At 43.5% G+C, this 72,089-nt stretch overlaps 1 protein-coding gene across 1 annotated transcript; it reads right to left on the bottom strand.

Annotated features, from left to right (window-relative positions):
• Positions 1–36,940: 36,940 nt before the first annotated feature.
• On the bottom strand, positions 36,941–46,311 carry NPY (neuropeptide Y). The gene is made up of 4 exons (XM_055805679.1): positions 46,136–46,311; positions 45,785–45,972; positions 40,354–40,434; positions 36,941–37,232 (listed from the first exon to the last, which is right to left on the bottom strand). Exons 2-4 carry the CDS (start codon positions 45,970–45,972, stop codon positions 37,208–37,210), a joined length of 294 nt encoding a protein of 97 aa, XP_055661654.1. The 5' UTR covers positions 46,136–46,311; the 3' UTR covers positions 36,941–37,207.
• Between the last annotated feature and the right edge of the window lie 25,778 nt (positions 46,312–72,089).

The raw sequence follows: 72,089 nt of genomic DNA, 5'->3' as shown, positions 1-72,089 counted from the left end.
AGTCATCCTTTTGCTACTGATGTACTTGAAGAAGCCTGTCTTGTCCTTGACATCCCTTGCCAGATTTAATTCTCAATTGACCTTTGCCTTCCTCATCGCATCCCTGCATGTTCTGACAACGTTCCTTTGTTCCTCCCAAGTGGCCTGTCCCTTTTTCCATGATCTGTCTGTTTGAGTTTTGCCAGAAGCTCCTTGCTCTTCCACGCAGGCCTCCTGCCCCTTTTGCTTGATTCCTTACCCATAGGGAAGCACCGACCTTGAGCCTGGAGGAACTGATGCCTGAATATCAGCCAGCTCTCTTGGGCCCCCCTGCCTTCCAGAGCCCTAACCCATGGGATTCCTCCATCAGGGCTGCAATCTTACTGCCCTGCTTCCTGCATGCAGGATCCTGAACGCCGCCATCTCATGATCACTGCAGCCGAGGCTGCCCCCAGCCTTCACATCCCCAGCCAGTCCTTTGTTTGTTAGTACAAGGTCCAGCAGCACACCTCACCTTGTTGGCTCTTCCACCATCTGTGTCAAAAATTTAGCATCAATACTCTGTAGGAACCTCCTGGACTGTGTGTGTCTAGCTGCGTTGTCTTTCCAGCTGTCTGTAGAAGGCCTCATCCACTCCCTCTTCCTGACCAGGTAGCCTGTAGTAAACACCCACAATAGTGTCACCCATGTTGGCCTGCCTCTTAATCTTTACCCATAAGCTCTTGACTTGTTCTTCATCCACCCCTAGGCAGAGCTCAATACATTCCAGTTGCTCCCTCACATACAGAGCAGCTCCACCATCTCGCCTTGCTGGCATGTCTTCCCTAAAAAGTACGTAGCCATCCATAACAGCATTTCAGTCACGCGAGCTATCCCTCCATGTCTCTGTAATTGCAAGGAGGTGATGGCCCCGTGACCACACACAGATCTCCAGTTCTTCCTATTTATTCCCCATGCTGAGTGTGTTGGTGTACAGGCAATTCAGAGAGGTAATCGAGCATGCAAGTCTCCCAGGGGAGTGCAAGAGGATCCACCGTAGCCACACACACCCTTGAGGTGGTTTGCCTTCTGGTTCTCATCTTGGGAGGCAGCTAAGGAATATATGTCACTGCTGGCTTATTCCCCAGTTGGATGTGATGGCGTGAGCATTGCCAGTTTGGACCCTGGCCCCCGAGTCTTTCAGTTTAAAGCCCCCCTCACCAAGATGGCCAGCCTGCTGCCAAAGATTTCCAAAAACTCTGGAGGAAGGAGTGTTTTCTGTTGCTCACAGAAGAGCACTGCTGATTTCCAGCAGCGACATATTGACCAGGACATCGGATGTCCTCTATGGGTTTCTTCTCTGATGCCATTTTTAAATCATGGGTAGAAGTAACATCCTCTGTTTTCCACTAATTGGAAAAAATGGATGTCCCTGGCATCTGGCCACCTGCAGAGACTCTGGCCTTCCTGCCAAGCAAGGTCGCAGAAATGCATGGTAGGGTGAGCAGTGGCAGGTGGAAATGGAAGGCAGAGGACGGATCCCAGCTCCAGGGACGGTTCAGTCCCTGTGTCTGGCACTGGTCAGTGTTTTCATGCTGAGGTGCCTAAAGGCAAGTGTGCAAATACAGAGGCTATGAGTTTGGATGTCAGCAGCTGCTGACCACTCACAAACAAAGCTCCTTTCCTCTAGCCACCTGACCGCTTATTATATGTGTCTAATTTTATCCAGCCGGTTTGAAAGAACTATCATTACTCCTTGCCTAATCCTCTCCCCAAACATCCTGCAGGACTGGCAGGCGGTGGCGGCGGGCAGTGCAGGGGAGGCAGCAGGCATGCACGGTGCAAGAGCAAAGCTGCCCAGGGGCAGGGATGGGTGCTGCATCCTCAGCCACGAACTGTGGCCCCAGGTAGGTCTGGAGGAGGTCCGGGAGGTGCATCAGCACTTACCTGGGATACACATCTATCCAGATCCCAGCAACTTCAAAGTCTGGGAAGTCAAAAGAAAACAGCAGACCTCAATGTTGTTGATTTGCTAAAAATATACTAAGCTGTGCCCTGAAAATTGTGCCATGGCGTGGCTGGCCAGCCTTCTTACCAAAAATACACCCAGTGCTATGCTGCACATCCCCCTCCACACACTGTGGGGAGTGTCACCAGCCATTTAGTGGAAAGGGAAAAACAACCATTTGTCCTTTTCCTTTTCATGGTGAGAGACCATCCAAAGCTAGGCTGCTAGGAAATCTTTTGAAGGCCTGGAAAACGTTGCTACAATTTTCCCTGTTTGGATAAGCATCTGTAGGGCCAGATCATCCTGCCTCCTCTTCACCTCTTTGCCGCAGCCGTGTAACGCGTAGGGCCAGGCAGCAAGCAGGAACCACCACCAGCTGGGGGTCCACTGCCCTCTATGCTGACCTTCTGGTTCTCCAGGCCTAGCTTGCATGTCTCAGCTGCTTTCTGCTTTTGCCCATAACCATCTCCTTCCCCTGAAAACAAGATTAATTATTGAGAGCCCTTGGGTGCTGTACTCCTGATGGGAAGTCAGTGCTCTCTGCTGGGCACTCACCCACAATGCTGCATGAGCACCCTGGAGTACCCACTCCTGCCTGCCTTCAGCCAAGTGGTTAGCCTCAGTCAGGACCTCACAGCTGCTTCCTTTAAAAAGAGAAATAAAGTGAATGAGCTTCTCTGAGGCCATTGTGCTTCTTTACACATCACCTACAAACTGCCCTTTCCCTGAACAGGGGAGCGAGAAGGGGTTTCTTTATACAACCCCAACTCCCTTTCACCCAGCACTTGGCCCAAAAGCTTTCTCTCTCTCTCTCTCAGCGCTTTTTTGTTTCCTTCAGGGATATGCTCCCACTGGTTACTCAAGCAGCACCCAGTGCCACCACAGTGTGTGCCTTTTCAAGTCTTCCTGCTGCTGTTTGTCACAGACACGTGGTCACACGTGCTTTCAGCAAATGCTTTTCTACCCCCACTGCCTGATGTCACCAGCCGCGAGGCAAAACTAGTCAGAGAGTGTAAAGTATTACATCAAATTTTTGCAGGTATGATACTTGCTTGAGGTCCCACAAGCAGCAGTGCAAGCTCATGTCTTAGACTTTTTAATGAATACCCTTAACTTGGAAATAACTTGACAGGATCAAGTTCTTGCAGAATGAGGGTCCCAGCGGTGAGACCAGAGAGTAATCTGCCTCACTGTGCCAGCAGTACTGCGTCTAACAGTATCATGCTTTATCTCCAGTGATACACCATCATTCAGGAATGCATTTATGAACAAACAATACCCAGAAGTGACTGTGAATATTTTTTTCCAATATTTCAAGATGATGGCATTGTAAAGACCCTGAGCAACTATGGCGAATGCTTGGAGGTGCACAGCTGTAGGCTGAGAGGCAGCAGAGAGGAGTTGCAACAGGAGAAACTCTGTTTAGATATAAAGAATTTTTTTTTTTCCCACCATGTTGATAGTCAGATACCGGAATATTTTCAGAGTGGTTGTGCAATGTTTGTTGTGGATATATTCCAAACTCAGCTGGAAATGGCCACAAGCCACCTGATCTATCTGAACCTTCTTTGAGCAGGAGGTTGGAGGACATGATCCCCAAAGGTCTCTAACCGAAATGATGCTATTTTTCTGTGATTACATGCAATAAAATCACACAGCCACCTTTCAGGTATCACAGTGAACGCTGCGTGTTGCAGGGACAGCAAAAGCATTGACTAAACCAAAGATGCAGTGCGTTTGCCTTTCCACACCAATGTCCAGCCTTTCACTTGGCTATTCTCTAATATGCAAAGTAATTATCATGTCTATGCAAAAAGCAAGTCTTCTGTTATTGCCCCACTAGAGGGTGCTTTAGCAATATAAATCTTAAATATTTGATTTAATGCTTCACAGCAGCCATCATGCTAGAGAACTAGTTTGCATATTGGAGACTGCCAATTATTTAAGACAGCCTGAAAAACTTTGCAATAATGGATCCAGGATGCTGCACTTGTGCGTGAGTGAGAAGTGTGCGAACAACACAAATCAATACAAAAAAATTTCAGGAGATATTTCCTGAAAGCCAAGAAACTGGAAAAGTCTTTGCACTATTTCTTGCAATAGCAGCTGTCCTGGAAACTGAGAAAAAAAAAAGGTAATACTTTTCTTTTTCCTCGGTGTTCAGGTATCTGGTATCTTGGGTCCACTCCCCACAACTAGAGCCAGTCTATATTCAGGTGGTTTGAGTTGGTGTTGACGGGATGTTGCAGGGCTGTTAACTTTTTTCCTGTGATTTCCCTGTGAGTGTTCTGATACTAAGAGGTTTTGCTTTTGCTACTGTTTTTAAAGAAGAGTCCTTACAGCATGCTGTTTGCTTAGAAGTGCTAATATTCCTTGGCACAAAAATAATGAAAATACAGTCCCTTTGAAACAGTCAGCAAAATCCTTGTGAATATCTGTGAAGCCATCACTGGCAGACAGGCTTAAATGGTGACCCTGAAGCCTTCAGACTTAGAAAGCAAATAAAAAAGGCCCCATCCTGATAACTCTCCTGAAGATCCTGGTTACACAAGAATGGAAGGAAAATGTTCTTCTTTAGCTCTTGTCACAGGAGTGGTTGCAGATGTCATGTACAATCTTACGTTATGAAAAAATATGATGGGTCACACACAGTCAGATTGTTGGTGATGCTATTTCACCCAAGCTCTTTTACTTGCCATTATCTGCTCTGTTGCTGAAACTCAACAGAGACCTGACATTTATCATCAGGTAAATATGGCAAGTAGTTGCTGGGGCATTGCTCAGGTTCACTCCACTGTAGCTTTTGAAATGCATGACAGCACAGCAATAAAACTGCAGGCAGTTTTATTGTAAGCTACAAATCTGTCATTTAGCCCCGTGAGCAAAGCATTCTGCTATTGGCGTGCGGTAGTCCTGGCCTCAACAGTAAGAAGTGCTTGTTTTTGGAGACAGTTGTGAAAGCTTGTTCAGCATTGTATAAATGTTTATAAAATCATGTGACAAATGGTGGAAGGAGTGAAAGGAGTAGCCGCCTTACTTTCACTTTTTATTCATCAGCAATGTCTGAGTTTCAATGCATCCAGATGAGACCTGGGAGAATTCCACTTGACGTTCTCTGGTGTATCCGCCTTTGTCTGGCTCTTCTGGAAGTTAATCTGTTTACCTAGTGGTGGGCTAAAATAATCTCTGACTCTGTTTCAGTGAGACAAAAACCTCCGTCCTTGGCTATGTCTCAGCTAGTCCCTTTTTTTCCTTGAAAACACCTCCTTGTGTGTTAGCACCTTGTCCAGCCCCGCCAGCAGCACACAGTTAAGTGTTCAGGCAGTGGTTGGAGGCAGGAGGAGGTGGATGAAAATGGGAAGGCAAAGAACAGTGTGCGGTGTGAGGGAGTTCACAGCTCCTGCGAAAAGAAAGAGAGAAACTGATACTGGAAAGACCTGTAAAGGGTGTCACAGGGGTGAAAATCTATTGCAGGTAAGTAAAATCCTACTGGGAATCTCAGAGGGAAATCAGCTCGCAGGACTTGGCATCTCCTTGAAGAAGCTACCTGAAGAACAGACGTGCAAACTGCCTCCTGGCAGAGGAGCCTGTGAGGCACCGTCACAGACCAGCACCACCAGCCACAAGCTCTTCTGCAGTCTCAAGGGAAGGAAGCAAGCTCCCAGAAACCTCATGTTGTTATTATTATATGGGCAGATATAAAGGACAGTTGTTCAGGAACAGAACTATAAAAACTCAGGAGCAAAATAAGATACAGCTCCCCATGGACACAAATAAACAGAATGCATTAAAATACTTTCATAATATTGAAACAACAAAGGCGAGAGTCGTTCCGACTTGTAATGGGGCAGGAAAATTATCTACTGATTACATTGTGAAAATTATCATCCATTGTCACTAAAAAGGCCACTTGGGACCAGGTAGTTAATGTAGTTAACACCAGCAGCTGAAAATAAGAAATCAGCCTACAGCAGGGAATGGGTAGATTGCCAGTGTTTGTGCAAGTTAGAGGCTTTCAGACCCAGTGGTTCAGAAATACACAGCTGGGTATCGGCTCCAGTCACACATTTCGTTTGGGGGGTCATCGCTGGAGCCAGGTTGGGTGTTCATGGTCCCCTGCCGGCTCCCCTCCAGCCCGGAGCCAGGCATGCCTGCTGGCCTGTCCCCATGAAAGAAAAGGCTGGGGTTCAGCCCAGGCACCGTCCCCGGTGCAGCTCCCTGCTCATCCGTGCCCAGCGGAGAGGGAGCAACGGGGCAGGGACGGGTGGCTGTGGCCACAGCCTCTGCTGGGAAGCCACTCGGCAAAGCAACCCCTTGGGACCCAGCCAGAGCAGCCTCAGGGACGTTAGAGAGCTTCAGAGAGCTTAGCTAATGAAATTATATAAATATAATAAATAATAATAATAAAATAATTTCACAGCAGAGGAGGGTTAATGCTGTTCCTATCTCTGAAAAGGGGAGAAAAAGAGGGACGAATAAATTATTGACTGGTCAGCTTATCTTGATTTCCTCTCCCAAATCTAGAGGAAATAATGAAGCAACTTGTAACCATCTACAGGAGATAAATGACAGCCAGCATGGACCTGTCCAGAATAAATCATGGAAAGTTTATTTCCTCCTATGACAAGGTAACAATCCATGTGAATTGGAGAGAGGCGCTCACTGTCATCGCTTTAGTACCTTCACTGTCACTGTCCTCTCTTCCCTGGCCTATACAACAGACTCATAAAGAGGCGAGTGAAATGTATACTAGCTGAAGATGTTGCCAGCAGTATATAGCTCCTGGGGAACCCATACTTCAGCAGTAGCTACCTGTAGTTCACAATCAACACAGATGTATCAAGCCAGATTCCCCAAGGATCTGTCCCCCATCCAGTATTATTCAATACTTTCATTAATGACTTAGATGATTAGTTAACAGGTATACTTTATTAAATTTTAAGCAACACCAGTGCTGGAAAGGCTACAAGCACGTAGGAGGGCAGAACTAGAATTTAAAACAATACTCGATAAATTAGGAAAATGCCCTGAAAGCAATAGGCAAAAATTCAATAAGGACATGAAAAGTTCTACATTTATTTCTCCAAATGCAAGTTGAAAAATGCCTGGCTGCACAGCAGCGCTGCAGGAAAGCACCAAGCTTCACAGCGAATTGCAAACTGATCACAAGCCAGAAGTATCACACAGTTGCAAAATATGCAACCAGCATCCTGGCGTACGTGAGCTAGACTTCTGTCTGTGCCAGATGAAGAAACTTCCGTCTGTACTTGGCAGTAAAAAGGGTCCAATTTTGGACAGAGCTAGCCACAGCACTAGTGAAAAATAATTCCTAACCGGAGAGGGACCAGAGAAGAATGATGAGGATGAAAAGATGTCTAGAAAGCATGAGCTATGCTATAAGAGGAGATTGAAGAAAATGAGGCTGTTTAGTCCAGAGAAGAGAAGGCTGAAGGGAAATGATACCAGTTCTCAAATATACAAAAGACAGCCAAAAATAGAGTGTAAACACATGTGCATCCTGAGAAAGACAAACAAAAATGAGTTGAAATAAAAAGAATTTGGAATGGATACCAGGAAAAACGGTAAGGGAAACAAAGCCTTCAACAGATTGCTTAATGAGGATGTAGGCTCTCTCTGTCTTCAGAGGTTTTGAAGGACAGTTTAGAGACTCACCTATCATGAATGAAACAAGTCTAGGTCACATTGCCTAGGGCAAGGGAATGCTCTCTTGCTCAGAAGGAAATCTCATAAGCTCAGCTCTCTAAGACTTTTGACTGGTGGTATGAAAGTTTTCAATGAAAAATGTTTGATAGAGCTAGAACTGGTTTGAAACACTTCTACGAAAAACATTCATCACAAGCGCAAGGGAAGACAATGTTGTTCTACTCACATCACCACAAGAAGAACATTGAAAAAGGGAAGCGTCAGTGTCCCGAAAATCTGGATCTGGAAGTTGAGAGCAGCTAAAGTTTCTAGTCCTCCAGCCTGGGCGATGGTGGGATCCTTACATGCCCCCCCATTACCCTGCTTCTCCATGCACTGTGAGCAAGCAGACATTGGCAATGCCACTTGCTGATGTGCCAGATATTTCTATCAAAGTATTTATCTTGTGTTTATAGCAGTAATACTGGCATATCCTGGCCTAACACTTCTGACTGATTCTGAGGTTCCTTTTCTCTTGTACACTCAACTGAAGGCAACAGCATCTGGAGAATTTCCTATGCTGTTTCAAGCATCTCTTGCCAGGGAATATACTTTGATGATCACAGTGCCCATACGCCATCCCTGGCAACTGTGTAACTAACTCCACTGCTTGTGTAGACACGCAACTAGATATTTGTAAACCATTCAGTTCAGACAGATTAGTCAAGGTTAGAAATGCCAGCCTGGAATTTCTGAGTTGTGCAAGGCTCCAGAAAGCTTATAGGAAGAAACAAGAGGTAAGTTCCTCCTGGTCACTAAAATCAGATACCCTGGAACATGTTCCCACAAAGCAATCTCTTTCTGCAGGGTTCATCAATGGCTCTTTTGCAAGTCCCTGCTGACCATTGCACAGGGGAAAGCTGCAGGCAGGTGTAGAAGGGCTGTGCACGGGCAATACATTACAGCTTGGAGTCAGAACATTTTTTAAAATATTCTGATTACTTGCTGAGCTCTCCCAGTCAAGGAGAAGTAAGGAAGTAACTGGAAAGGCAGGAACTCCTTAACCCAGTAGAGAAGCTTAACCTCCCTCTTGTCTTGAGAAGCTGCTCATTCCTCACTGTCACACTGACACCTCACAGTGTCACTTCCCAGGATAGGTCCATGGAAAAGACATGTAAAAAAAAATCCTTTCACTAAAAGCATATGTCTCTCTTGCCCCTAAACTGCTCATTCTGTTTGAGCAAAGGATTCTGTTTGCAACCAAGTCATAATTTCTCATGCATAATTATTTATCGTGACACCATAGGACCTGTCTTGCCTCTGGAAACAGAAATAGGTTCTACCTGATGTTATTTCAGATTGCTAACGTAATCTCATCTCATCAGAACAAAGATTAAGTCCCTGCCATAACTGGTCTTATTTCCTATCAGTAGTTCCTTTGTTAAATTAATTTACTTGAAAACATTCACCTAAGACACCTGCCACACAGTAACCAAGAAACTGCACTGGGCAAGTTCTGCCAACATTGCAAAGTCCAGTAAACTTCAAAACCAAGGACATGCCTGTGTTACTTCATTTTAGCATGTTTTTGTGCATGATCAACGTGATACAACATTTAATTACAAGGTCACATACTATTTCTTCCATAGTACTCCTGGACAACTTACTGCCCTGAATGGACAGCAAGCAATTAATGTGCGATTTTATTTTGTCTCAGTCACTATGTGGCTTCATGCACATGTGTCAGATCCTGACCTGAATAAAGATTTGTTTTCTCACGGGTTTTCTATGAGTGCTATCCTCCTAACACCTTAGGGCTCAATTCACCATCAGATTTAGGTGCCTCAGGTGGTCTGGAGGAGCTGACCATGACTGATGAAATTACCACATCTTAAAACCATATTTCCTGTCAGGTGAGCCACAGCACCGCGTATTTTCTCTTGGCCTAAATAATTTCTTACACAAATAGATTACCTTCTAATTCATTTTGTTACACAGGTCATCTGAAGTATGCAGCTCATCTGTGGGAAGTTCTGAACATACAGCAACTCAATCGTGTACGACGGAGTCAGCTTTACCAGGGACCTACTTAGAGATAACAGAGAGGGGGCTTTACAGGGACCTTTCAGGATGGGTAGGGAAGGAGATGATGGGATTCAGGGGTTTCTGGAGCAGACCTAAACAGGTCTGTGGTCCGTAGAAAAGCCTCTCTAGGGGCAGCTGGGAGGAGGCAGTTTAATTATCCCTGGAGTTTGGAGTGGATGCTATGAGGCAAGTGGGAGTGAGGGAGTGGAGTACCTTTTAGCCTCTTTGGCCAAGTACAGCAGGAATTCATCTGGAAGAGACTCAGACATTTTGGAGGGGGGAATCCAGCTCTATGAACATCCTTTATCACTTCTGCATCCATTCCCAAACACAACAGACCGTGGCCTCATCTTCACTGGCAGGACTAAGTGTGCTATAATTAGGTTTGGTTACAACTAAACACAACAAGCCCTTAATGAAAACAAAAATAATTGCATTTATTAAAGAAACCTCTCTAGAAGGCTTCTTTGCTTTGATTAAGGTTTAAATCGGTATATTCTAATCCTATGTGGAGATCTACACAGATGGGTGTGGATCACAAGAGCCTAGTGGTGTGAAGTTGGATCAGGGCACCGCTACGCACGGATTATGAATACAGTGATTACACCAGGGACTGTGAATATGTTCCCTACAAACAGGAAGGGGAATAACAGTTTTCACTGTTGCACCCTGTGAGCACAGCCTTTCAGCATGTAAAAGAGTGGCATTAATGTGACATTTTGTTTGGTAAACAGCAGAACAGCATTGCAGTATTCAAGCTATTGTTTACAAAATTTTGTAGGGCTATAAGTCGTGACCGCTACTGAAGTGTGAAGAAAACAACATATGCCATTACTTTACCTTTTGTGTAAAGAAAAAAAAAAAGCAAGAAGCAATTGTTCAGCCTATTTGTTGTATTCGGTTGTGATTTCTGTGCCTGTCAGATAGCAGTTAGCAGGACTATTAAAGTGCATTAGCTCTCTGTTGGTGTTTAATGACAAACAGACATCGTCCATATTCATCAAGCAATTATTTATATTATGACCTTTCATAAAGCTGTGAATTACCCTTAAGACTTTTGCAGTGAGTGATATTTCTAATAAACTGTTAATTTTGCTCCATAAATTGTTCATATTTTTAAGCTGGGAAACTAAAACCTGTGAAATTAAACCTATAGTGCAAGCTGTGCAAATGGGATCTGTGAGACTAGGACACAGTTTCAGGTCACTCTAATGTAATAAAAGTGCATCATTACAACAAAAATTAAAGGGAGCTGCTGATATTAATATCTGCACAATAGACTTTTATGAGAATAAATGTACGTGACCTGCCAAAGTAAAGAATGTACGCAGATTTTTTCAATGCTACCGCTGGGACAAGCTCAGAGGTGGCATCTGCATCAGACTTACTCTCAGACTGTCACCTGCAGCATCTCTGTTAGACACTTTTCCCCCTCACCGCTGCTCTGCCATCAACACGGCACTCACACACACACTCCAAAGCTTCCTTGTGTCAGCCACACATTTCTGCTGTGATTCCAAAAGTAGCAGGAAATTTTGGGTGTCAGGTCACGAACTTCTCAGTAAGGCCAACTGTTCTCTGATGCTAACAGAGGTGTTGTCCCAAAGAGGAGCACGTTCTCCAGACACACATGGCTCCTGTCACAGTGTGCTTGTCCCAGATCAGAAACTCACTTAGGTTTCTTCAGTTCTGCCAAGGGGCCTGATTTTACAGGTACTTCACAAACTGATGTTGCAGACAGGCATCTGGCGAGCTTATCATGAGGGCCTTGAAGCTTAATTTCCCACATTAAGACACCTAAATGCTTTAAGGAAAAAAAATCTGGTCCTAAATGACCATGAGTGGCTTATGCCTCATTTTTAGAAGTGATGGAGGCTGTGCAGACTCTGTCCGTCAGCCTGCAGAGAGGCATCTCCTTCCAGCTGGGTTTCCCTGAGATCAGCCACGGAGCATCACCAACACCCTCCAAAGTACTGATGGACATGAAGTGCCACTGATGTCCAAGCCCTACCTGCAGGGTGGACCAAGCCACGTAGGAGCCCAGGTGCTACTGAGACTCCAACAGGCTCTAGCTTCTAAGGCTGGAGCCACAGAGGAGACCGACGCTGACTGTGGTATCATCCTGGGTGATACTCGCATACAGATTTCTTCCTAAACACAATTCCCTGCTGGTAGATGGTTGGGTAATGTACTAGTATAATCAGAAATCGAGCACTTGTTATTTCATTAGAAAAGATCTCCAAATAATAAATCTTTACATTTCTCTAATGGGAACCAAAACCAGAACCATAAATGACCCTTCTGCAGGACTACCATCTTTATTGCTATGTTTTTTTTTCAGGAATAAGGAACAACTTCCAAAAATAGAGTTCAGGATAGAAACACTGATCTTATAGTTTTGAACAAGACCTTTATCATTTGTGTTTCTCATGAATGTTTTACAACTCAGCAATTTTCTGTTCCTCAGCAATGTACACCACCAGAAAGCTTACCTCATTATGTGCTTTCTAAATGGATTTTCTTCTTCTTCTCAATGCAATATTGCTTCATAGCATGTGACTGATTTAGCAAAATACTTTAAAATTTGATGCAGAGCATTAAAATTTAGTTTATAGTCACTCAGCAGAAGCTAATTTCTTTTGTTACCTGTTGTCTTGTCACTATCCAAATTCCAGACTAAGAATCTGCAATATTTCAACAGTACTGGGGCTTTCTGGGTGTTGTGCTGAAATAACAACTAAAAAATTAATTCTGAAGCCTACAACTCCTTTTGACAATACCTTCTCATCTCCAGAAAACACAGCATAAAGTAGGACTCTTATTTTACTTTGCTTGGTGCCATCTAGCACCCAGGGAAGGGATAAATGGTCATGGTTTGCCCTGTAGAGAAAGTACCGTATCAGGCAAAGTTTAAGTGCATTTTATCTCTGTGCATAAAGCAGCGTTCAGGGAGAAATGCAACTGAAGCAAAGGACCTATTCCATCCTCTCCAGCTCATGGTCTCATTTCAAACTGGCATTTATTGGTGAGAAGATACTGGCAGAGTTAGCTCTGACTGCTTCATTACTATCAATATGCAACCCTGAAAATAATGATTCAGAATTATTTTTTTTTCTTCTAGTGTACCCACCAGGAAAAAATTAGAGTACCACAATAAAAACTGCAAAACCAGGCTGTTATGTTTTCTAGCTGTCCACAGAGAAAAGTAAAATCATCTTTTTTTTGTCACAAAAGTTCTTTTGTGCAATCTTGCAGTATCTCACAATCTAATTTTGTTTCAAATCCCATCTCCTAGGAAAGTATCAATAAGAACTTATGAGAGACTACAGTACAGAACATATTTCTGTCATGAAGAAAAATCCTAATATGCTTTCAAGGCTGTGGTAATTCCAGTTTTCAGAAAGAAACTGAACAATTACAGTACATGTAGCTTTGGTGGTGGGTAACTGGAAAAGATTAATATTTTTGTCTCCCAGTTAATGGAGTGGTGCACTCCACTTGCTTAAATATACAGTAATACTATTGAATGCAACAGGTTTAGTGATTGTTCCTTGAAATATGGGATGAAATTACAAAAACTGAAAAGACTTCTCACTTTGAAACATCCCAGGTGGATGAGGAAGTATCAGTAACATTTTATAACACCAGCTGCTGATGTCATTTCTAAGTAACAGAGCCTTCACCACCTTCCTGGTGGCATTTTTCAGATGTTGGTAGTATAGATGTTTGTGGACACAAATGTGGAGATACATCTCCTTAGAGTGACATGACTTTCCAGGGATTCTTTTTACGTGTTAGGCATCTGCCATTTGATTTTTACACCAATTAATGGGCTAGTAGGTAAGATATTGATTTAGCAGAACACTGCTGACTGCCTCTCTGCAGAGGAGCAGAGACCTCACACATTTACACTTGCTGCTTGCTATCTAATGGCCACACTGACCATCACTTCAGTCACAGCAGGCAATAGCTTGCTTTCAAAGCAATGGTGGCTGTTCTTCCAGATAATTTAGCAGCAGATGAGGTTTAGGGTGTCATCTGGATTGAGTTGTCATATAGGTGCTCAGTTCTGTGTTTCACAGCCCCAGAGAAGCCTTGGGTTTAGTAGCTGGCTGAAAGGCCACCATGCAACAAATACCTGCATACCTAGCTCAGGAAAGTGAGGCACTAATTCAAGGGTGGATAAGGATGGTATAAATCATACAAAACCTAAAATAATTTAGGTTGAAAGGGGCTTCCATAGGTCATCTGGTCCAATCCTTCACTTGAAGCAAGAACAACCTAGATCAGACTGCTCAGCCTTGTCCAGCCATGCTCTGAATATCTCCAGGAGTGGAGATTTCACAGCCTCTTTGGGTAGCTTGTTCCAGAGTTTGACTGTCACCATGATAAAAGATTTTCTTCCTGTTATCTGTTTGAAATATTTCTTACTGCAACGTATGTCCCTTTCCTCTTGTCCTATCCCTATGTTCTTCTGAGAAGAGTCAAAGAGAGTCCAAAAGAGAGAAAATTAATAGACCACTTGGAAATAAAGATATTTCTGATAAGGTGCCTAGATAAGTATATGAAGTAGGCATTTTGAAGGCCAAGAGATACAAATTTCCTTGAATGGTCAGGAAAACTGAGGTGGTGTCAATTCTGACTCTGAACCAGGGAAAAGCTTCAGGTTCATAAGTCTACTAGGCATTACCACCCTTCATTCTGTTCTGGCATTAAAAATAACCACCGTCATAAAATTGCTCTTTGTCTCTGAGGTACAAGAAACTGAGTTTTATTGCAGTTGAGACCTACACAGAGTTCACTTTCTGCCAAACCAGGATCATCTGAGAGAAATTTCTGAGAATAAATAGAGCAGATGATAGATTTCAGGGCAGGAAAGACAGAGACTAATTCAGCTGGCCTCCGGCAATGGTGCCTAAGATCCTGCTCTCTGAAATGATGGAACATCTTTCTGAATGGTAATGAAATGCATGTAGGAGGAGAGGAGGGTTAAGGAGAAAGTTTATAGCTTCTCTTTGTCTCTTTGGAGTGCCAGCAAATGAGGATGATTAGATAGAAGTCTTCCTTTGATGGTATCTTTCCTGGGTTTTGTGCTGTTCTGTTTGCCACAACTAACAGTAGACCGAAACCAAGGAGCTGGCTACAGCTTTTGAACCACAACACACATGTGTGATTCTGAATTTCTCTTGGTGTTTGGGAAGGTGCCAAGACACACAGCGATGCCTCCAGACTCAGGCTTTTCATGAACTTCCACTCTTCAAAGCCTGAGTAGGAATGTTCCATCAATGCCAGCCATGAATCCAGACACAGAGACCTTTGCAGAGCAGCAGAGGTGCTCAGGGTCCTGGGAGCAGAAACACAGCCTGCAGGGGAACATGGGGGAAGGGTTGGAAAGGAACCTCTTGCTTTAAGTCATGATCCTGCACATGCTGTGTCCTTGCTGGTGTCAGTGGGAACAAGACTGATCAGTGTGGCCTGACTGTTGATCAGACACGCTAGCACAAATCTGGTAATTCATTAGGTGGCACCTTAACCAGGTAAAGGTATAAATCCACTTCCCAGAGGCATCCAAATACCTGTTGTCACACCAGGAGTAATGGCTATAGCTGCCAGGAACAAAGACTACAGATGACTAAACACAAACATGGTCTGTTCTGTAAAGACTTTTTTTCATATCTGCCATCATTTCTCATAGCTGTGGGAAGAAAACAGGCTGCATTATAGGATCATAGCTAGCTCTAGGTTTCTGTCTTGGCATTAAAGCTAGTTCTGGCTTTCTTCAGAGGATGAGTATTTCATAGATTGATAGAACCATAGCATGGTTTGGATTGCAAGGAACTTTAAGATCATCTAGTTCCAGCCCCGCTGCCATGGGCAGGGACACCTTTCACTAGACCACATTACTCAAAGTCCCATCCAGCCTGGCCTTGAACACTGCCAGGGATGGGCCAGACACAGCTGCTCTGGGCAACCCGTTCCAGTGCCTCACCACCCTCACAGTGAAGAATTTCTTCCTTATATCCAATTGAAATCTACCCTCTTTTGGTTTAAAGCTGTTACTCCTTGTCCTATCAGCACATGGCCTTGTAAGAAGTCCCTCTCCGGCTCCCTTGTAGGCCCCCTTTAGGTCCTGGAAAGCTTCTGTAAGGTCTCCCTGGAGCCTCCTCTGCTCCAGGCTGGACAACCCCAACTCTCACAGCATGTACTGGGAACTGCTTTCCATAGCATGTACTGGAAAACATCCACCAGCCTCTGACTTCTGTAGTTCGATGATTAATTCTTTGGAGAGATTTGACTGGTCTAAGAGATCTTGAAAATATTCCTTGTCACCACTAATTGAAAAGAATTTGATCCTTACAATGACTGAGCCGTGAAGTTACTTTCAGGTAGGCCACTGAAAAAGAAAATGTGTCCTTGAAATCTGAAGAATCCTGAGAGCATCCTACTGACACAACAGAATCAGAAGTGGAGCAGAAGAAAAAAGGAAACAAAAATACCTATTCTATGGAAGTCTTTAGGAACAGAGAGGCCTATACCTCCTCACCTGTCAGTGTCATGCATACTCTGCTTTATGTACTCACTAACTAAGCATGAGAAGTAGGTATGAACCCAGCTTTACGGATACTGTGGGAACAAAAAAATGTAATCTGTTCTTCTAGTGATAGAGTCATATATACTATCACAACAGGAATATAGCTCTGGTTTACCTCTTGAAAATGGAGCTGGTTAAGTTGCTACTGAAAATAACTTTCTTCTGGGACACCTTTCCGCATGGAAATTGTCAGTGAACAGATTGGATGCCTTACAGTTTCTTCCTGACTAAAAAGTTAGTTTGTGTAGATGCACTTCAGACCTTCAATTAGTTGCGAACTCTTTGCTGGCAGGATTGATCCTTGTAGCCAGATTCAGCTTTTGGACTGAACTGGGAGCCCCCCATCCAGTCTGTAGCTGTGTGCGCAAGTCTCAAAGGGACTGTTCCTCTCCTTTGGAGTGACCAGAACCTTCTGAATTTTAAGAAGGAGTAAAGACGACTGGTGTTTGAGCAACGGGCACTGCCAGATGGCAGAAATAGCCCTGACAGACTGGCACCCCAAGTTTCATTCCTCCTGAAGGCTGGTCTACTCAAGAGGAGGTGAGTCTTTTATAGCCTTTTGATTACCTGTCGTTGCTGACTAGCCAGAGCTCCATGTAAGAGGTAACAAGTCCTCACTGTTTATCAGTTTATCAGTTTATCAGCAGATCAAACAGCAGCAGCAGCACAGCTTGAGAAATGACAGGCTTTACATAATACATGAAGTTGCAAAATGACATGTGCATTGTCAATTCTGTTGAGAAAATTAGCATTTGTGTTGATGGGACATTTTTGCAGAAGTGTGACCTTCCTGTGACCTAGCAGCAGGTACATCACAAGAGTACTGTGCTTTGCTGGCCTTGTGTTCATAAAGGGAAAAGAAAGAAAACAGTCAAAGCAGATTTGTAGGATTTATAAATGTACTAATTTTGCATGAAGGATTGTTATTTTAAATGTACTAAATATCAGCCCTGGGAGAAAAGAAGTAGTACTACATCTATAAATTTATAGATAAATGTCATGGCTTAAGTAGAGAATCATATAATCAATACGGAATGATCTGAGGCGTTCAGGCATGCCTCACAAATTCCAAATCTCACAAAACCTCTGTGGTATAGGGAAAAAAATCCCCATCTCCATTTGATAGCATGACCAGTTGAAGTCCCTAGAGGCAGAGGCTGGGAATCACCTCCTTGACCATCAGGCCTTTGACCACTATATGACCAGTACAGAGAGAGGCAGCTCGAAAGCGTGAGCTGGTCTTTTAAATAAAAGGGGCTTTCAGTGACTATGCTCTTCATTTAAGCATCTCATTTAGGGTCTTAATTACACCTCATGAATCTCAACCTAAACAGCTTTCCAAAGTGATAAGAGCATGGTGGTCCTACAAACAGGAGAACACAGTTGTTCCAATCTCTAATACTTTCATCATTATTATTTCTTTCTACAAAAAGCAGCTTTCTTTAGTTGTCTTCTTTTTTTTTTCATAATCATGTTTCTCACCCAAATACAAAGGTACTGTGGCAAAAATATTTGTCATTTAGTTCTCTGTTACTACTGTACAGACTGCCTGTGCCTGTTGGAATTGTTCACACGAGAGTAGAAGAATGATTTAAACATCTGCCGGCTGTCTGACTTTTTCACAGGGTGGTGCCTATGAAGGCTTTGCCACTGGCTTCTCGGGGAAAACATACAGGTCCAGAAATGGTGCTTTGTTTTTAGCAGCCAGCTTTAAATAAAACTTCTTCAGGGTGTTGGCTTGGAAGCAGTGATGAATTGGGACCAGCCTCCAGCACACTTCAGATCTGCTTATCTTAAACCTGCATTTCAAATGCTCATCTCAAAACCTGCAATCAAGGCATTTCTACTGCTTCCAGCAAGGAGGCCACATAGGCTAAGACTAGGTACTGTCACTTCTGTAAAGGAGCGGGGAGCATCTCTTCACGCTCAGCAGGATACCCTGGAGTGACCAGCAAGCCTCTTTTCAAACATCCCTGAAACATGCACATGCCATCAACAGTGGTTTAAATTCATTTCATACTATCATAGAACAATTCAGGTTGCAAGGGACAAGGAAGGGTGATGCTTCTCAAAGGCTTTTCCTTGCAGAGGTCTTTGGAAAGGGGTCGTACAATGGCAGGGGAAGGGTCTTCTCCGGTGTCCTTTTAGGTGCAGTATTCACTAACGCAGACAACTGCGTGGCAAAGGACCTCTGGAAAAGTGTTTTTCACTGTTGGCAAGGAATTGCCTTGGAGCAAGTTATTCCCCTTTCTTCTTTCATTAGGAGCAATTTTAGTGGGAGAACAGAAGCAGGAACCTCAGGTTCCTCCTAAAGCCCCATTCAGGGCATAGGCTTTAAGCTTAAAAAAAAAAAAAAATTGATGGAAGGAGCATTAAAATCAATTTGCAGCACAGAAGAGCCTTCTAGGAACTTGCACTAAAACACAAAATGCCATAGTCACAGGGGTGGTTACAAGGCTGTAAGTGCCACAAGGAAGTAAGGTGGAGGTTGGGATTGCCTTATTCTCTTCAATAATGAAGGGGCTAAGTCTGAACATAAAATTGTGCTGTGCTGCCCCATTCCCTGTGTTACAGAACCCAGCTTTGTTGCTTTGATACCGTTGGCGTGAGAGTGGTTTCTTCCACTCTTTCTTCTATCTTCTTAAAAAACATTTTCCCTACGAAGTACTGAGGACTCTGCATTGGATACTGCAGCTCCCAGAAGAAAAGAGGATCACAAACGGGGTAATACCTCCACAAATATATTTAACTCCTGTAAAAGGAGAGGGATTTTATATATTTGTAAGAAATACACAAGGATTCGTAATCGAAATAAACTGTGTAAATCATACTGCTTTCTAAGGGCTTGATCCAAAATTTGCGAAAGTTAGAGGCGTCTTTCCATCAAATTAGTCCAATGTAGAAACCAAGATGAAGTGTTATTATTGCTAAAATAATTAGGATAATTTGAAATAACCAAAATGAAAATAACTGAAATGAGTAATCTAAAATAATTATGAATAATATGGAGATAATTAGAAAAGTTATGAATAATGTAACTACTCCAAAGATAACATATTCTGAAAATGTATAATAATCCCTAAATAAGGTGGTGCCTAGAATCATTAATTATAGCCAGATGTAACCAGCTATAAACCTCTTTAAGTCCTTCCCAGTCTTCTCGGGAATTTTTCCTCACTGGTGCAAATTATGGCCTGGTTTGGGGTAATTTTGTGGTTCACCAACTCGTTTCATTTAGGCAATTCAACAGTCATCAAAAGCAACAACATCTGAATGAAGCTCATAATCCTCAAGTGAAAAGCAACACATGCCATTTTCAGCCTCCTTAGCCATCTGGTCTCTCATCACCAGATTATTTTTAATATTCACAGACCACAGCCATAAAAACTGCTTCGGGAATAGAGAGAAACATAATTAATTGCCATGACCCGAACTACTTTTTTTCTACATCGAGGACACCGATTTTTTAATTAACATTTTGCATGACTGTTCTGAAGGGCTGGAGGGATTATTATCTGGACCTAATCACCAGCATTTCATAAAGAACTACATACTCCAATCAGAAATGTTTACAAAGTGATGAATGGATGCAATACCTTTGTCTGGTGTACAAGTTTGTTACTCCTAATTAGATGACCCTTGGAAAAAACCACCAAAGCAAAGCTTAGGATGGTAACGACACAGTAGGGGCGTCCAAGGATCGCCATAATTGCCTCTATAAAACCCGAATGACAGACCATCGTGCCACTTTCTGCTTCTCTGCAGCCAGTGTGCACAAGGCAGATGTTCTCTCAGAGGACTGGGTGGAAGAGAAGCGTGTCCACATGCACGCCTGTGTGTGCAGACCACGTGTGCTGCAGAACATCATCCCTGACCCAGAAATGTCACGGGGCCACAGAAACTGCAGATCATGGGTGTGATGTTGTCCTAGGAGGTCCCCAGGGGAAAAAGCCCAAGGCTGGACCTGAGCCCGAAGTAACTGCCACAGGAAAAGCGGTGGTCACTGAGTGGACATGAAGGCCCAGGTTATGGTGTCACTGAAATATCTCCTGCTGGGCCAGAGGCTCATGGCCGTCCCTGGGCATACACCACCTGAAAAGGACCGGCCTGTGAAGGCCATGGATCTCATCTGGCAAAACTCTTTGCCAGCCTGTGCACTTATGGCCCACCATCAGGTGAAGCAAAGTGACCCTTGTGCCGATGCATGCCCCAGGCCAGGGGTCCCTGACTGGTAGAGCGTGCACATGCATGTGAGGGCAAGGAAAAGAGGGGGAGGATACATCAGCCTGGTGAAAAGCCATGGCACGGAGGCTGGAGATGGCTGTCCTGAAGTGCCTCTGGTGCCCTGGTTGGCATATTGACCTCAACCAAGATCTCATCTTAGTGTCTGAGCTGGTTTTGGGGCAGGACTTGGGCACCGTGATCATCTCCCTTTGCCAGGGCATCGCAGAGGACAAAGCAGCGGGCAGCTACACCACTCAACTCCCAGTAAGCCCTGTGACCTGAGACTGAGGGAGTTTCCTTCTGCTCCAGATTTGTCTCCATCATCTGGAGATCCACTCCTCCAGATCTTTCCCTTGACAGGACATGTTCTCCTTGTCCTCCAGCCCATGGCAGAGGCAAACTGTCCCTTGCAGAGGATGCAGCGTGCTACAAAGACAGCTCTGCTCCTCGGAGCATGCATTGAGTCCTTGCCGGATGGTTGCAGAGCAGACCCGGTGGTGCAGCACCGCGGTGCAGGCGCTCAGAGGACAAGGGGTGAGGATCACAACTGGTGGGTATGATCTTCAGAGGGGAAGGAGAAAGCCACAGCAGCTGGGGGCAGTTGAGATCAGGCCAAGGGCCTGGCCTGCGGGATGTGCTCCTGCGGTCCATGCTGAGCTGCTTGGAGGATGTAGGGGTTCAGCTGTATTGTGGGGAGCCCGGCTACCATGGACACGTCACTCCCAGTCAAGACCAGACTCTCTGCATATTTGCATCCAAGCAAGTCTGTACAGTGGAGCTGACTGTCTCCCACAGTCGTCACATCGCCGGTGTAGGTCCCTGGTGTTGCCACCTCTTCCTCCCGTGGGCTCCTGGAGTTCAGCGGCCCCCCTTGCTTGCTCCTGGCATGCACACGGTGTGCACACACACACCCCCCACCCCACCCCCGGTTTGCACAGGCTCTGCAACATCTCAGGCTCTGCCCTGCTCTTCCGGGAGGGTCAGGGAGAAGGGGAGAAAGGACGTCATGACTAGACTCTCTGAAAATGCTGTTGGAAATTTTGGGGTTGAGAGGACCCCTCAGGAGGCAAATCTGAAGTCAGGTGGGTTTCTTAATGAACCCTTGCATGGCTTTAGTACAGCACTTCTGGGAAGAACTGATTAGATGTAGTAACTCAATTTCAAATACTAAGATTAGACAATGATCTAAAGATAGCTATAGTTACAGGGCTCTGTGGCTTATCAAAGTAAAGTAAGGCAGAAAGGATAGTTTTGCTAAAAATCAATATTATGACAGGTTAACCATAAAGAGACTGACAAAAAGCTGTGCAGCCCTAGGGTGCAGTGAAGTGGTTAGTAATCTGATTCCCTCCAGGGGGAAAGGAACAAAATGATTAAGTGATCTTTGAAAATATTAAGATTTATGGTCTGACTTCCTAGAATAACGTGATTAATACTTTTTCTTACTTATTATGAATATCTTCTCTACCCTTCCCCCCCCCCCAATAACAGATACTCAATTTTTTAGAACTAAAGAATAAAAAATAGAAGTTAAAAGAGCACACCTAAAGGAAGGAAGGGAAGGAAGGAAAGGAAGGGAAGGAAGGGAAATTCGGGAAATGCAGAGCTGATGAAAACAGCCCACCTTTTCTAGCTCATCTACAGAGCTGCTGAGTATTCCTGCCATTGCTTTCTGCTGCCAGACAAAACCTCCTCTCTTGCACCTGGAGGAGGGGAATGGAAGCAGCTAACTGCTAACCCAAAAGCAAACAAGGGAAGACCAAACAGAAGCAAAAGGATATGTCCCTTAAATGCCAATAAAATAATATTTACATGCATACATGCATGTAAGTGTGAGTGTATACAGATATATACGTATATAAAGCATACTCTTGCACACCTGTACATATACACAGACTCTGCAACATCTCAGGCTCTGCCCTGCTCTTCAGGGAGGGTCAGGGAGAAGGGGAGGAAGGACGTCATGACTAGACTCTCTGAAAATGCTGCTGGAAATTTCACAGCTAAATGATCAGTCCTGTACGTACAATTCTGATGTCACAGGTTGTTACCAGAGCTGTATCTGTGGTCAAGTTACGTGATCACAATAAGAAGGCTCCTGATTTTTTCTTACTACCCTTTAAAAAATACGGTTTCCTCCAAAAGGAGATTTCTGGTTTTGCTAACACTCTTTCTGATACACCTTTCTGATAGTATGACTAATGGCTTCATTAGCACAAATAAGCCGCATTTTCTTTTTATTATGCTCTAAAACCAGTTTCTTTCCAGGTTGCATTTAAATTGATCAGTCTGTGGTCATCTGTGTTTGCAGCCCTCTGGCCGGGCTTCATCTTGGCTTTGGTCACTCTAGTGAAGGATATACGCATGCACACGTTTATCCCTTCTTCACTATGAGGTTTTAATACCTATTTACAGCAATGCTAAAGGTAGTAATCAAGCTTATTTACTTAGATTCATTCAATTTTCTTCAGGCTACTACGTCTCTGACAAGCTATTGCACACCCCTCTCTGCTTTTTCTTTGTGGAAAATTTGCACAGCTCGACCAGAGCAAATCTTTCCAGAGTGTGTTTGTTTCAGTCAAAAAGGAGTGACTTTGGTTACAACTGAACAATTGCTGTGCCCTAAGTACACCAGTGGGTCCCTGGTAACCACTGGGCATGCTTGCAGCACGCTGATGTGGCTGAGGGGCTGCTGCACATTTCCAATGTGCTACAGGCACAAACGTGCAGCCGGGCCGTTGCTGCAGGAGCCCTGACACGCTGCGAGTCCACGTCCACCCCCTGCTTCACCTCACTATAGGGTGCTCATCTCTCCCCCCTTACACGAGATCAGCTGAAACAGCACCAACTGTGGGATGCAGCTTGCCCCAGTTCTACCAAGGGAACTGGAGAACTTGTGCCATAGAGGAGCAGAATTGCTTGACGGTGCTACCAGGACACACCCGGATTTCAGTACATGTAATTAGTGATTTGTGAATAGATTTGATTGAAATCATTCTGATTTAGGTTTAGGTCAGACATTCATGATTGGGAATAAGATCTTTAAATAAAAAGAGGACTGTCTATAGAGAAGACTGCAGCAGGGTAACTAAAGCGGATCCATATCACACCTAGAGGCTTGGGTTTTTAACCCGGATCATAGTTTAGCTGAGTGAAACTGAGCTGTAAAGCTGATGCTGGGCTGTGATTCACACTCCTTCTATTAAAAAAACTATTTGCCTTTTAGTTTGCTGCTTCAGTTTCCTTTTCTTCCTATTTGTTTCTTCCATCTTCCTATTTTTTCTTTCCTTTGCTGCATTTTCTCCTCAGTCACTCGCTGCTGGGAGAAGTGCTGAGCCAATTACCTAATAAAATTCTGGCAGAAATTCAATCGCAGTCAGTATGTATGACATTTTTAAAAAAATCTAAATTATGATTGAAAAGTCAGGAATCTGGTTATCCTAACAGCGATAAAATAGCAGACTTCCTTTTGTTAACACTCGCATTTTCAGAAGGGAGTGGGAAAGGACACGAAGGTGATTTGGGTAAATGCCATTATCCAAATATGTTTATAAAACACAGATTTTTTTCCCCACCACCCACCTCCTGTAAGACAATGTATCTTGAGCTTATCTTGTCAGTACCCACAGAGTCACTGCTGACAGTGCAGATTACAGCCATGGAACCAAAACTGTTTTAAAGAGTTCTGCTCAAAAAACTAAAAGTGCTGGTGTAACTCACTACTAGGTGCCTGACATGAAGTGGAGAATGGGAGACAACCCAGAGTTTCCAAACAGTTGAGTCTGTGCCACGACAGGCATCAGAGGGAAGGTGGGGTTTGCTCCAGAAAACATTGCACACTCAAGTATTCCATTCACAGGTTGTCATTTGCACTTACAGAATACTTCAAGTACAAACACAGCTTAAACAGACCTGAAGGGTATGTCAGAATGGTGCAACCACCAGCCAGCACAGCTTCCTGATGCTATAAGAGGTCTTCTCCTGGCCCTGTCCAGCTCTGGATGGTGCCAAGTACAGGACTGTCTTGAAGAAGCCCTGCTTGCGCCAACCAGGGGAGAGCAAACCCTTCTCCAGCCCTCAGAAACCCTGCTCCCACCATACCTGGTGAAACACATCGCCCCAGACAATAAGCAGGGAACTCTGCGGTCAGTAGAAATACACGTGGTGCTCATGAATGCTGACGGTCCACCCGGGAAAGCGGAAAGGCTCCCCCCTTTGCTTGCAGCACAGCTCTAGCATGGGGTCTGATGGCAATTTCTCTGCAAAGTGTAAACCTGTTAAGGAAATGTCAGAAAAAGACAGCTCAGTGACCGAATTTTTCAATCTTAACTGGCAAGTGAAAAGAAACATTAACTGTCTGTTTATGTCATCTCCTCCCACAGCTGACTGATGCAGAATACAGTTTAAGGTGGCATTAAAATGTAAGGTGGGTGTTATAATTTGCCTCAAGTACTTTAGTGGTTTTTAGGTTTTGTTCCAGAAGTTATCTAAAGATTGCCATTCTACTGATGTCCTTGTAAGTCACCTACATCCTCTGCCATTCACTACGGGAGTGTAGAGCCCTGTGATTTACACAGTTTCCAGCAGTGACAGTGCCTTGGTACACGATGTTCATTGTTTTGCATAAAAAAGCATATCTGAGGTGGGTGAGTACCAGTCTGGTACTCTGCAAACCTCAGAGCCAAATTCTGCCCTGGGTTCATCAACACCTCCCAGTCCCACCCCACTTTCACTGCCCTGGGAGCTGCACACAGGCAGCGATGCTCAGGCTGCACAGGCTGGGGCCCACCATGCCTTTCTGGAAATAGATTTCCAGATCCATATTTAAAAACACAGGAACATGCTTGATACTCCTTAAACAGGCATGTTTCTGGCCTCCTGGCTCAACCTGATTAGCAGAAACCCAGTATTTCACTGCTTTTTTTGCAGCTTTGATGAGTCCTTTGCAGCCTCGAAACAGCTCTTCCAAGGCCTGAGCATGGCCGTGCTCCTCCTGCAGCACCGAGATGCTCTGGCTGAGAGCCCCAAACCTGCCAGTGCCACAGTGCCAGTGTGCAGGAGGGTACAAAAGAGCAGTTCACAGCAAACTAAATGCAAGAGTGATCTTTTCCCATGTATGAATCACCACTCCTGCCTGCGCTCACACAAGGGAAACAGCTGCAGCCACAAATCAGGCAATTTAATAGGTCATTGCACTCTCCAAGTATTTCCCTTTGAGCTTTCCTCTAAACAATACAGCAGAAAAATCTGATCAGATCCTCTTCATGAAGGGGCATAAGCAAAGTGAGTAAATCTGCCAAAATACGCCATCCACTCACTGACCAGTGAGGTGTAACATCCAAATCCTGTTAACATCATTCACAGCAACGTCACCACCAAATGTGTTCAAATTTGTGAACTGGCTGCGTCATATTTTTCAGGCAGGCACCTGATAATAATGGGAGGATTTGCAAAAAATCCTCCTTCATGCGAGCATAAAGACAATTAGAACTAATTATTTCTGTGGCAGTAGATGTGCCATACTGTAGCCAGAAAGGGGGGAGTGTTCCCCCTGCGGGGCGCCTGGTGCTGCCCCGTGCAGCACTGACTGGTGGTGCAGTGCCAGCTGGCACTGATGGGCTGCCTCTATTACACCCACCCTGAGGTTGTGCCAAATTGACTTTTGGCTCCCTACTAGACTGCCTTTCACCATTTCACTGCCTGGGCGGGAGCTCTATCAGCTTTGACAGTTCCCTGGCAAACAAGCCACAGGTCTATGGTCTCTCTTCCAACAATTCCCACCCTGGGAAATGCCCCTTCCTCCCCTTGTTCCACCCTGCTCCTCTGAAATCCCCCTCTTTCTGCAGCCCCTGAGGGGTCAGGCCAGCTAAGGGACTGAGGAGTGAAATAGAAATTTCCACCCCTCTCCATTCTCTGTCTTCTTGTGCCTCTGACGCTCGCGCTCAGGAGCCCACCAGGCAGCAGAGCTGTTGCCTCCACTGAGCGTGGAGCCGCTCTAGGGCGCTGAGCAGAGCAGGTCCAGCCTCTGCTGAAAGTTGGGCTGTCCCTGGTAAAAATGTGAGAGGAGAAAGCACTGATGTGCAGGTGAAATTCAAGTCCATAATGTCTAAAACTGGAAGTCCTAAAAGGTACTTCCCCAAAAAAACCCTAAAAGGGGGGTTTTAAATACAAACCTCAAGTAGCCTGTTACCGAAACCTTTAGGTTGCAAAGGAGATCTCCACAGCATGCCGTGCAGTTCATACCCATTAGGGTCCAGCAGCATGCTGAATATTTGAGAGCACGTAGAATTATTATAAAGTGGCTTTTATATGCCATTACACCAGTTTTTCTGGAAGCATCTCACCATCACAGAAATGTTCCCAGTGCCATTTATGTTACAGCCCGGTGAGAGGTCAGGTTTATGCTTTATATTCTTCTCCTGAGCTGTACTTTTCAAACCAGCACTTATTAGAGCAGAGATGGGAAGCAAGCAGGGCCTTTTACAGAGAGCATAGACAGTATTAAGGAAACTGCTTACCTAGACAGAGATGGGAATTGCTACAACAGGACTTGGAAACGGTCAGTTGAATTTAGTGCTGTCTCTAATAGCGGGCTGTGCTAGATGGACTGAGAAAAAGGTATAAAAACCCCGAGGTGTGCCAATATGTTTCCCTCTAGCCGACTCACTGAATGATCCCACTGGGGTTTTATTCTTTATTGTACAAAATCATTTTAGTGAACAAGCTAACATAAACAACAAACAAAAAAAGCAGAAATCCCATTATTTTACATACCGTTCTCTTAGCATAAAAACCAGGAACATGAGATCCGTGGAAGAAATGCTTTTTTTCGGAGACACGTACTGGTTATCTGGAGTGCTGTGGCTTTTGCTTCTGTGCTTTTCAGCACAGCTTTTCTGGTGACATTTACTTCCACACTGTAGGCAAGGATAGCCCAAAGAATCCAGGCATCCAACCTGTGAGAACAAGCATCAGTATTACTATTACAGACCAACCACAGGGATTCAGCAGTGGTCCCAATTTGGCCGCCAAATGTCCAGGCTTGGCCAGCTGAGCCGTTTTGGTGGCGTGAGAGCTGTGTACAGCTTCCTCTCACATCCTGGCATGGATTTGATACAGAAAAATTTCTGGGGCCCTTTCTTTATAATTGACTAAAAGCATACACAGGAGGGGGAAGAAGGCAGAATAGTAACATTTGTCTTCCAGCTGACCACCCAAAAATTGTGAATCAGCTCCCTTTTCTCTCTTTCCACATTCATTACGTAAAATTAAAATTCAAGGGTTTTTAGCAAGTAGCAGGCCAGGTCTTTTTACAAGCCTCTCCTGCCTGAGCACCTAGGTGCACGTTTCGGTTTCCTTCACATGCAGCTGGAATATATCCCTGCTGAGAAAGGAAGGTAAAATGATTAATGGACTGGTGATGTTCTTCTATTCCCATGATTTTCATAAATTCATGTGAACGTAGACACTGGTACTACCCGGGTGCTGGTGGCCCAAGTAAAGTGCACAGGAGGAGGAAGAAAGTGGGGGAAAGGGGCAGGGAAGGGGCTGGTACCTGTTGCTGCCCCCCAGACCTGCCAGGGGCTCAGGGGCCACTTGAGAATGAAACTCCAGTTCACGTTTAGTCTTGTTTCACTTTATTTATACATCTTAATTTCATCTTAATTTTTACATCTTGCCATTTGCTGACTCACTTTCAATGAAATGTCCCCCCTTTGAGTTTACACAGGCAAAAAGACATGTACTCCCCGAAAATCACAGGACATAATGGTTTGTTCGAATAATTGTTTACCTCTCTGTGAGCTCCAGTGGGTTTCTGCTCACATGGTTTCCATGGCCAGCAATGTTACTAGTCAGAGTTGGGCTGTGTGTTGTACTAAAGCTCGGTGGACCTTTGCCAGCCCCCGCTACAGTCTTCACTCTGAATTGCACAAAGCTGCTTGCAACCTGCATTAATCAGAGTTATCTGTGTACCTTTGCAGCGCCAGCTGCCTGAAATCTGCAATTCCCACAGGGAGACTAAGACAAAATCTTGCTATAAGACAACAAGGCAGCCACCTCCTGCAGACCCAGCACAGCAAGGGGCTGATTCTCTGCTACGTCTGGCAACCATTACAACTCAGGTTTCACCTTATAAGCCACTTCCCACCATAGTGAAAAGGGCAAACACAGGTCCCTAACTACTGCTTGATATAGCACACCGTTCACCAGAGAGGTAAATTCCTCCTTTTTTTTTTTTTTTTTTTTAATAATTCGTTCATTTCTTATATCTCCAAATGACAGTTTTTCTATCTGATTTAGCCTTGCCTCATGTTATCTAAGTAGATCAATTAATGGGAACTGTCATTACGCTGCAAGTTTGACAGGGAGATGCCTGAGCAGAGCTCTCAGAAGAGAGGCACAACTTGGGGGGCAGGTGGGGGAGTGGGATGTCACAGCACCAGGGGAAAGCCCACCCTACTGCATTGTGTATGCAACAAGGTACTTCAGGTTTAAAGAACAGGGCTTTAGCATACAAACCTGTGTGGCTAGCAAAATCACATGAACAACCCTTCTTCGATGTAACGTTAAAAGAGGTTAAAAGGTGCATTAGAAGTACGCATTTTCCATATAAAACCTGCTCGTTTTGTTAGCAACCATGTGGCAATGAACAGGGAAGGCAGAGCGCTGGGTAAATGCAATGCCTGTCAGCCAGCCTCGCTTGGGTAATATCCAGCTGATGCGGAAACGAGAAACATCAATCTAAGGTACCTTAACTACATTTTAAAACAGAAATATACCTGTAGACCCTCAGGTACGCTTCAAGAGGAAGGCCTCGTATTTTTTGCACATTTGGTTGTTCTGCTCTAGGGTTGCAGACATTTTTCTGTGTGACTTGGCCTGAGGACAGCCAATGCCCTTTGAAAAGTTTTGAAGTAGGTTCCCTACCAAATGATGGAAAGGAGTGTGTTAGTCTGAGGAGAGAAGGAGGGTGACACAAGGAGAAGTGACATTAACTAAGTGCCTGGAGCAACACCTGGTCAGGGAGAAACATGCTTAAGAACATTTAAATATAGCAGCACATCGTCTCAGCCCATTTTCTTGACAGAACATAAGGCTGAATCTCTTTTTTGTTGCAGGTGATTTTCAGGGGTTTGGATTATTTTTTTTTTTTAAGAAGCTGGTAAATGAGAACTGATAAATGAAATGAAAAATGCTTTTTTCTCACTTAAATGCAGCTCATTATTAACACCCAGGTCTGACTCACAGTACAGGAAATATATTTTAGTCCTTGCAGGCTATTGTGACAGTCACCATGAGTGCTGAAGCACAGACACTCTGATGTATGCCAAGTTGTGGCGAGCCTGGGTACCACCATTTGCCTGTAGAGAAATGTAAAATGTACTGCTGGCTAAGACAGATAAGGCAGCCAATTTAAGATGCATTTTTAAGCAGTTCTAAATGCATTTCATCTTTTAAAAGCAGATTTAAGTTAAGGCCATGGTGCAGTAATGCAAAGCTTTCCCTCAAAAGTCAGTAATTTTATGCTGTTTCTGATTGCTGATTTGAAAGCAGCAAAAAAAGCAAAGTCAAAGTTAAAATGTTTCAAATATGAATGCATTAAAAGCAAGTTAACATTTCTGACTAATCTGATTATTTAACTGTAACTCTTGCTACTTAGAAAAAGCTGACCCTATCAAAAAGTGTCTAAGCCTTTGGACTATTAATATTCAATTAATAAACTTTATCTCCTAGTTTAGACGACTTAATTAGAATCTGCCTTCAAGTTTTAGAATGTAGTGAAACAAGTACTAGAGCAATTGTTTTTTTTTTTTTAAAATAATAATCTGTGCCATTACTGATGGAACAGGATTTGTGAAAGAGGGTGTGGGAAGACACTATTTCCAGCTGACTTCAGTGGGGAAGACAACTGAACCATGGTAATCACCAGAAACATGGTAGAGTGAATTAATGGATAAAATCAGTAAGATCATCCCTGGCTATGAGAATAATTTGCATCATAAATGTAGAACAGCATCAAATTGCAGTCCTCCTTTTCTTCCATATAAAAGAAAGATAACCAAGAACAGAAACTAAAAAGGCGCTTTTTAAAGGAAAAGAAGCTTAAAAATGGGACACAGGAACTTGAGGAAAGACAAACACGGCAGATCTCTTAAAGAGCCAGTCACCTACTTAGCACCATCGTTCTTAATTGATACAAACATCTTTCCTTGGCAAAGGGTGTTCCACACTCTTGTACCTCTGGGAGAGGCTGCTGATTTACAGCCTACCAGGAAAGTGGCCGTGGGCAGGCTGTTAGAGCCTTCATCACTACTAGTCGCCATCAGCTGTATCTGCAAGGACACCTCATGGCTGTCCTGTTCCCACCAATTCCACTTTTTCGAAGGTGGGATGCTTCCAGCCACATTTCCAAAGGTAATTAGGCACCGTGAGACTCACACCTGGAAGGCAGAGACATTGACAGCATCAAGCAGCCCACAGCCCAGGACCCCCTATCCAGTGCACAGGAAAATGAGATTAAGGAAGAAGTCTGAAACCTTCTGAGCTGACCGCCAGCCTCTGCGTGAGAGTCTGTAACATGGATCCTAAACCCACAAAGCTTATTGTGAATTCAGGTGCAATCATATGGCCTGAGGTGGCCCATGGGATTTTCCCATGCATTTAAGCAGTCATGGATCATTAGGAATTAGGCACCGTGTTTAAAACAAAACCCATTGGTCCTCCATCTGCATGTCTGGGCACACAAGTGGTTTTGCCTCTCTGGTCCGTGTTCTTTTGTGGAAGCCCAGGGTAGTTCAGGAGTTTTGCTATTCTTGTCCTCATTATCTGACCTGGCTGCTGGCCCCATATAAAGCTCCAGGCAGAGACACCACCTGTGGTCCCTGCTCTTCCCCCCTCACCCAAAAACCCTTTGTGAAGAGCATTTCATTCGCACAGCAGAACATCTAATGAACGAGGACAAAAAATATGTCTGCCATCACACACTACAGACTAACCTGTCTAAAATGCATGTCCAGCCCTGCCTTAACGCAAACTCTAAAAACAGCACTAGTTTTAAACAACCAGAGGTAATAAATTCAGGATAGGCTAAAACCAGTAATGCACAACAGTTATCACCAGCCAGTTTCTCCAGTTCAGAGTATACCCATTTACCACCACAGTCTGGTAGTGGTACTCTCTGTAACCAGCACTGACAGCCTGGCCCCAGGCTGATGTTGAAGCAAGTGGTCGGCTCACCTTGTACCTTCACGACTAGATTGGCTTAGGGTAGGTTTGAAATTTTGAATTTAGTCAGAGCTTAGTGGGAGTTCATGGTCTGCAGCAAGCAAGGCTGGAGCTGCGTGTCCATCATAGGCAGGTGGGAGCTGCTTGTAGGTCCAGGTTCAATATAGAAATACAGCTTGGAAGGTCTCTGGGCCTGGCGAAGATCAGGTCGTTCCAGAAAAGCAAATAACTTAGATAAGGAAAAGCTTAGCAAACACACATATTAACTGGAAACAAGATAACGTTGCCCTACCAGTTTTATAGCACATTCTTAACCGTTGTAATCAAAGAGTCTATAAGGACAAGGCTGCAGGTCCAGTAGGACCACTATTACCTACTTACCATATTCATTTATGACCCCAAGTTTCCTCCCACTTTCTCTCTTTGTGTGTGGATTGAATATCTCCGCAGTCTAAGCATATTTTTTTTATTATAATCCTACAGACTGGAGCACAATGAGCTCCGTATCTGGAGTCTCCAGGTTCTACTGTAATACAGGTAGGCAAATGACTGATAAAAATACAGCCAGATAAATAAAATACACTGGTCTGATATCAATTACTCCATTAGTTAGGCAATTTCCGCTCAATAGCAATTTCTCATTCAGGGTACTAACTCACCAAAACAAAACGAGAGTGTTTTTTTTTTTAATTTTCATTACTGTGTGTGTTAAATTACTCTTTGATAATTTTTAACAGGAAACCATTATTAAATATTAAAATTAAACAGCCAGATCTGACGTAATTTTAAATTGTGATGTGATAATCCAGAATTTGTGAATTATTGATTGGAAGCCAGACACTGATTTATAACCCTGGGGCTCTGGAGAAGTATCCCAGGCTCATAAACTGTCTTCAAGTGATACATTTTGCGTTTAGTTTTCTAACTTCAATGAAATCCAGATGGAAGCCTTTTCCTTTACTCAGAATCCACCTGTTTGGTTCACACACACAACCCATCCCATCTACTGTATAGCTGCCATAGGTTTGCTTTTGAGATCTGTCTGGTTTAGATGGCAGCATGGGGATCGATATAAACCACCTGCTTTTTGCCAAACCACATCTCCTTTAAGGGCTACACTTTCACACCCATGAAAGGTTTCTCAGGTGTACCTACAAATGGGGGCAGTCCCAGGAGAAGCTTTACCTTTTCTTATCTGTAGACACACATCGTGCAGATCTCAAGACAGATTTGGACTCTGATTAAAAAAAAAAAAAAGTAACCATGAAATTAGTTTTGGATTTAAATTTAGAAAATATTCATTTAAATACCTTGCTGAATATCACTAGAATACTATCAACATCCAGCAACAGTTATTTTAAGTCTGTGAAACAGCTGAGTTGTGCGGAGTGGGAAGGAAGACAATGTTACCATATAGAGAAAAATACGCTGAACCAAACCTTGAAAATAATGGAAAACTGGAATGCTTTTGATTTCAAGGGAAAACACAAAGTAATGAAAAAAAGATCTTCTAGGAAATATTTCCTAATAAGATTTTTTTTTCTAACACTTGAAAAATGAAAGCCTTTCTGAAAGGAATTTATTTGTACTCGGGGGTTTTTTGTAGTTTTTTAATGCAAAAGCATTCTGGGGAAAAAGGGAGGGGATGCTATAAAGCTGCTGTACAAAGGGAAGTGAAGAGCACTCACATCTTGTAATAGCTTGGCTTGGAAATGTGCAGGAGGCATGTTCTCCTCTCAACTTCTGCATTACAAAGCCACGGCTGCTCATTCCTGGTACTCTGCTGTTTTTTCATCTTCTGACCTTGGCTTTTCACAGGCAAAATTCACAAGACAAAAAGAGACCCTGTCACAATAAGTTCTGGCCTATCTTCTGCTGAATTTTGTTTTAAAATGCTTGTTGACTTTTAGTGGCTAACCTCAGGTAATAACACAAGGGTGGGAACAGGACAAAAGATCCAGCGTTGGATCCTGTGTTACGTCAGTGCTCCTGAAGGTCGTGTGGCCATGCAAGAGCGGGTGCAATCCCACGGGAAACACAGAGCGACGGTCAGTTCAGCTTCAAAGCCCCCCCTGAGGGGCCAGCAGAGCATGGGAAGGTGACACAAACCACTATGGAAAATGTTTGATGCTGCAGCCGAAACAGTGTTTATATGCCAACTATAACCCCCCACCCCACCCCACCACAAGGCGATGGTTAGGGGCAGCACTTGATGTTTTCAGGCAGCAGACTGCCTGGGGTGACCTGTGTTGTTACATCCAGGGTCTGGTTTGGGTTCAGGGACATCTATCAAGATCAATCCCACCTTGGCTGCCACCGCAATGTCACCAGCACAGCCCCCCACCTCCCAAATCCACTGTGCCCATGTCCTCTACACCACCAGCACCTCCCTGCTTCCCTGTATCTTCCAGCAGGTGATGGTGGAGGCTGCAGTGGGGAAGTCTTCTCCTCCCTGAGCAGTCGTGATCCCCTGTGTTGGGGGAGGTCTGGCAGAGCAAAGCTGCCCTGCCTGCAGAAGGCTGTCCATGCGCTCTTCACGCCACCAGGGCAGGGTTTCCACATCTTGGATGACAAATGATGAAAACTCAGCTTGACAGGAAGCTCCTTCACCAGGGAAGGGGGCAGCAGCCGGCCAGCGGGAGGGCAGGGGGCACCCACGCCATCCCAGTTTGGTCCAACACCAGTCACTGGGACAACATTTCACTCCGAGGCTAGGGAGGAAGGAAAATACCCCTCCAAGAAGGACTGGGGAATTTGTGTCTTTTGGCACAGAAGACTTTCAGAGCTGAAAACATCGCAGTGTGCTAGGTTTCTAGGGATGGAGACAGAAAAGGATAGAGAGAATTTCCGCTCCTAGAAGATACATGGGATCATCTAGATCCCCTCTTTGGTTAAATCAAAGTTGGTCATAACTGTGACATATGTTACAGAAACTGCCAAAGGTAAAGGTGGACTGTCGTCTAAATGTTTTACACCCATCTGTGTACATTCCTCATGATTTCAAACCCGCAGTAAATAAAGGAGAAAATACTATCGCCTACTTTTATGGTTCTCACTTCTTGTTTTTCCTGGCACTTCCTCAGATTCTGACATAAATTTCAGCCTCTGTTTTAGAAGCAAGGCTCTGTTTCTCACGGTTAGAGAGAAAAAGATGGAAAGGTTAACCCTAAAGTCAAAATGCAGCAGCCATGCCAAACAAATCCAGCGTTTATCTTCATTTCACAGCTCGTTTTTTAAGTCTGTCCTGTGATTTGGAGAGCTGATCCAATATTTTCAGTGTCCTGGCCTGACAAGAGTGGTATATGAAATACAGAACGAAGCTAAGTGCTAAGCACGCTGGCTACAGCAACGCTGTGTCTACCCCGGAGAACACAGGAAGATTTTAGAAAGAAAATCAGAGCAAGTGTGGGTAGATAAATATTGTGTGAGTGCTTTTCCTTGCTGCTATCTTTGACAGCTCATGAGGCAATAAATCTGGCATTTTTTATATTTGTCTAGCTTTTCTTTCTGGGTGTTCTTGAAGTTCAAGAAAACTCAGGCAGTTGAGTGAAACAGCTCAGCGTGAGCAATTAGCATGCACTAATTCTCCTTTAACTCTCTTTCTCCACTAAGGCACATTTGTAATGATAGTGTTGAGCAATACGAGTCTGGTTTATCATCTACTGATTTTATCATTTACACAATCATTAATATGTATATATAGATACTAATAATTACCAGGAATTAGAGATATTATATAGCAGACACCTCACTAATTTCCAATTTTCATTTTAATCATTATTCAAAGCAGAATTTTATGTGGGCTTTAAACCAGCACGCTCTGGCCTGTGGCTGATGAACTCCTGCGAGTCCCAGCAACCTGGGGCCATCCTGGAGTCCCTGTGAACATTGTCACTTACTCCCTTGGGAGGCAATGGTTTATACCAGGAACCCCAAACATTTTTGTAATACTAGACTAACCTTAATCCCCACAATTTCACGTGTAGCACTGTGGAACACATCATCAAGCTTGTAAGTAAAAATATTGCTTCTGAAAGCAAAATTTGCCCATTCCAATGACACCCAAGTGTTTCATGAAAAGGAAAAATACGTTATGCTTTGCTGAAGACAGTGTGACCACAAAAGCTGGCCAGTCCTGGTAAGCTGGTAGCACTGCGAACACACCCAGCATGCATTTTTAGAAATTTGGAACTTACTGGCACTGATGTATCTCTCCTGGGGGCAACAGCCATGCAGAAACATTTGAGAAGTGGGAAGGAAATGTAAACACATTAAGCCTTCATGCTGATTCTTTTCCAATTTGGAACTTTTTGTGTGCTTTATTAAGCAGCATTTAGTACAGTATCTAAATAAAAGAAGTTGTGCCTAAATATCAGAAACCAAGGACCAGCATCTGTGTCATGCCCAGTGTCATTCCTGACCATACTGCAAGATACATATCTGTGAATTAAAACCGCTTAAGAACAAGGGTAACATGCTACCATTCCATTACGTTACTTTGAATAAAAGCTTTGAGAGTGTGTCTAAATCTCTCATTAGGCTAGTAAATAAATTCATAAAATAATAATAATTTAAAAAAAAGAAAAGCCAAAGACAGTTCCCCTTGTCCCTGTCCCAGTTACCTTCTTGTGGTAGAAACAGAAACCACGAATGACTCCAAATGAGAGAGGCTCAGAGTACAGGTACCCAAAGGGTTGTGATTTATCGGTGTGCTCCTTTACGAGGCCTTAGGCAACGTTAGACACATCTTTTCTGGCACAAGCAGTTGTAGATTTGTCTTGCTTTATGAGTTACTTTAGATATTGTTTCCTGCTGCTTTGCATATTGGCAAAATGAAGACATTACATCTGTTTCATTTAAAATTCCTAATTCAGGCTTACAGCCAAGCTTCAAACCAGTTTTGAGGAGTTAGCAGAATTAAGCAGTGACTTATTCCTTTGTATTTTGAAAACGCTATTAATTTTAATGCATATGTTAATTTAAGTAATAAGTAAGTTTTTAGTATGGTCCTGCTGAAAAATTGCCTCTCAGAAAACTATGTTCCTAAATTATGTAGTCTGTGATAAATTATTTTAAACAGTTTTGCATAAATCAAGCAGCTGAGTTGAGTTTGAGGCCATAATAAATGATGTCTTTATCTTACTTTACACACTAATTGCTGTAATAACTGTGACACTATTGTTGTCCATACTACTTTAGACTGCAGGGAGGTTATAATTCAGTTATAATAGTTTAAAACAACTCTTTTCTATACCAATGACACAGTTGGCTGTTTTCATTTAGTATGTTATATTTTGGAATGCACAAATAATTTATTTAAATATAGGTATATACAAATACGAGGATGGAAAAACTCTACAGAATTCAGTACAATGGCTGCATGCAGTGGGAATGACGCTATGATTTGCTTCATAGGCATGGAGTATGAACTGAAAACTAGGAAAAGTTTTGACGGTGTGCAGAAAATCCCATCACCACACTGAAGGATCTTCAAACCTGCAATACACATTATGAATAAAAAACAAAACAAAACAACAACATTAAACACATTTTAAAACCCCTTCTGAAAAATATGAAGTTAGAACTACCTAGAATTTTTATTTTAATAATAGCAGCAGTAAGGAATACATCAAAGCAGAGGCATTATGGATGGCCAAAAGTCTATGCATTGGTACCAGAACTTGCCCCTTCATACTGCTGCCCTGGTGCAGTGTTTTACACCACTGAAACTCACTGCAAAACTGCTTTATGCCATCAAGTAGCACTTCATGAAAACCAGCTAAAAAACTATGTTCTGTTGAAATACAAATACTTTTAAAGAGACATTTTACTCTAACTCAGGAGTAAACAATTTCCAAAGAACGTTCACCGAGCCAAACAAAATCGTGTCAGGCTGTAAGCACCTTCAAACAAAACTGAGGTTCACAACCACCATCCTAAAATACTATCGCGGTATTCCACTGCTCAATCTCAAATATTTGAAATGTGTTGAAAAAAGCGCTGAGGGCAGGATTTGATCCAGAGGTACTCTGCTTGTGAACAGCTGCTCTGGCTACACAGAGAGTATGTCAACAGGTGAGAGAACATGGAGATGCACCAGGGTAAATGCATTTGCCATAATTCTTCCCATCTAAAAGTTGGGCATCTAGTCTTGATTAAACATCTAGTCTGCCTCCACAATCACTGGAGACTGTGACACAGACACCCTGAGAGGGAAGTTGACACCCTGTCCATTTTACAATGGAAGGCTCATTTTGGAGATACCCATCCCTTTGACTGACTGCAAATGTAGCCTAGACTACTACTTCCCTCTGTATCCTAATTTTCAAAGGGGCAATGTTAAGAGAGATGCATCCTGTTATTGAGTATTAAATATTTTCTCATGACTCCACAAGATCAGAAGCATGCCACATCCTGTTTTTGTCATAAGAACTTACTTGTACTCAGGTTAAGGTGCCTTCTTTTTTTATTCCTTCCTATTTTTTAACTAGCTTCTGTAAGAATCTCTAAGCTTTCTTCATAGGGTCAGTCATACACCTAGGCTGCAAAATACTTTGGGGCATATTTTAGTCAGCAAAAGTGAAATGCCAAACCAGGCCAGCCAAGCTGAATACAATTAAGTTGTTTATTAGTACCTCAGTGTTTAGTTACAAAGTTCAGTTCCCGAGAACTCATGAAATACGTCTCTTCATCACTGCTTCACTGAGCGCACATTACATCTGCTCCATAACTGGCTGCCTATATAACTGTTTCTAAACATTTACCTCATTAATTTAAGTTTAGAATAATACCAGCCTGCCTTTTATTCATCCAGCCTTTCTTCCTCCAGGAGGAAGGCTTAGGCAGCTGTGTTGTACCTGGGCATGTCTGCTGTGTGTCCAGCTGTCCCACCCCTGCATGGCTCCCCTAACTTCCCCACCAGCTTTCAAACCCTCTGGACAGTTTCAACCAAGTCAGAGTGGTACAGGTAACTCAGAGATACCAAGTTCCTTATGTGCCATGAAACACTGGGCTGGGTAGAAAGGAGATTTAATTATGTCCTCACATGGAGGAAAAAGCTAGAGCAGGGTTCAGAATTGATACAGGGTTTTATCCTAGAAAACTAGACGTCATTGTTCCCAGTACTCCCATAACTGTCATCGATGAATGACAGATACCATACTCAATTTAAAGTGCTGTTACAGGGGGTATGAAATAGAAATCTGTTTCTCATCAATTCTTGATCTTAAATGCAGACTAGTTTGTTATTTTGCTCATGAGTTTTTCTCCCTGGTGTGTTATAAATAGCATTATTGAAACAATAATAATAACAACCATGAAGTTTTGTTATGAAGGGGTGAAAATAACAGAGAGTATTAAGACTTTGTGCTACCCTGTGTGTTGCCTCAAATTCACGGCAGCGGAAATTTCCCATTATGTGAGGGCTCTGCCTTGTCATTACCAAACAGAAAATAGTCTAATACATTTCACTGCGCTCCATGCAGTTTTTTACATAAGCATCTGCAGAGAAAAGTGCATCCCCACAGCTGCGGTTAGTCATCAAACCATAAGTCAATGGTCTCTCTATGCACAAGTTCCACAAGTCTCATTTGTGGACAGCCTCCCTTGATGGCAGTAGAAATTTTGGTCACCTTTCAGCAACAAAATCATGCCCCAAGTTCAGTGCTACAGACTATTATGCTTAAGTATTTAGCTAGTCTAACTGAGCTTTTGCACAGCTCATGAAAGTGCAGAGCATTTGCTTGTAGACTCCCGAGATGACTACTGCATAAAATGTTTATTTCTGCAGTAGAAGTATTATCAGCAAACTTCAGGCTATCAGTGAAGGCTTAAACTGAGCTCATTCATGCTTGATTGTGAGTAAAATCAAACCCAGTATTTTCTTTCACGAGCCAAAACTCCCCTGGCATCTTACTTTTTTAACATACTTACTTTTCAGCTGCGTAAATTGTAGTCACTATTACAGTATCTTACATTATAGCTGAAGTGTCATTACCCAACTAGATAAATACAGCATGCACATTTGAAACCCCACTGTTGCTTGAAATACCAGTGTTATTTCAAACCAAGAGCAAATGGAAATATAAAGGCCTTTTTTCCCCTTTGTAAAATATTGGGTACAAAACCAATGTGAAATACTGTATTTTAAAGACCAGTCACTGCCGTGCATTTGTGCGTAAGTTATGTGCGTGCGTATTTACCACTCGCACATCTTTAGAGGAACCAGTCTGAGCAGCAAATGAGTAGAAATATGCCAGCTTTGGTGCTCCAGTATGTAAGGAATCATCATCAGGCACTGGCACACAATTCTGTGTAATAAAGTCCAGTATGGGGAAGCATTATGGGAGTGCTTCTCCTCCTCCAAACAGCAGGTATGGTGTGCTCCCGAAGTCAGGAAACGAGGAGTTCGGGCTATATTATATCCAGTAAGGCATTTCTTGCATTCATAGGTGGTGCTAGCTCTTAACAAAAAGGGAATTAATGTTTTTTAAGGACATGTTTACCCAGCTGTTGGTGGCATATGTTTTCTCCCCGTGAAACATATTTACTGATAACAAATGAAACTATTAAATCTAAATGAGAAGCGAAAGCCTCCACAAAACCTATTCATACATACCTGGATCTGGGAATATTTTCTGTGCTTTCCCTCAACAAGAGGTCTGAGATCAGTGTCTCTGGGCTTGATCTCTTTCCATATCTAAGGAAAGATTTAAAAAAAATTATTTTTTTATATGTCAGTTTTTAAAAATGAAGACTAGACACAGAACCATTAGTCATTTTTTTCAGAAAAAAACGACTAGAGCAGACATAAATACAGCTTTCCAGCAAGTACTTTGACTCAACTCGACATAGCCATGTGAGAAAATATTCATTCTTCAGTTTTAATTTTTTCTGTATTTTTCTATATTTTTTCCATAATCATTTTACATCATAGTATCGAGAAACATCAAATATTTCTCAATTTAATGGCTGTTCCTAGATAATCTAGGATCTTGCATCTTATGTGAGCATGAAGGAAGAGGCAGGAAGCTGTGCATGACGTGACCTCCCAGCATGTCATTCTTGCCTACAAACCCAGTTCCATTATCTCATTAACTTTCTTCTTGGTTTAGATGCTACTGTATCCTTCATCAGAAATTAGGTAAATGAAGAGTGGAATTTATCTATTAAGCTAATAGAAAACAAAACTCTGTTTGCCAAGTAATCGGCCAAGATTTTTTAAGATAGCTACTACATTTGGGGCTGCTAAATGCATAGCGCATTAGGTCCTAAAAACTAAGCTACCCAAGGTAATCACCACTCTTGAACTACATGTCTATAGACAAGAAAGCCTCCCGATTCAGAGCTCTGTTAAATGGGATATCACTGGCTGCCTTTGTCCTGTATCGCTACACAGCAGCTGTCTTTCCATTATTTTTTTTTTAAATTTGTTTTTTGAAATCCTGGGTACTATACATTGCTTAACAGTTAAAAAGTACTGCGGTTCCTGGTTCTTGGGAAAGAATTTGCTCTGTTTTCCTGAGAGAACAGAAGCGACAACGAGCAGCCAGCGTGGCAGACATTTCATCACTATAAGGATTCATTAGCCTGAGAGTGGTAACTGTAAGCAAACGCTCCTTGGTTGGAAAGAATTAAGATCATGGTTTGTAACTTGTTTATGTAATTAGTCTGAATCACAAAGTACATTAACAGATAAAAGCTTTGTGAATGCCTCTTGAGTGGAATTCTGATTCCAGAGAAATCAAATGTGTAATTAAGGACTTACATTTTATCCGTTACTATCAAGATTATGTTTCTCCAATGACTTAATCTAAATTTAAAAGAAAAAAACCCCACCTTCCAAAACTATATTTAAAAAGCTAGCAGTTTTGCCTGTTGATGGCATAACTTCCTGGGAAGTGGAAACATACCTCACTTTTCAATCATTTTATTCAACTCTATTTTTCACATTGCCGTAATCATTTTAGTACATCACCTGTGCTCCAGAAAGATAAAGCATCAGTTTCAGAAACTTAAAAGTAAATTTCTTAATCTAAGCTGACTGAAAGCAGGTATCTGAAAAGAACCAGCCAGACATAGTAAAATGCTATTACAATAACGCAATCAAGCATGATGCTGAATCAAATACCTCACACTCCATCACCACAAAGGGATTTATTTCTTTCTAATTCCCTACTCTGATTAACATGCATGTGACCTGGACTTCAACCAAGGGGGAATCCAATTTGCTGTTATCTTAAAGAAATTGATGTAACAAATCAACAACTTGCTCCAACAACTCACACTTGGGCAAAATTCCCACTAATCTCTCGGAAAGTTTTGTCTGAATAAGAAGTAGGTAGCAACCCCCTGGAGTGCAGAGATTTGGTCAAATTATGAAGATGACTGTGTTGGAGAGACATCTTTTATAGGAGTCCCTTCTGTGCTTTGGTTAGACCTGTGCTGGATGGACCTACCATGTCCTCACACAGCAAAGCTGCATGCAAGGTGATCGCTGACTGCGACCAACTGGGCTGGCCAAGGAGTGGCCACTCTTCCTATGTCAGGTGCCTAAACCTCCCGTTTGCTCTGTAATTTTGCCACTGGGAAAGAACCATGCCACAGCCATATTAAAAAGAGGTCATGGACAGAGTCCATCCCTTCTTACTGAAGCAAATGCCTTGGGAGATCTTTGCTCCAGCTGCTTCATGGTTTGCTCCTTGCCTTCCCTACCCAGCTCTGAGACCACGTGAATACAGAAAGCTGAGTCTTTATTTGCTGTTTGGGAAACACTTTTATCAAATATCATTGCTATTTTAAAAGAGTGAGGCTCCAAGCTTTGTGAAAATATCTAGTTGGGGTTTATGCTCAGCTTGAGGCATTAAAACCTTTTTTTCTGGCATGCTGATAACCCACAGCTCCAGCTGAAGCCAGAGGGATTGAAGAGTGAACACACTTGTTCTTACTAGGAACTTCGTATCTCAGCCTTAGCAAAATCTCAAAGCTTCCTATGAAAACTTGGGCCTTGGGAGGCAAACCCCACCGGTCCAAGGCCAGCAACAGGAGCTGAAGGACCTCAAAAAAGCATCTTGTGGGTCAGATTCAGAAAACTGCCACAAAACCCCTCCGAAGGTCTCAGGATCTGCCCCCTTCCCCATTAAAAGGTGTTGGCATGAAGCGGGAGCACCAGCACTCCCCAAGTCAGACACACTTTCAGGTATCTTCTGCCCTGCCTATAGTTCAAGCTCCAGCAGGAAGGGCCTTCCTGATCTGCTGCAGCACAGGAGAGCCACAGATCCACGAACAAGCTACGAGGTACAAGAAAGGAAGGGGGCCTGCTGGCAAGAGGGAGTACAGGCAGCAGCAAGCAGCAAAAGGGAATGTTTCAAGTAAAGATGGGCTCTGAAAAAAGCCCCCTGAACGGTGCAGTAGAGGGGCACGAGGCAAAGACCACAGGACAGTTTTGGGAACCGAGGTGAGACTAAAGACACACAGACATCTGCAGGGTAGGAGTCTGCATCTCTGCTGGTTACCTTAGGCTCTCTTTTAAGTTATAAAGACCTGGCACGTAAGGAACAAGAGACGTCATCAGAAGCCTGAAACAGGCCTGGTGACCTGTGCCCCACAACTACCGGTTTCCCTCAGATAACCACAAAAGGGTATAAAGCTGATGGACACAGATGTCTGAAGCTAAGTGAGATGGATCTGAAGAGGAAGGACCTCAAAGGAGAGGGGGAGCAAAGCAGCCACATAAAGAGAAGAACAGAAAGAAGGTCTGCAAGGAAGAACCTTCATGGGAGCTGGGGTGAAGACCCTGTGGGTCACAGTAGATCACAGGGGAATGACACTCAAATGCTTGGGTTAGGCCAGAAGTAGAAGCCAGGAGGATGAGCCAGGTTATTCATAATCACAGAAACATCAACCAAGACAAGACAGATGAACCTGAAGAGAAAAAAAGCACTGATCTCCTCATCCTTTCCCAAAGCGCTCTTCCTGATCCATCTCACCAGCTGCAGCGACCAGGCTGCAGGCACCAGGTCTGGTGAGAGGCTGAGCGCTGCCGGCTCACACAGCCTCCGGAGGGGCAGGGCGAGCCCCCGGACCCCTCCTCTGCCCCCCCTTACAGGGCTCCCAAGCAGCACCACGCACAAAAAGCAGAGGTAAAAAGCTGTAAGAAGAAAGCACGCTTTGAGCACAACCACTGAAACGGACCAAATGATTGCCCTTAGACCGGTCCAAAACGCTTCAAAAGTTACTGATTCATTTTGCAAGTGACTGTGTCACTGCTGAAACACAGGACCCCCAGGAGCTCAGTTAAGCTTTCCAAACGGAGGAGGCAATTGCTTTATCTTTGCATGGTTAATTCACCACACACTTTTTTTTTTTTAGATAACTTATGTAGTCAACTTTAAAATGCACATCATGAAGTTGCCATTGCGGTGCGTTTTTTCTGCCAGCTTTCTTGTACTTCCAGGTCAATACTGTTCCCTTTAAATATGAGAGGGTGGGTGGGAAATCTAGGTAAAATCTGAAGAACAAAATTTAAATTCTGCATTGTTTTATCAATCAACAGCAATAACAACTTCATTTCAGAACCCAAATCCACACAGAAGAATGAAAGCAGTCGCAATTTCTGAGTTCTGTACTTGCACCCCAGAAATTACAGAAAAAAAGCTACACAGTCAATGTTAAAGCAAACATACATGGCACACATCAGTAGTGGAAGCTAAATACAGATGAGAAGGTTCATTTTGTTGGGTTTGGGATTTGTTTGTTTGCTTGTTTTTAAACATGACCTGGTTTTGGACAGGAACCACCTTTGAAATCAGAGATGAAAGAAACAAAAGAAGAGATGAGAGATCGGCCTGGAGATCCCACCACATGCAAGGGGAAAAGGCAGCAGAGGACCAGATTATTTTAGCTGTAATCTAAACAAAAAGTTATCCGAGCACAGACTATCACACACAAGCATGCTTTACACATGAACAAGTTGTGAATATTGCTTTAAAAGTCCAAGGCTGAAGATCTGTGTTTTTATCTTCCTCTTCATCTGTGTTATGCTATTAGTGCACTGGCAGGCAATGTTATGGGTTTGCGGGAAAGCTCTCGCTTACACAACAGCCTGCCTTCTAATTTAATTCTTCAGACTTCTAGAGGGGCAAATGAAAGCCTAAGTTTAGACCTCTCATCTGGTTTTGATATTAAACAAATAGATAAATATGTCAAAGCTCTTCTGGGTCGCATTCTGTTCAGGGACCTCAGGGGAAACGTCATCACAGTCTAAACCGGACAGATGCTCCCAAATAAAACAATTTTTTGATAATAATTTGCACTTTTTCCAGACTGGGCCTTTACCTCTACTTTAAAAAGCACAGTCATCCCCAGAAAGCCAGTTCAGAGCCAGGCGGGTTTGGGTCACACTCTTTTCCCTTTCACCTTGAGCTTGGGTTCTTGCTAGTGGTCTCGAGAGGGTTTTTGCTAGGACTAGTTGGCTTTTTAGCACTCGCAGCTGCATCGAGTAGCTGGCAAACCACAAAGCACCTGGATTAGCACAACTCCTCAGCAAAGCTAGAAGGACACTTCTTCCTCATCAAAGTCTTCACTAGAGTCAGTGGCAGCAACAGAAGTGGGAAACTGCTCCGACTGCCCTATCTCGCTCTCTCCAGCTCCCAGCTTAGGTGTGTTTTCTCTCCCTTTTTTTTTTTATTTGGGGGGGGGGGGGGGGGGGTGTCTCCCCATACACTCTGCCCTGTAGTTCATGCTCTGCCTGGCAGCCTGGCTGTACGAGGGGTAGAGAGGGCTGAGAGGGCAGAGGCAGCATCAACCCCTGCCCCTTCTGCCAACTTGGGTGGTGGAAATTCAGCTCCAGACCCAGAGCCAACTCAGGGGTGCGTGGCTGTCACTCTCTAAAGGGAAGGAGTCTGTGCACCACAGTCTTTCCCCGTGTCAGTGGGGGAGGCAGGGCAAGGCACCCAGGCGCACCCCGCTTCCCTCCCCTGACACTCGCCAAGGAAACGGGCAGCCCGGGGGGTGGGAAAAGGGGATGCCGGCCGGGCCGCTCTGCCTACCTCTGCCGGGTGATGAGGTTGATGTAGTGCCTCAGCGCCGAGTAGTATCTGGCCATGTCCTCTGCGGGGGCATCCTCGCCGGGGCTGTCCGGTTTGGAGGGGTACGCCTCTGCCAGCGTCCCCAGGCAGACCAGCAGCGACAGGGCGAAAGTCAGCACCGACACCCACAGCCTCACGGTGCCCTGCATCTGCACGGCGGGGAGGGAGGGAGGGAGGGAGGGGAGGGGATGCGCTGTCAGCACCTGCCCCGACGGCGGGAGCAGCGCGGCCGCCCCAGCGCGCCCCAGCCCGGCCCGCCCGCTCCCCCCGTGCCCGTGCCCGTGCCCGTGCCCGCCCCGTCGCGGCACTCACGGCGGCGGCTGCAGCGGAGCGGCTCTCGGCTCAGCGAGGCGCTTCTGCCCGTGCGTCGGGGCTCCCGAGTGCGGGGCTCCGTGCCTCGCCGGGGTGTTTTAAGGCTTCCCCGGCAGGCAGGAGGGGCCTCGGGCGATCACGCCTCGCCGGCTCCGGTCCCCCCCGCCCCGCTCCCGCCTGCCCCTGCCCCGGCAGCGGCACGGCGGCTCCGGCCGGGCGGGGCCGGGCGGGACCGAGGGGGCGGGCGCTGCCGCTGCCCCCCCGCCGCCCGCGCGCCGCCCCCGCCGCCCCGGCAAATCCCACCCGCGGGCCGAGCCGGCCCCTGCCCCCGGGCCCTGCACTAGCCCCTGCCCGGCCCCGCGTGTCCCGGGCCCGGCCGCCCGTCTTCGCGGCCGCCCGGCGCCGGCAGGGGAGGGGGAGCGAGCGTGGGGAACGATTTACCCCGCTCCTGCGGCGCCGGAGCGGCCCCAGGCTCGAGCTCCTTAGCAGGGATGCTGCCGCACGAGAAAGCGAGACCGTCCGGGGCAACGAAAAATGCCAGACCGGTGCCCCAAGCTCTGACATCGGGCTTAGCGAAAGCGTCGGTCCTGAGGCTTAGCTGCCCGGGCCTGGCAGCAGAGCCGCAGCGGTGAAATCGTTCCTCCCTCCGTGCCCACTCTGCCGGGGAGACCCTCTGCACCCCTGCCCGGGGCTACCTCCCGAGCGGCTTTTCTAAAGTGACTTTATGCTGGTTTATTTCTGTGCCTGAGCCACAGACCAGAGAAAACAGCCCACCAATGCCATGGGATCACCACAGCCTTTCCAGTAGCTGTCCTGGCCCAAGGGAACCGCTCCGAATCCAGGAGACAGCACCTTCTCCCAGCAACATGGGACTACAGGGTCTGATCCGGCCCAAGTGCCAGATTTACATGTTTCCCTGAACTTATCCAGGCCCAGAGTCAGCGGGGAGAGATGGGCACGCTGACAGTGAGCTGATCCCTCGCCCGACCGAGGTCTGAGGTAAGCAGGGTGGGGATCTCCTGGCGCCGTACCTTCCTCCACTGGTTGCAGCAGCAGCCCAGGCAACCAGGCTGGACCAGACACCTGAGCACCAGAGTGCCTGACGCTGGGTAGGACAAATCCAACCTAAACAAAGTTTCAGAATTTGTTGAAGAGTTTTGTGGAGTTGAAAACTATTCATACGTATTAGTGAAATTCAGTTTTAGAAACAGGTAATCTGATTAGCATCTTGATGACCAATGACTAATTCCAGTTGGAATGACAAATCATGACTCTGATCATATCTTATTTTTACTTCAGGTTGAAGGTAAAATAACAATCACCCAAGTAAGAACATTAGACATACTGACAGAAAGCTTCAAGGCATATTCTAAAATTATATTGTACATACGTTACTGTAAATGTAGTTATTAATTTCTGTAGTCATTATCATATGCAGTTATTGGCTTAATAATAATCCAGCAGATTCTGAAAAACAATATTCAGTTCACAAAAGCAAACCATTTTCATCACTCCAGAAAGAGAATCTCAACATTATCTGAAAAAAAAAAAAACCAAACCCTAGCAAATAAATAGGTCTTGCGGAAGCTCACTAGACTATATCCATTTCAAGCCATGGAAGCAAAGAAAATTCCAGAGCTCTTAACATCAAGCGATATTTTGAAATCCTCATGACTCCATAGTGCACTGGCCACAGACCTTACAGCAAGATTACAGGCTGCCTTTTATCACATCCTGAGTGAAGAATTTAATGTGTGTGAATAATTTTCCATGCCACAGCCAGCAACTCGAGCTCCTAATTTCAGCAGATCTGCGCAGAGGGTGACATCACGTCTTACACAGTGGCCTCACTGCATCCCTGCCTTCCCTGTCCTCCCACCAGCAGCAATCCTGCGCATTCCGTGTTCGCACTGCCCTCACGTTGGCTCAACAGAAGCAGCTGATCTGACAGCCTGATGCCTGCAAATGCCCTCCAGGGCGACTGTGCTTCCAACACTTTCCATCTGCCATGCTGAATCCAATAACCTGCCTAATCCAAAGCTTGCATTGATCCAGTTTATCAGCTTTTATGGGGTGTAGGGGACAAGCAGTCACCACACTGGGGACTGAAGCATCTGGGAAGGTGTGCCACACTGACAGCTCTCACCAGTTTCAGCCTGATTCTGCCACAGCCATCTCCCACCAGCTCACAGGAATTGCAGGTGACTTTCTCACCGTTAAACTCTTTCACCACTTGTAAGTGAGATTGCTGCTCTGCCACTATTTTTACACTATCAACCTTCAAGGCAGCTCAGAGAAAGAGGAATAAGACTAGCAAGCAGAGCAAGATAAACATGAAGTCTCTCATCTACATGCTTACTTGGGCTATAAGGAGACAACGACATTCCCTCATCGTGGGTATGTCTGTATCGCTTGACATGTCATGCTGCCACGTCTTGGCACAGGCCACCACCACGGCAGTCGGCTGTCAGCATCTCCAGAAACCCTGGATGAATCCCTGCTCTTTTCCTAGTGGTGAGGTATGAGCAGGATGCTGCTCCCTCCAAGGAAATGATTGACGAATCACACCTGCTACGTCCCTCTACGAAACGCTGGGTCTGGAGCACCAGTTCCCCACCAAAACAAGGCACAGACCATACTACCAGTCAGTTTAGTTTGCTTCACAGCTTGAGGAGTGAAGGAAGCCTTCACTTATGCATGAGGAGGAATCAAATTTGCCTCCCATACAAGACCGCAGGCTGCTTGGCAGGGTCTGGGAAGAGGTTTTCTTGCCCACAGTACTGTAATCCAAATCAACTCATCTGTTGGGTCTTACCTTTGGATGAAGTAACATCTCCCAGCTTGTGCTGAATTTGGACTCATGCCCCTATTCTGAGTGGCCAAAAGGTTTATGAGATGTCAGACCTTACCACTCTCACTGCACCTCCAGAATAACACTTCTTTCTGCACAGTTCCAGCATTTAATTTGGGAAACTCAAAACGCTGAGCCAAAATGTTGATCACCCTGCTTTCCATAGTGCCTATTTCTGTAACGGTATTGAGGTTCAGCTCCAGGTGTGTGCTTATGCTCCATTTCATCATTTAAGATGAAGCATACACCTCAGAGCTTTCTTGAGTCCAGAAACTTTTATGTTTGGAGCCACTCTCTACATTCTTACAAAAATTTCCTCTCCTTCTGTTTTGAAACACTGAAAATCCATACAGGCTCATCCAGTTGCTACCATAAAATATACATTTTAACATAGATAAAATATATTTTGGATACATAACATGATCATCAGTATAAACCCAATGTAACGTTCATAAATTGAAAAAAGAAACCCTATACCTAAAGTTACACACATATATAGGCTCCGGTGTATCAGGGAGACAAAGTGTTCCTGGATCTCAGTGATCTTAATGGGTGTTTTACAAGTGGTTTCCAGCGTCAAGGTCTCCTGCATCTTTGATGATGCCTGTTGATGATAACTCTATGTGGATGCCTGCCCAGTGTTACTGTCCTCACATAAAGCAGGCAGGCATTTATATTCTGGCAAATGGCAGAGCTGCACTTCCCACAAGCAGCTTTGGGATGGGCTATAAAGGCGGAGAAGAAGACAGCCAGGGTAGTTGGAAAGAAATGAGTAAGACTCAGAAGAGCTGATGAAGAAAGGTGGGAAGAACAGAATGGAGTTCAAGAATGCAGCCTGGGAGAGAGCAGAAAGGCACAGGCATAGCTTAAATATGGCAGTACTTAGATATCCACGTTTTTAATTTGCCAAATATTATGGGCTTGCAAATATGCGACTCTTGGCTACACTATAGTGAAGCAATCAAGAGCTTGAAGAGTATTTAACTGCGTACAGAGAGAAAGAAGGGCATTTCAAAGCCCTGAGCAGGTATCAATGACAGGTACAGCGTCAATAGGAAAAAAGTGAAAAGGAACATTACAATCAAATTTTGCCTGTGTTTTAGTGTCATGACATTTAAAGATTCAATAGACAGCTGTTTAGCCTACAAATTTCAGACTACACTAAGAATGGAAAGACTTCCAAGATATCAACATATTAAAAGTAAGATGATAGTGTTCGACAAACAGCATAAATGTGAAAGAAAATTCAGGTCATTTATTAATGGTAATATATACAATTGCATTAAACAGGGGCATGATATTTGCCTTAACTAAAATGAAATGTAGTGTGATTAACTTGGGACAGAATATTATTTATAGCATGCTTTCTGTGGTAGGCATGGGATTAAAGCTGTTCTTTATTATTACAAATACACATAATATCATTTTCTCGCTGTTGTGTGCATCAGTGATCCTAAACTAACATTCCACAATAGCCCATTAATAGTCTTTGTTTTAAATACAAAAGCAAGATCAATCTCCTAGTAGAGGGAAAGGGTTAAAAACTGGAGCCCAAGGAAGAAAAGATTTATGTCTTACTAGAGACCTGGAAATGGCAGATTTTATCAGCTGATATTGCCTGTGCTCTTGCAGTTAAAATGTCTCACTAAAGGTTTCCACAGCTGAGCAAACCTTCCAGAAATGCTGAATCTTTAGGACTAGAAGTTCAGTCAGATAAGCGGTGTATAATTATTCAGCACTCACATGAATTTATCTGAAACTATTTGGACAGAAAATGGGGCTGTTAATCTCAAAAAATCAGACTCTCACACACTTTACAGTATTGCTGATTTCAGTCTGCTTAGCAATACATTCAAAACAGCTTCTCATTGTGCTTTGATGTCTCATGGTACCCACATTTCCAAACTTTTATGTGTCCGTTTCAGTACTCATACTCACCTGTACACGCCGGTAAGAGTCGAACAGAACACCCTCTAACCCTGAAGCGATCACCCCTTCCTGCCTGTTCAGCAGCAGTACCATTTTCGAGAGGCATCCTTGTGAGTCCAGCGTTAAGCAGGTTCGTAACACTCCACCAAAAGGTAGGGCTCTGGCTGAGTACAAACAACACGAAAACACAAAAGAGAAGAAAAAGCGATTGGATCAAACCACAAGCCCGTATATCTTACCCTCGACGGCATCTAAAAGCAGATTCCTAAGACTGTCAGAACAGAAATAGAATGTTACACTATTTCCCCAGTATTCTTTTCCCAACCTCTGTTAAACTGTGATTTAGGGACATCCCAACCAAGTCGAGGTTTTGTATGTCGTAGCAAACTTGGAGTACCACCAGCCTCCCGCGGCAGTCCCACAGCATTCCTGCTGTGGATTACCAGACAGGAATGGAAGCCATCAGCTGGCACCGTCCTCTTGTTAGCACTGTGATGTGACCTCCAGTGCCTGTGTGCCACCTTTGACCGCAGCACCAGAAAAGCCCAACGCTGATGCCAGGGAGATGGGTGGTATTCAACGAAGGTGGCGAGTGCCTTTACGTGCCACGGTGGCGTGACACATGCCATGCTCTCTGAGCTCTCCTGGACATGAACTACTTCTGGTGAGCACAAATGGCTCCTGTACAACTACTTGACTGTGAGCTGCAGACCCAAGATGCAATACAAGAACATTCTTTGCTATTTAAAGCGATGTTGTTCATAGCTTCACATCAAAGGCCCGCAAGCATTTGACTCACAATCACAGCAACATACAACTGGAAACCAGAAAAATAAAACCCGGGTTCATTGGAACCTTATAATGAAAGTTGTTATTTTTCTTTTCTGAAAACACAGCCAGAGAGACTTCTGAAATGCTGCAACAAGGTCAGAGGGTTATCAGCAATTGTCCTGAGGACACACAGTACAATGCACAGTTTTGACAGAAACACAACGATACTCAAATAAGTAACAAAACCAAACCCAGTATTTGCAACGGTAATGACATTTGTTTTGCTCTACCTTCCTCCCTTTCCCACTCCCCCAGGACAACAGAAAAACAAAGACAGATTAGTATGATGGAGATCAGAACGCTACCTCTGGCAACATGTCTACTGCTGAGACCAAAGGCAGTAAGGAACAGCTTACAAGAAGACAGTGGCTTAAAGCAAATGAATCAAGCTTTATATCAGAAACAAAAATTTTCCACACTGAAAGAAAGTGGTTTTTCATGTGTATAAGATGACGAAGTTGCCAAAGCTGTCATGACTTAAAGGCAACCAGAATTACTAGAATTAACCACTCTCAGCTTCAGTGTACGTCTTGACTTCAGTCCTGGTGAAGAGGGAATTAGGAGGGAAAGTGAGAGAAGTCCAGAAAGGCTACACTGTGAGATTGTGTTGAGTGACTCTGCCTGAAACTGAAAAAACAAAGGCTTGCCTGATGGGATTGTGCCAAGGACTGAAGAAATCCAATCACACTTACATGGAGAACTGTCACACATCTTACCTGCAGGGAGTAAATCAGAGGCAGACAGAAGAAAGACATCTGCAAAGGCTTCTGAAAAACCCTGCTATGTGTGTTTATTCGCAGAATATTACCACTTACTGATAATGTGTACAGAAGTGAATTCATCTACATTCAAAGCACTGGAGCTGAAAAATATCCTTCTGCTTAAAATGTGGATATTAAAAAAATCCCATCTTCTTTCCTAGCAGATTCACAGTCCAAGCACAATCAGAATCACTTTTGCTTCCTGTCCTGCAACATCGACACAGCTGAGAGTTAACTTTCTCCTGTATGGTTTCATAATTTTATATGTGTTGAATGCTTTATTACTTGTCATGGCACGCAGCACGGGAAACCTTGGATGCCAAAGTTGCAGCACATTTTAAAAGCAGATCTAAACTTGGAGACAGGGGTGACTGATTAATTTCAGAGTAATACAGGATGGGATTTGCATCTGCTGGCTTTAGCTATCCAAAGAGTGGGCGTTTGCTTTAAGAATTGGTCCAGGGTCTCCATATGGTAAAAAAAAAAAAAAAAAAAAAAAAGAGGGGAAAAAAAGAAGGAAAAAAAAAGCAAAAAGCTCTGGTGGCTGCAGAGCAATTCACCTAAGATAGATGTCCATCACAACTGGACAACTGCGAACTCACCAGGAGATGCTCCTCTCTCCCTGTCATCTTAAAATATAGGCATCATAGACTACCCAGTCATGCACAGTCAAAGAAACTGAAGAACAACCTGCACACTGGTGACCGGGAATCCTTTGCCATTGCAAGTGCTTGGATGCCACAGAGGACCACAACAGTTCTCCATACTAGAACTCATCCTTTGTTTATACCCTGACATGCACATTTGAAATACTACAGGCCTAGGATTTAGGAAAGGGTCATACACTTAAGATAGTGTCGTACCAACTGTACTGGTCTCACAGGGCAGCGACACATGGAAATGTCTTGATACACTCCCCCCAAAAAATGTCCAAATGGCCTTAACTGTGCACTGGCCTTATGCAGCTTGACTGTGTCCTAGCTAACACCTTTCACTCCTGCTAACTGGATGAGTTCCATCAAATAAACTCCATATTCAGCCACTAATTCAATAATTCTGACATCAGGAAAGAAATGTTTATCCATTATTCTGTGGGGTTTTTTCCTTGCACACTGGTGCAGTTTGGCGCAAAAGATCACGACAGCTGTAACACTAAGGGCAGGCTTTTGTTGTATATGACAAGCATAACAAGAATATGGATTACAAACTCTAGTATTGAAACATACCTTCTAAAGTTCTTCACACTACTAAAACTATCTATTTCATATTTTAGTTCTTATTGTCTCTTAATCCACTCACACAACCTTCTGTCAGGCACTAAGTAAAGGTCCTGTTGAAATAAAAGAAAATACGCCTTCAACAAACATGACTGAAAATGGATTCTGCCTGATTTAAGTCCATTTACTCCTTTTTCTTTGCTTGCATTTTGACAGTATGTTCTTATTTACTAATATCATACATTATTTTACTAAAATTAGCAGTGATATTATTTATGCAAATAGAAGCAATTAAGCAAGATGTGATATGGTCCCCCTCATCCTACTGCTGTGCTGTCCGTAGCCTCACCTACTAATTGTTGCCTACTAAGAGACTGCAGAAGGAAATACGGAGTTACCCATTATATTTGTTTGAGTTTAAGATCGTGCGGAAATGCCTTTCTTTCTACACTCTCCCATGAGAGAAGGAACAGACTTAGAAACTTTTGGCTCCCTTTATGCATTACACTAACCTCCACCCAAAGCAGGAAAAGACAAAGGGCTTTACAAGAGCTGTGATGCTTGAATAGGAACCAAATTCTGGGAAGCATCAGCGTGGGTCAGATGAAGGGATCAGCTACAGGCTGGAAGCCAAGGGCAGCATGCTGCCAGATGTGCTACACGTACAACACCAGGGCTGTGCTGATAGCTGGAAGAGTGGACTACAGAGAAGAGAGTAGATCAGGTGTTGACCCTCCTCAGATTTTTTGAAGCTTCAAGCAATAGCTTCACGGGAGAAGATCTTGGTACAGCTTTTAGCCTTTGCTCTGCAAAATGCACCTGGCAAAGCACAGCCTTGCTACACAGGGTGTCCACCCTTTCAACCTTGAAAGGTCTGGATGTGAGATAGCACTGTTGGTGTTTATATAGGCTTGGTCCTTTCATTCCCATTTGCTGCCCATGTGCGTTTGAAGCAATTGATGTGATTAAGCTGTCATTTGCCAGCACTTTGCACACCCCCCCCCAGCAATTTCCTGCCCGCCTGGCAATGGAAGAATGTCACCTCACTGCTGAAGAGTCAGCACTCATTCACAACAAATACATTGGCACAATAATAATTTCTACACAGGTATCAAAGTGGTCAAATAAATAGTCGCATAGAATAAAAAGTCAGTGCAGAACTGCATATTTCATTGAGGAGGAGGAAAGTCACCCAAGATACCCACAGATCAGATTTTTCTAAGGGACCCATCCCCACAATACTTGCCTGCAACCATATAAAGTATGCGTGTCTGTGAAATTATCTGTACATCTGTTTCTGGATATACAAGAAATGGCCAAACCTGTGATCTTTTGCACACTTCAGTATGTTCAGATGGAACCACTAAAGTGTTGTTCTTGAGAAATAAAATCTCAACTGCACAGTGCAATTCCCCAAATGTTATTTGTTTGTTTCATAGCAGACCTGGTAGATATTTTTAAAACCAGCCAAAAGTTCTCTAGTTGTAAGAATTGACATAATCACTAAATATATTGCAAAGATTTTCTGGCATTTTCTTGGCTATCTGTTCTGTATTTTTCTTATGCTCTTAATTGTTCAGAGCAATTCCCCATTTCTCAGAAGTTTCCAGAAAATTATTTTTTTTGCCACGCAGATCACATTCAAAAGACGATCCACTATTTAAAGGTGTTAGATCAAACCAATCCCTACTGTAACTTTCTCAAACTCAGCAGTGCTATTGCATTGTGAAGAATTAGTACATCAGCTTTTAATGTACTGACCTTGCAGTGCAAAGTTAATATAACATTACTTTTGCATTTTTGTGATGATATTATTATTGAGTTTATATTCCCAGGGTTTAGATTTAAACCTTTTCTTTTTTTTTTTAATACAGGGACAAAACCCCAAAATCTCCCCTAAACCAACCACATAGTTTGAAGCACACAGGAAAACCTTTGGTAACATTGGCTTATCTTGGGGTTATAGCTGCTTTCACTGCTGGAAAAGGCCAAACTAATTCATCTGCCACCCAGGCTATATAACTACTAATGGCAAGAGTGTTAAATGTGTTGCAACAGGACATGCTAGCCTATTTAATTAGTGTGGCCACCTGCTCAGCTCATATCAGGGGCAGGGCTGCCATCAGCTATGTTTAAAAAAGAGTCTCTGATATATTTGCAGGTGAACCTTTAATCTTAGCATTTACTGCGTTTGAAACCAGTGTTTTCAGCATGTTTCTGCCTCCAGAAGATCTTAACATGCCCACCAAGTCATGAGATGGATGATAAAAGTACAGTATGGGAAACAAACAAAAAGGAGACTCTTGCACACTGACTGCCCCATTCTACATGTTTTCTAAACATCATACATTTGTAGAATTGGTCCCTGCCCTTCTAGGTAGATTGAAGAAGTGTCATATAACCCAAGTCCAGTTACCTACTGAATAAGATCCATCCAAAGTGGCAACCTCATTACAGTGTGGCATCACTATATGACTGGGGAGGTTTTTTAGTCTTGTGCAGCTTTTACGGACATATTATTCCCATGATGGACTCCCAAAGTCTCATTTATCAGCAGCTTTGCTGATATAACAGTGCTACTACAGGTCAGACTCACTCTGGGTGTGTTTCACTGAAACCGTATTTGTCTGTTGGCTTCTCTGTGCTCCTCGTTACCAAAGTATCCAAGCATCTCATCAACAGCCATGAATCCACCTCTGCAGTGCCCTGTTGGAAAGCACTGGTCTTGTACTTGGCAGAGGAGTGACTAAAACCAGGGAGATGAACACCCTTGGCAAAGGGAGCCCTGGCAGGAGTGGGAACGCTGACTCTGAGTGGTTTAATCTGCCGGGGAAAAACACAGACCCATTGTCCCATTAAAACAAAGTGACTGAGCAGTGCCTTGTGAGCAAATAAATTTGCAGTGTCTTCTGTGGGAGTTCAGCAGTCACCCCCTGCTGTACTACATTCTCATGGACTAGAGACTCCGTGCACACCTCCTGAAGCTGTTGCTGCCTGAGCGAGTGGTCCCCCAGGAATCACACAGCCTCCAAACCTCACCCAGTGACTTAGGCACCCACACCCCACCTCAACTTCAGTTTAGGTGGAACTGGGACAGTATAACTTTTGCATTTTTAGTTTGCTAAATTAAAACTACTCCTGACATCAGGGTGGGCACCAGCATCACATTGTGTTGCGTGTCTCTGCAAGCATGAACATTGAACAGACTAAACCTAAGTCACTTCAAATGAGGAGCTGCCTCTTCCCTGCAGCTCTGAGGGCATTCTGCAATTTCCCTGTGATTTCAGGTTTCTAGATGACCAGGTTTACATTGTGGTAGGTCTAGTGTAAGAGTGGTGCCTGTTGGTGATTCCAGAATCCCTCTCAGCTGGCCTCAGCACTGCTGGTGTGCTTACTCTTCTCAAAAATCCAGTTCCATAGGGAAGAAGTTGTGTCCACTAAATGAAAAGAAATAGTGCTACTGCAGAGCACGCTGTAAAAGAAATAATTCTCCCTTGGAAAGTGTCTGGATGTCAGTCTTACATCTCTTACGTGAATTACCTATTTTGCAAGTTTTTTTTTTAAAGCATAACGCATGCAGTTTGCAATGGTTTAAAAAATTATCATAGAAGACAGTTGAAAAATATCTGTGTGAGAGTAAGGATGAAAATAATTTTCTTCTCATTGTTTTCAGACTCTAATATTAGTGAGCTGCGACACAACAGACAGCATCTCAACGCACCCATCCAAGCCATGGTGTCTGGGCAATCAACTGCTAGCACCTGGTCCAGCTTTCCTTGGTTTTTTGTTTGGGTTCTGTAGTCATTTTTGACTCTGTCTGAAATCCCAGGCTCTTTGAACAATTCTAACACAATCGAATGGGTTTGTTTTTCATTCTTAAAACTAAACCAGTTATTGCATCATTTATGTCAGCAGAAGTTTGTGCCTGGGCCTAATTAGCAGTTCTCAGGAAGGTGCTGTCTTCCTTGGGGTTCAGCCTGGATCCACATAACTTTTATTAAAGTATAAAATCACCTACACAGACACTTCCATGAAACACTGATGAATCTGCCCCAGGAAAGGGGAAAGAAGGCAGCAATCTTCCCTGTTGCTTTTTGTCTCTGCTTTTATGTCGGTAGTATAAATATTGTTGTCATCACCAAGAAGGACCCACCTGACAGAGAAACCACATCAGATTTAAGTCTCAACGTTAAGCTTATTTTACAAACAGATAGAAAGAAAAAAAAAAAAAAAAAACAGTAAGCCTTTAAGAAAAACAAGTCTTCTATTTAAAGTTGTACATACATTTCTGGAGATAAATTCCGGCTGCCATACTGGAACAGTGAGGACATGGTCACTGTAGAGTTTCTCCTCAGACATTAGCTAGCTTGGATGTGTCCCTATGAATAAGTCAGGCCTTTTGAGATCCACTGAGCTCATCTTTGAGAGCTGATTGCCCACGATTTGTGGAGGTGGGAACATGCAGGAAAATGACATATGGCCACACAGAAGAAGTGGCCACATCTGTGTTAGCAACTGCAGTGATCAAGGACCGTTCACTGGCCATGAGACAAGGTGCCAAAACACAGCTAAACTGTTTTCTCATCCCTACAACAGAGTAGTCCTGTCTAAACAGCTTCTCTCTGTTCTGGTCATCTCTGACAGGTGGCACCTCTTGGAAGCTTACCATTTTCAGAAGTCTTGGGGTTTATTTCATTTATTATTTTATTTATTCATTGGGATTACTTTTTAAGGAAGTTGCTAGCCCTCATGAGTCCAAATCATTGGGCATGAAAGGATAAATGGGACAAATGTGAATCACTGTTTGGAGATGTTCAAGACCACACCAGCTACAAACCAATTCTTGCTTATTATATAAGTGCAGGTCACAATTAAGGGCAGGGGAAAAAAAAAAAACCCAAATGAAAGTAAGACAATGGATGATTATGTAGATTTGAATATAGATTATGAGCCAGGAACTTTAATACAAGAAAACTGGTAAGTGAAGCAAAAGGATGCAACTCTATGGTAAATAGGGCTAATAATAGTCAGATGCGGGTATTTCTCGAGCTAGCTCGATGGCGTTAGTGAGCGAAAACCAACCTTGGGAGAGAGACACAGTTATGCTTGTTGGAAAGAAGCCATGGGAGCAGGAAGAGAAACTTTAAGATACGGAGTAGTCTGCAGAGCTTGTGGCCTTGTAGATAAAGGGAGTTGCTAAGTGGCTGTGTCTGCAATAGAAAAAAGAGCCAAGAGTGGAAAATTGCTGAGCATAGTTACAGGCTGACATGTCAGCCCCCTGTAAAGGTATAAAAAGCTTACTTGATTTTAATAAAGTGTCTTCGAGGTGTTTTCAAGTGTCTTCATGTCTTCGATCTGCTCTCGGAGTCCGCGTATCATACGCCACAGTCAGAAAGACATTTTGAACATAAAGGGAGAAAAAAGGAATCTTAACAGTGGAACTGGAAATTATAAAATTGCCAAAAATAATCCAGAAAAGGCAGACATGTTCAATAAATAACTGTTGTTTATTTGGCCAAGGATCAGATGATGTGATCATTTCATAAGCAAATCATGAAACAATTTTCACTCCAACAGTGCATCAGAAGGACGTCAAAGAAAAGCTACTGATTTTAGACATATTTATAGACTAATTCTCAAAATGAGCATATAAGAGTTTAAAAGGGCCTATGTGAAAACCCCTCCAGACCATCAGTGCTGATTTTTCAATAACTCTTGTAACGTTGGGGAGGTTCCAGAAGATGAGAAAAAGTAACATACCGGCAGTATTTAAAAAAAAAAAAATAATAATTAAGAGAGAACAAATGATACAACTCAGGTAATTACAAGATTCTCAGACTGACAAACATCACTCCTAAGCAAAATAAAGGAATGGCTGATACAGGACCCAATTAATAAGGAATAAATGGGAGGCAGTATAATTATCATCACTCAGTGGAGGTTTTTGGCAAATAGATCCTGTCAAACTAACTTGATATCTTTCTCTGATGAGATTACAAGTCGGCTGATGGAGGTAATGGTGTCACTATATTTGGGCGGCTTCTACAAGACATTTTATGCAGTCAGTACCATATATTGCAGAAATGGTTGATTAGGATTGCTTTGAACCAACACTGCACACACTAAATGGATTAAAACTGGGAAGCGGTTACATAGCAGAACGTCGCTGTAAAGATGTGTGTTTTCAGTGAGGTTCAGTGGGGAACCAGTCCTACATCAATTAACTTTTTTGCCTGAGATGCAGAAGGAAGCATAAAGTCATCATTGAGATCTGTAGATAACAAAGGCTGGGTGAGAAGTATATAATGAAGATGATAGATGGCTGATGCAGACAGATTTATGGTGCTTTATGCTGCATCAGGGCTGATGTATGATATTACCGCACATGAAAAAATACACACAGGCTTTCTCCCACATATACCTAGAAAGCAGGAAGATGCATAAAATGGGGAACGTAAAAGTAAACATTCAATGCTTAGCCAAATTTTACCACGTGGCAAGGTGGACAGAAGAAAAGACATGGTATTAAGACCAGCTAGCTGGTGTTCATATGTCTAGAAAGAAAGGAAGGAGGGCATCCCTGAGGACTCTGGAGAAACAGCGTCCCTCGAGTATGAGAACTCATCCAAGCAGGAACATAACTCCCAGGAAGGAACATATGTTCTCAGTTCAGTTCTGTGGCCAAAAAAGGAGCCCTAGATCTCCTAAAAAGACCAAGAGCTGGTCCCGCTTTTTCCCTGAACATCGATGTAATCATGACTGGAATATCATGTCCTGGAAAGGACATTGATAACTGAGAGGGATCAAGGCAGCCCTGAAAAAAAGATTAAGGAACAAGAGGAAGCATCTGTTAGTAACGCTGCAGGAACTCAATCTATTCAGTTAATGAAAGAAAAGGTTGAAAGGTAATTTGATGAGTTTGTAAGTACCTACGAGGGAATACAACTTTGCTAATGGGTTATTCAGTTTAGCAAAGAAAAGCAAGTAGATGAAAGTTAAGGCTGGAGATACTTACAATGGAAACGAAATGCAAAATATGGTTTTGGTAGAAAAGAATCTTCAAAGCACATTTTCTAGCGATGGCAACTTTTAAACAAAGACAATGTTCAAAAACCAGTAGTCTAGATCAAACATAAATCAACTTCTGAGAGTCCTACAGCCTGTCATACACAAGAGGTCAGACCTTAGGACGTACTTCTGCCCTTACTACCTATTTCTAGGGTAAAACTGAGTGTAACTGGCATGGGGCTATCTCCCTGAGTTTGCAGAGAGCCTGAAACAAGAAATCAGAGGTCAGCACTGACACCAGGCTCAGTAATGTTTGTGCCAAGGCTTGCTGAGCTGGAGTGTCCAGTGCGACACCAGCAGAATGTTGTAAGTCTTATCGGAAAAAGAAGCCGGTAACCATGAAGTTATTGGCTGTTGAAGCAGTGAGCTGCTGGAGACCAGCAATCTACCACCCCAATGAGGTGATACAGCATCCTGGGGAAAGGAATAAAGCCACGGAATGGGTTTCAGTGATTCCCGAGACCCCAAGATGGTTTAGCCCTCCCTGGAAAGTGGGGCTACAATGGGGCACTCACCCTTACAAATTTCATTATAAGAACTGTGAATGCTGGATGCTAAAGCCTACGTCCTGATTATCAACACTCTCATAGCGCAGGCATAAAAGAAAGGGAAAATGCTGCTAGCCCTGTGAGAATAACATGCAGTAGATAAACAAAGAAGAAGAAACCAAAACCAGCCTATAAATTATAAAAACATTTTTTGCATCTAATATCAAATGTACATGCAGTGAAATGTATAAAATGATGTTTGCAGAAAGGGTGTGGACACAGGAATCATGGGGAAAAAAAAAAAGAAGCAGTAAGAGGAGTAACTCTTAATAGAAGCAGTTTGTAATAAAAGGCAAAGCCACATCTAAGACTGTTGTGTGGTATATAATTCAAGATTTAATCTAAATGTACCAATTTCCTTCACAAAACAATAGGTGATATTCTAAACTGTCAAATTAAAAGGAGGAAAAATATCTGCCACCCACTGCTTCCTGCATTTTGATAGTTAAAAATATTCACTTTATTTGCAGAGTGCTTTAATTTGAGCCTTATGTTTTCAATTTCTCTCAGATCAAGCTCCTCATCTCCCTGAATTCTCTGTAGATTCAAGGCTGGCGTGAGAATAACGGAGGCAATCACTCGCTGTTAACAATGGCAAATACAAAATAAGTGGGAAAGAGACACACTCCTTGCCAGGCCTTGTAATTACAAATTTGGCTTGGTTCATGCAAGTTCAACTCAATCCAGATTTTACTGTGAATGTTGAGGGTCCAAATCCAACAGAGAAACGTTGATGGAATTACACAAAGGATGAATTTAACCCAGACAGCTTAATGCCTGTGTGTTTCTCATATGCATGTCTCTGGTTTTGTCATGCAGGAAGTGAATGCGCAGATTATAAACCACCAACAAAAACGTTTTATGAGGAGCAGCTGGAAATTTTTGCCAGTTCCAAACACATTGCAGGTATGAGTCTTTCCAGTCAATGCTCAGATTTTTTTCAGCTTTTGTGCTAAATGTTTCGGTGCATGGGCACAATCCAGTTACACTTTTTACTTCTTCCCTTTGGCTCTGCTTGATTAACTTTTTTTTTCTTTTTTTTTTTTTGCAGCCCCCCTACAGAGAAAGCCTCCCTTACCCCTGCTGCAGCAGGGTTCAGCAGAACAGCTAATGTGAGCAAAATGATCATTGAACTGGTGCTCACCAGGAAGAATTTGTTTGAAAAGTAGGTGGTCGAAACCCCCAGGAAGGGACACTTCCAGAGCAGTACCAGACTTCATGAAGCATACAGAGGATGAGGTGAGCCAGAGGTGTTCTCCAGCCCAGAAGGCAGATGGCCTTTTTCAGCTTCAATTCAGGATGTTTGGTGTTGCAAATGCTTAGGTGCAAGCAAAAATACAGCCAAGATACAAAGGTACAAAGTCAATATAGGGTAAAATCAATTAGACTCTATCAATAATACAAAGGCAAAACCAACTTTAGTCATATTAAATTTGCCTAAACCTTGTCTAGTCTTGCACGCTGCACAGGTGTGGGCTTATATATGCACACTTTAGCACAAACAGTGTAAAATTTCTCCTGGATGCATGAAAGTACCATGATTCCCTACTGTGCACAAGCTAGTTCTTCAGGCTTTTTCAGATCCTTTTTGACATCTTTACTCTTTATCTTTGACCAAGAATAAAAATATTTTTTTCTTTGTAACACTTCCACATTTTGTAGAAAGAAACTGCACTTTTTTCCTAGCCCAATCAAGCATTTTAATTACCTCCTGGCCGAGAATTTTACCAAATCAATTAACAAATAATTATTTTGTGACTAATAGTACTGCCTCTTAAATGCTTAAGGCATGGTTAAGAAAGGCTATGATATTTAAGGAAGTGATCCATTCCCACAGTGTTAACTGGTAGCAATTTAAAGGTGTGGTTCAGCTCCTTCAGAATCTGGACAGGTTTGTTAATGCTCTGTGAGTCTGAGGACCGATCCAGCCCTGCGTACTAGTCTTTTCTTAGAACATACGTGGTCCTCAGTTGCAATTATATTCCATTCAGACTTCAGAGAACTTCTTTATCAGTTCTTTTTTAGGCTAAAAGTGTCTATAAACCTCTATGTGGTCTGTTAAGTCTTAGAAAATGTAAATGTGAAACAGGGAGGAAACTTTATTATTTCTGTTTTTGCAGCACACGAATCTCCTTGTTTTAGTTCAGTGTGGGTTAGTCAAACCTTCTCCCCCATTTTTAAGGAAGGGAGTAATTTTGAGTAAGTCACATCCTTCAGGTCTCTTGCTAAATCGAAGTCTGGGGAGATGTAGATAAAGCTATAGTCTCCCCATAGGAGAAGTATCACTGCTCCTACAGGTCAACTGATCTCCCCTTTAGTGATGCCACCCTGGGATCTCATTATCCACCTGGGGCTGAAAGCAGGAGGCAGATGATAAACTAACATTACAGATTTCAGAGGCCACAATCTCAAAAAACAGGGTGGTAATTGCACGGACATCTCCATCAGTACCTCCATTACAATGGGGGTACCTAACTGATTCTGGGAAATTATATTCAAATATTTAAACAAGACTCTTACCATTTATAATGACCATAAAAACCCCTAAAATGAAGCACTACCCACTTGTAATTGCTGATTATATGCTGGGGTTTTCAGCTGAGGCTTTTTCCTTATTTGCTTTATTATCACAAAATTGGGCAGAGATAGTTAATATAATGCACGCACAAAAAATTAGACCTTGCACAGAGCAATCTGTACTTTCCTTCCTCATTTTTATGTTTATTAGAGATAATACTAAGCAATTTCATGTTAAGGCAGAGTGAGGCATAATTGAATACATTTTCTCTCATGTTGTGTATTGTTTTATATAGCAAAAATACGAAGAACAGGCCTTCATTGAACAAAAATAAGGATCACTTCATGAACATCTTAAAACCATTACCAGGCACAGAGGCACATGTGCACCTGCTTAAATTCTCGGGGTTTTTTTTTCATCCTCCTCATAGCTCGGACACCCACATAGTTAAAAAATAGCTTGAAAAACAGCTACGCTTGCAAAACACCTCCCCTTCCAGGATGGAGAGCTGTTTACATTATAGCAATGTTTACCCCAACCAAGTTCTGTGACACTTCATTAAGACACACAGAGCATGAGCAGTGGCATCCTGCCATCTACCTGCAAGATGAATGAAGACAAGGCTGAGGTCCTGGTGCTGCAGGAACCTGCTTTCACTCTTAGCTTTGCACGATGGGTGTCCTTTCACTCTTACCATTGCACGCTGGGTGTCCCCCTCAACGTATCCTCAGTGGCTGGCCTTGAAAGGCAGCCTGCAAGAATGGAAGGGAGGTAGGTTTAAGTTTTTTTATATCTACTTGCTCCCAGTCCTGGCCTCCATGCTCCTCTGAGAGACCTGTGGAATGGGAGGCTATGGTAGGAACCACAGGCTCCCCATGTGCTTTCTTCCCTGGACTGAATGTTACCCTTCAATCTACTTCTTAATGTCAACAGTTTGGTTCCAAGGTTGCAGCAACTGGCAGCCTGAAAACTCTGTTGCACAACAATCTCTGCAGGACAGATGGTTTTGGATATAATGATACCAGCATGTATTTTTAGTGAGTGTTCATGAGCTGTTTGCTGGATGGCAGCCCAGCGCCGCCAGGTTCAGCTCAAATAAAGGAGAGAAATGGGGTGCTTCAGCGATGTCCACAGAAAAATGCATGAATGGCCAAATCCTCGGCATGAGAAAAGAGAAGAAAACACAGGTGTCTGGTCTTAATCAACATGTTTCCACTGGAGCTCTCTGCATCGTTGTCTTAGCTGTCCCCTACCTACTTTGATCCCAAGCAAGTGGCTGGAGAGCAAAAATCTGCAACCCAAACAGTGTCTCTCTGAAGCTTGGTCCAAGCCTGACACCAAGTGCAGCCCCTGCTCTCTGGGTGACCCTTTCAGAGAGCCCGTGAGGAGGTACAGCAGAAAGCAGGACAGTGCAGGTGCTGCTTCCCTCCAGTCGCGTCAGGAACTCGTGAGCAGCAGAGGAATGGAAGTTCACCTTCCCAGGGGCTGCCGCAACTGGTTTTAATTTCCTCCTGACTTGAGAAAGGACATGTGCCGGAGAGGGAAGGCTGAGACAAAGTGGGAAGTGTTGGTGTATGGATGAATGGTTAATAGGCGCCTTCCCTCCTTCGGATGGGCAGTCTTTCTGGTGGCCTGTATTGTCTGTCTTCTCTGGGCAAAAAGATCATTTAAAAGGGATCCTCAAATGCTGTACCCAGATGTGCACTGTGTGCGCATCTTCCCGAGCTACCTTGGCTGGTTGTCAGCCTCTCGTCTACCTGTTCTTCTTGATCTCTCTCACTTTTAGCTTCATAAATAAACACACTTCACCAAACACTGAACGTGATTTCACTTTGGGGAAATATTTCCCGTGTGCTTCCTGTTGATTCTGTGGAGAAAAATAAGAGACTTTATTGTATTTAGTATCCTTGTACTGAAAGAGTAACATAAGTCTTCTTACAAATATAATTTTAGTTCAACAAGTCATCTGAAGGGTAGATAAAACTCTATTGTTTAAATTATTGAAACACTAATGCATTAGCATACTAGTATGTCTGCTTTAATAACATATAGGAAAACAACAGTACATTCGGCAGTAAAATGTTCTAGTAAGCTGCTAATAAAAAATAAATTAGCATAATGTAGCCATTCTAATTTAATAATCTTCAGATTTTTATGATATACAGCAGAGTAAGCAAGCCTCATTTGTTGCTTACACATACACGTTTCATATGCATAAATATATTTGACATCAGTTTATATGCATAGCTATGTTCTTTCCTAAGGATTCGTACATCAAATGATATTCAAATTATATCTGGCTCTAAAAAAACCCTGCTGGGATATTCAGCAACTAAATGCATTCATTCAGCACTATTAGTGATCATTTTCAAACAGGAGTTTCAGAAATAAGGGAATACACATATTCTGTGTGATTAATCGGGACATTTTATCTGTCAGTGCTTCTTAGAATAGCTAATTGATTTTCCAGCATCTGTGCATGGTAGATCTTGGTTAGCTGTGCATTAACAAAGGCCAACTCACTGACCCTGCACAGTCAGACATCATTATTTTCAATCAGAGCAGTCAGTTTCTAGGGTAAATTACAAATCCATCGAATATTTCTGTTTGTTGTGCCAGTCAGGGAGTTCATACATCTGACCCAAATGGAACCTCACTCGCTTTCTGGCATTAAGAGATAAAAACTGAATTTCTTGTTTCTTTGATGGTGTCTTTCAGAAAAAATTGCCACCTGCCTTTTTGTTTTGAAAAAGACTTTTTTTCTTTTTTCTTTTTTCTTTTTTTTTGGCTTAAAGTGAGAAGAAAACATACCTCTGATAATACCTGTGAGTATCGCCCTACCTCTCAAAAAAATACCACTAGAAAGGGCAAACTTAGCCTTGACTAGCTGACATATTTGAAATAAAGTATTGCTCTAATCAGCTCTTTAAAACTTGGTGTTGAGTGAAGTAGGTCAGGAATGGATGCTTGCTTGGAGCAGGTGTGTCTGCCTGCAAAACTGTGTGAAGTCACCCCTTCTGCTTTCAGGTACAATTACCCTGGTATTTTGGCTCAAGTCAGTAAAAGTAAGTGGACTGTTTATGTTTCATCTCTTCTTAGAAGCAAACAAGCAGAGGAAGTGAAAACATCCTTTAAAATTGTTCAAGCCAACAGCAAACCTCTTCTATCCCTCCTTCTTCCCGCTTTCCCCTCCTTTTCTTTCTCAAGACATAACCATAGAAGAAATGAAGATGAAGGCAGATTTGTTAGGCAAGAAATGACCAAAATCTTCTGTTTATAATGTTAGCCTTGAAATACAAATAATAGTCATCCTGTCTTAAGAGCCAGCTATTTTTGGCTCCAGCACCTGGTACAGTTTTTTCAACAGTTGGTTTAAAGTATTTACAGATTTTCTTTGTGCGCATCAAGTAACCCTTGGAAAGAAAATGCTGTAGTGTGAGGATTATGGTGCTGGTCAGCAATCAGAAGTTTGGCAACACTCAAGTGAAGGTTCTGCTCTCTCAGCTCAGGCACATGCAAGGCAATGCCTTCACTTTCCCGTTCCACCACCAGTGTAATGCAGGTGTTTGTGGCAAGGTGCGATGTCCGTGTTCCCAAGAGTCAGGACACCGGCCTGCCTGCTGTTGATGGAGCCCTGAGGGTAGGGGAATTAGAAAACTGCACTTTGAGTTCTCAGTCAAAGAAGAGACGTCAACCACCGGCACCGTGACTCGTGTAGACACCGAACTCAGCTACCGAGATGTCTGTGCTGCAGGACCCCGTCCCAGCCACGCAGTGAGCCAGGAAAGCCACATGGAGAAAGGCAGCAGAGGGTGCGGGCCGTCCAAGTTAGAGGTTCACCTCTCTTCACCGGCTTTAAAGAGAAGTTAGCCTTGAGTCTGTAACCTTCCAGCTTCAGACAGAATTGAAGAAAACTGGAGCACCCAGTTTCCCGTTCTAATGAACCAATACTTTCCTCTCCTTCACCCTCTTCATGGAGCTACGTTGAGGATTAGCTACCTGTGAGCAGATCACGAAGCTTCTTATGCCAGGGCAGACTCTTCCAGGGCTTTTAAAATGTTTAGCCTGTCTTCTCAGCGTAGGCCAGGAGAGGCTGCTGGGTTAGAGGTGAATATTATTGGCTGTAATATGAATGAATTAGAGCCAAAGGCCAGATCCAGCAGTTTCCCAGGGAGACAAGATGGCCCAGTTACATGGGCATTAGCCTGGGGTTTAGGACAGCTGATCTTCCCTCCCCATTTCACCCCAAACCTCCTCTGTGCCCTTAAGCAAGCTGCCTGATGCAAATCACAGGGGTTTAGCTTCCCTATTTTCAGATTCCCATTGGTAAAGTGAGACTCATGACTCTTCTAGACTTCAGAGGGATGTTGCAAGGATATTATATGAAAAATTATGAAGCACTACAAACATGAGTATTTAAGAGAACACCAGAAGGTATAAATCTCTCCCAGCTCCCAGACTAGACTGCTCATCCATCTTTTTGTTGCTGACGAGCTGAAGTAGAAATCGTAGCTGACATATATTTCCCTGATCAAGGTGCTATAGGCATTTCGTTTAGAAGCAAAACCCATTTCCACGTTCCCAGGTCCAGATCCACGTGCAAGTCCCGGTTTTGTGACTTAATTTCTTTTGGGCTTGCAAAGATACCTGAGACTCACAAAGGGCTACAGCCGTGCAAAAGCACTCTTACCGGGAAGGTTTCCTGTTCCTGCCGGAGAAGGAAGGCTTGTTTAAATGCAAATACTAGTTTCCAATAGTACTGGCAGTTAAAAAGTTGTGATATTAGGACAATACCACAAAACTAACAATGTGACATTGTTTTTCAAGAAAAAAGTTGGGCTGATCAATAAATACGAGTTTTAAAATTACCTCCATCAGAATCTAAGTCATTGTTTATAAAATATTAATCCATTTAATAAATATATAATTTTCAACTTTTTCCTCCCCTTTTATCAATATTTAAAGTTGTCTTTACATCTCGTTTTTTTCAGTCCAGTCATGTTCTCCCTCAACACTTGCAAGGCTTGGCTTTTACATAGGGTCTTACTCACCTTTGCCAGCGCTGTGCTTCCCTCCAGCGATGGAGAAGGTGGCCCACGCTTTGATACTGTTGCATATAGGCATTAAGTGCAATCAGGCTGCTTTTATGACGTTTTTAAAATGTTTATAAAATTGTGAGTAACAGGGCACATGTTTTGAACAAAGATTAAGAATAAACAGGCTTGTTAGTGTATAATTATTGTGTATGAGTTTCTGGTTAGTTGTTTCTATTGCACAGACAAATAGGATGCACTTGAAAGCCTCAGCATCAAAAGCTGAAAGCTCCAGTACTGGTACAGCAGATGAATATTTTCAGGGAGGGGTAAAAATGTCAAGCCCACTAACAAATTTACAGTACAATATAGTGAAAGAGGAAAACAGTGTTTACGGATTGTTTTCTCCAACATGGTACTTTTTATGCGGCAGAATAGCACTTTAAAAGCACATTGACAAAATGTTTCTCCTCTCGCTGAACTGTCTTTATTTTTAGATTAGATGCTTATTCTATGCGTATATTTAGACTGATATAGCAAAACTACATAGTGAATTATATTGTGAAAGTGGCAAAAGAGAAGGTACACTGAAGAATGCAGAACAGAGCCTCATCTTCTAAAAACAGTTTGTCCAGACCAAGGTTACAGCTTGAATCCTCTCTTTGCTGTGTGGTCACCCAGCTGGGTGCAGTTTCCCACACTGGTGACCGCTCTCTGGAGCAAGGGCTGTCTGCTGTTACCTGACAGGACACAAAGGAGCTCCAGGTCAGAAGTCATATGCACCTGCTACGTCTCAAGTCACGATGCCACATTTTTGCTGGGCACGGTGCTGCACGCACAGAGTATGGCTCCTGCACCGCCCAGCCAAGGAGGAGCGTGGGCAGTTTTCAGAGGTCAGAGCCTGAGCGCAGGGATGTGCCCAGGGATGTACCCTGCCACCACACTGCGCCGCAGGGCTCCTGCTCTACATTGGTTCCTACGCCCATGGTAAACTACTGCAGCAGCAGCTAGTACAAAAAACAGAGGGTGGATGTACTCAGAAGAGAAGGGTGTCAGCAAGCCCCTCGTCAGGAATGACACAAAGCATCAGCCCGGGCTCTGCCTGCTCTACAGGGCAAGCTCCTGCACCCACCCGTTCAGTCAGCCAGCCATCACCTCAGCACCAGCAGAGACATGAGATTCGAGCCCCACAAAGACACTCAGAATCCAAAATGAGCTTGTCCTTGCAGCGAGCTGATGCAAAAACTCGGTTTTTCAATGCACAGTCTACATTATCCTACCTAAACTTGAGATTTGGACAAACACTTGGTAAACCAGCCATCTGGGTTTTGAACATGAAAGTGTGCTGGAGAAACAGAGCAAAGAAATTTAATCTTTTGAAGTCCTCATCACACCGGATTAATTTAGCAGGCCACGCTTCTGTTCTGTTTGCATTATCACAAAGTGTTTGATTGACTTTGACATTAGAGTGAAATAGTTGGACGTTAATAAAAGGATACAGATAAGGAGCTAGAGAGACAGATACCAGGATCAGATTGTTCATGCTTTTACACTCACACTTTATACACTTGTCTATATATAAAAAAATTGCTTTTGCAAACATCAGAACGTTCATTACACTATTCAGAAACGGAGGTTCACTGTGTTAATCTGCTGAAAACTGCCTCTGCGATGATAACAGGAAATCAGTCACTTATTTTGCTGGATTGTTCATAAAACTGACAGACAGGCTCCGGCTGAATCCGAGAAGCCTGCACCTGGTCAGAAAACTGTAAGATCTGACAACAGGCCCTCTGTTGCTAATAATTATGCACCAGTTTAATCACCAACCTCATGCTTAGCAAAATGAAAGCATAAAACTGGGTAAATGATGAAGCTATAGGTATTTAAATCATACAGCAGTTTTTGTTCAATTGGCATGGTGATGAGTTTCTCCTTTTTTTAAAAAAAATCTAGATGATGCTGACAGTATTTAAAACTGAGGTTAGAAATCACAGCAGAAGAATCTGACCTGTGACATGTCACAGAATATGTCATTTTGCCCTAAAACAAATATAGATTGTTGATCACTTAAATCAATACCTCAAAACACCTGCAGTGCAAATAAGATTTAAACTCTATTTGTTCTTTCCTATGCACAACGGTCACTTCTTTGATTCCTATTTTGCTTTCAAATTAGTTCAGCTGAGAAATACAGAGTACAGATGCAAGTTTGATTGTATAATTAGTCAAGCTGTCCCAGATCAATTTAAATTTATTACTCTTCAGAAAGAGTTGGGAGACAACTCTGTGAGTAGATAAAAGGTATTTCCAGACACAAATCTAATCTATTGTCAGATGTGTTTCTGTGTTGTAGTTTTGGGGTTTTTTTTGTTTTCCCCTACAAGGAAGATGCACTATTATTTCTTTTGAAACCTTAATTTTTTTTTAACCATGCTACTCCATCACGACAAACTAGCTGCACTAGCATCATGACTCACATTTGACTGGCTTTTTGCACTGGCAAACAGTCATAAAGGTAAAAACTTAGTTAAGTACACTGAAAAGAAAGTTTAAGGGGGGGAAAAAATAGGAGAACAAGAGGCTTTTTTAGGAGCAATAAGAACACTGATCTAACCTCAGTTTTAACATTGAACTAACACAGCAAGTGTCCAAGCTGTCGGTGGCTGATGGGGATACCAGATTGCTCTGGTGCACGGGACATGACGCACTGTGAATGGCTCGTGCGATGACTTTCCCTGTGAAATGCAGAGCTCTGCTAACAGAGGCTGGCCTGCACCCTTCCTTTGACTGTCATGTACGTGGTATTTCCTGAGTTCTGGGGGGTGCTCCACACATTTTGCTCTCCTGGGGTCCTGGAAGGGCCAGGTGAACTTCAGTCCAGCAGCTCCCAGGAAGGAAGGGAATGAGGAAGGGAAGGCAGGAGACCTCCCATGACATTCACTGCTCCTGGAAAGGACCAGAGGATAGTTGAGCCAGGCTCTTCCTGCACCAGACAACGGAGAAAAAAGGAATAGCAGGCAATCTCTGCTGGTGGGACCAGGCTGCCTCCAATAATGGTCCCACCTCTCCCACCGCACCCACACACACACACATCTTCAAACAGCAGCAGCAAGCCAGGCTCTGCTCTGGGCTGTGACAAGCTGGACAACATGTTCAGCTGTCGCAGCAGCATTCTAAAATAATCTACCAAGTTGC

Source organism: Falco peregrinus, chromosome 5, assembly GCF_023634155.1.
Source record: "Falco peregrinus isolate bFalPer1 chromosome 5, bFalPer1.pri, whole genome shotgun sequence".
NCBI lineage: Eukaryota > Metazoa > Chordata > Aves > Falconiformes > Falconidae > Falco > Falco peregrinus.
Note: the sequence above shows the minus strand (reverse complement) of the source record. Positions and strands in the feature narration are given on the sequence as shown.

Bases quoted from the DNA above. Each gene is read 5' to 3' on its own strand.
- NPY (XM_055805679.1), bottom strand. From the start codon at position 45,972: ATGCAGGGCACCGTGAGGCTGTGGGTGTCGGTGCTGACTTTCGCCCTG. The intron at 40,435-45,784 runs GTAGGCAGAGCG...ATCTTTCCTTAG, and splicing joins AACCTCATCACCCGGCAGAG to ATATGGAAAGAGATCAAGCC. The intron at 37,233-40,353 runs GTATGTATGAAT...TGTGTATTGCAG, and splicing joins GAAAATATTCCCAGATCCAG to GTTTGAAGATCCTTCAGTGT.